The 66,602-nt window shown below is 36.2% G+C and overlaps 3 protein-coding genes and 1 pseudogene across 3 annotated transcripts; 2 read left to right on the top strand and 2 right to left on the bottom strand.

The window, feature by feature from the left end:
• The first annotated feature begins 28,541 nt into the window (after positions 1 to 28,541).
• Positions 28,542 to 33,054, top strand: LOC143599485 (B3 domain-containing protein Os11g0197600-like). The gene is made up of 6 exons (XM_077077429.1): positions 28,542 to 28,610; positions 28,888 to 29,419; positions 30,326 to 30,462; positions 31,042 to 31,516; positions 31,984 to 32,147; positions 32,650 to 33,054. The coding sequence occupies exons 1-6, from the start codon at positions 28,542 to 28,544 to the stop codon at positions 32,953 to 32,955; spliced, it is 1,683 nt and encodes a 560-aa protein (XP_076933544.1). The 3' UTR covers positions 32,956 to 33,054.
• Positions 33,055 to 34,285: 1,231 nt separating this feature from the next.
• LOC143599483 (uncharacterized) lies at positions 34,286 to 40,865 on the bottom strand. Its single transcript, XM_077077428.1, has 7 exons — positions 40,788 to 40,865; positions 39,758 to 39,827; positions 39,561 to 39,620; positions 37,967 to 38,081; positions 37,763 to 37,878; positions 34,499 to 34,623; positions 34,286 to 34,431 (listed from the first exon to the last, which is right to left on the bottom strand). The coding sequence occupies exons 1-7, from the start codon at positions 40,862 to 40,864 to the stop codon at positions 34,287 to 34,289; spliced, it is 708 nt and encodes a 235-aa protein (XP_076933543.1). The 5' UTR covers position 40,865; the 3' UTR covers position 34,286.
• Positions 40,866 to 53,709: 12,844 nt separating this feature from the next.
• On the top strand, positions 53,710 to 56,062 carry LOC143599482 (xanthotoxin 5-hydroxylase CYP82C4-like; annotated as a pseudogene).
• Positions 56,063 to 63,102: 7,040 nt separating this feature from the next.
• LOC143599486 (uncharacterized) lies at positions 63,103 to 66,225 on the bottom strand (the record flags this gene model as incomplete). The annotated part of the gene is made up of 5 exons (XM_077077430.1): positions 63,103 to 63,228; positions 64,151 to 64,266; positions 64,354 to 64,468; positions 65,948 to 66,007; positions 66,145 to 66,225. Coding segments are annotated over 5 exons (498 nt in total), but the record flags the coding sequence as incomplete, so codon positions are not given.
• Between the last annotated feature and the right edge of the window lie 377 nt (positions 66,226 to 66,602).

The following is a 66,602-nucleotide window of genomic DNA, read 5'->3' as shown; positions in this document are numbered from 1 at the left end:
GACTTGGATCAAAACACACACAACTCTCACACTAGACTTAGTAGCATTCTGTAACACGATCCAAGGAGAAAAGCTCCAACACTTGTAACCACTTTTTCTTATTAATAAACTAGTGGTGATAGTTTTCACCGCCTGGGGTTTTCTTGTTATCCTTAGGATAACGGGTTTTTTTCTCGTAACAAATCGCTATGTTCCATCATTTTTACGTTCATTTCGAGAAAGAACCAAGTCCCATTTACTAATTTGGTTACGAAATCACCTTTGTTAATTTTTGACCAAAACAATTTGGCTCCAACCTTGGGGCTATCGGTGCTTCAATTCTTTAAAGCCATTTACTTTGTTCTCAATCACTTTTCATCCCTTCATCATGGCCTCACAACCAAAAACCAGCTCCTTTTTTGCTCCGGTGGTCACCACTGCTTCAAGTGTTAACCCTGGTCCTCCACTAGTCCCGAAGAAGAACACTCAACCCAGAGGAGAACTTCCATCGTACCCGGGAACCTCTACACGGGTATATCCGCTTATCTCTAACAGTGATATGCTTTGATGAAACAGGTCAAAACTCACATGGAGCAGCAAGAGAAGACCAACTCAAGGCTATTTAAGGAGATTGAAGGGATCAAGAAAAAACTAGGGCAGGAGGCTACTCCAATCATGCCCAGGGCTCTTGATTTTGGTTCTCCAGGATCATCTATCCTTCAGAATCCCAGATCCTTGGGGACACAATCAACAAGGACTCCATCACAGCGGCAGTCAGGATACTGGGAAACTTATCCTCCGATATCCTCGGAGTTACCTAGACCAACGAGGCTAGAATCCATCAACATGTAGCCTCGTTCAACCACGCCAGCCGGCATATTCTCGTCAGGATCTCCCATGATGTCCTCTGAAGTGCACATTGGAGATGACATCCCTATACAGACGTCACCTTATCATGAGGATACCCTCAATGGAGGAACTAGCCGTCAAGGCTCAGGATACCAGAGACCTAACCACGATCTCGGTAACAGTTTACTTAATGTTAATTTATACACTAACCATGGATATGTGAAGGATAAGGGAATATCCCCCGAGATAGCCAGGGAATTACAGAAAATGAAGGATATGATTTCCAATATCCCCTGGATAATCCGTCCCATAGCTGAAGTTCCTGGTAGTCAGTCACAGATTATCCAGGTTCACTTGGCCTATATGCGACGTGGAGATCCCCAATAAATTCCAGACGCGCAGCATGAAGCTGTACGATGGCACTACGGATCCTAAGGAACACGTAGCTCAGTACAGAGATAGGATGGAGATCAACCCCATCCCTATTAACATCAAAGAAGCTTGTCTATGCAAGGGGTTCCGTTCAACACTAACGGGGTCGGCCCTCAAATGGTTATTAAGTATTCCTTCCAATACTATTACTTCTTTTTCTCATTTGATTAACTTATTCAATAATCAATTTTCTTGTAGTAGGTCTTTCGAGAAAATGACAGGTTTTTTATATAGAATTGTACAGCCTAATAATGAATCCCTAAGGGATTACATAACTAGATTTAGCAGGGAAGCTTTAGATATCCCCAACCTTGACATGGCGGCTGCTGTTGAAGCTCTCAAGATGGGTTAAAGAAGGATTCACCCTTCTAGACGATCTTGTCATGGCTCCATGCAGGAATCTTGATGAAATTAGAAACAGGGCGTTAAGATACATCCGGCTAGAGGATGATAAGAAGGCTCATGGAAGTTCGGTTATCCCGAAGTATGAGTCTACCAACAGGAAGTTAGACTCTCCACAGAAGTTCTCTAGGCCCAAGCCTTATTCCAAACAAGATACCTCCCAGATAAACACCGTGGAAGAAGGCGAAGATGATGAGGAGTATCCTAAAATCTCCGAATATTGTTTTATTATTGATATTGGTGGTGTAATATGTGCCATGCAGGATTTAGGTGACAAGGCTAGATGGCCCAAGAAGAATGAAAAGCCCGGATCCAGCAAAGACATGTCCAAATGGTGTGCATTCCATGAAGACTTTGACCATCGCACTGATGATTGCATAGCACTTCGGAAGGAAATAGGATACCATCTCAGCAAAGGATACCTGAAGGAACTGTTTGTAAGAAACAAGAATAAGAGTTAGGATCCTGTCAAGATACCTAAAAGGGAACCTCCATCACCAGGAGCAAAGGTTGTATCCTTTATCTCGGGAGAATCTGTCATCTGCGGAACCTCGTACTCAGCCGCTAAGAAGCGTTTCAAAGAAACAAAGATGGACAACAGAGAAAGACCTCTCCGTACTTCCACATTAACAACTCAAAGAATCATATCCTTCGATGAGGAGGATAGATGTGACCTTGTGGATCCCAACTATGATGGTTTGGTAATTACTTTATGTATAGCTAACTGTTTGTGCGCAGGATACTCGTTGATGGAGGAAGCTCTGTGAACATTATCCAGATGGATGCCTTGAAGAAAATGGGTATCCCGGAAACGGAAATTATCCCAAAATCCTCAGTCCTTGTAGGGTTCAGTGGCAAGACCAAGGATACGTTGGGAGAAATCAAACTTCCAATATATATTGAGGGAACTAACTCCCTACAAAAGTTTTGTGTTATTGACTCATTATCTTGTTGTAATGTGATATTAGGTAGGCCCTGGATCCACAGCATCAAGGCAGTACCAGAGGCTTTTTGGACTAAAGAATGCAGGTGCAACATACCAAAGGCTGATCAACATGATGTTCCAAGACCAACTGGGGGACACGATGGAGGTCTACATATACGATATGGTGGTAAAGTCAAGGAGGGCTGAGGATCATCTCAAAGACTTGGCAACAGCATTTGACATCTTGGATGAGTACAACATGAAGTTGAATCCTGCCAAGTGTCATTTTGGAGTCAAAGCAGGAAAGTTCGTTGGGTACATGGTCACCAAAAGAGGAATAGAAGGAAGACCTAAGTAGATCAAGGCTATCCTGGATATCAAATCGCCAAGAAATGTCAAAGATGTCCAATGATTGACCGGAAGGATTGCAGCTGTAACATCACAAAAATTTTGGACAATTTTTTTGACAAATAATAAAGTTAAGGGACTAAAAATATTCATGGTAAAAGTAAAGAGAAAAATAAGACAAAGAAGGGAAGTAGTTTATATTAAGGGAATGAAGTAAGGATACTCCATCCCATATCAGAAGAAGAAAGAAATATTAAGCACTTTATAAGGAGAGAAAATTTCATGGAAATGTTCTTATGTGGCTAACCACTCTCCCTAGTCTTAGCAGAGGATGCGAAGCACCTGACGCGCACGGGCTCGGGCACGGGCTCGGGTTCGGGTGAAGGGTGATGGGCGCAATGTGGCGCTTTGATGGCGCACTTTGCACTTCGCACCCTCGCATCACCGGGAGCCGGTTAGGAGCCGCGTTTGTATTTTTTGATGATGAGATGAAATCAAAGATATGGCAAGTTACAGAAAGATCAGGGACCAAAAATGAACAGATTCAAAGTTTTGCTTCTTCGCGATACGCGAAGAATCCAGGTTGCATCTTCACGATACGTGAAGTTGCAAGACACGTCACGGGACACGTGTGGTGACACGTGGCAGGCCTAGGTGACACGTGGCGACACGTAGCAAGCCTACGCGGCGACTCAGCGAGGCTAGTGCATCTTCGCGATACGCGAAGTAGCTTCGCGATACGCGAAGATGCAGGAAAATTTCTATAAATAGGCCGGCCATGGGGGTGGTCCTCATTCATCCAACTCAAATTACCTCGATAAGCGTGCCACAACCCTGATATGGCGATATCTCGACAAGTCTTACCTCGAAATGTGTGCCATAACCCTACCTAAATACTCTCTCAACCTTCTTCCAAAGTGCGGTCCAAGTAGAAGTACGGTCCAAATAGAAGTGCGGTTCAAATAGAGTATAAGCATTTCGAGTAATAAGTCATTCAAGGTAGGGGTTATGCCCGATTATTATATTATAAATGGCTTAGACCCTAGTCAGGGATATAGCATGTACCTTGATTTTATAAAGTGGAAATAAGATTCCATAAAGTCGAGATTATAGATAAAATAATACTTCTTTATTATATATAAAGATTTTATTAAGTATTTCTTATAATAAAAGAAAGTTGAAATATATGTTTCTTCACGAAGAAGAAACAAAGGTTTATAATTGATTAACAAGAAAGGACTAGAGGTCCTTATATTTATAAAGAGATAAAATGTCAAGGTAAAGGTTATGCAATCGGACTAAAGGTCTGAAGCTAGATCGTTGATCTAGTACTTATAAAATGTTATTCTCGTACTATAGGTCCGAGGTAACGAGACAAATTGGTGAGAAACACCAACCAAGAAGAAAGGTGAATACATCCAACTTTTTATAAAACAAAGTCTGTGAATGTTTGCATGGGATTATATCCCTAAAACTTTATAAACAAAAGTAATGCTGGCCCTCAGGCTATTGTATACGTTTGTCTGGATCCTTACATATGTGGGTAGACGGTGGCACACCGCACCACACTTGCTAATGCCTCCGCCACGTTGGGCCGGACCTAAGTAATGTCCGAGAGGGGATTATCTCGTGTATATTGATAGTTGCTAAGACCTCGATTTTGCAGTATCGCTGAGAGGTTTCAAGTATAACGGGAGGTTTATAATAGTATATTTAACTTGGTTGTTTCCTAAGCCATGATGGGCCGGGTCATAAGATACCTGAGGGGATAACCAAGTAACTTAAAATGTTTTGTTTCAACGTATTCACCACCATGTGTTGCTGACGTATTTTTATAACTGTTTTACAGGTAATGGAGAATAGGTGTTTGGAGAAGAAGGGTAGCCGTTAGACGATCTGATGGCTCAATGGATGTTTTATAAATAAAATAATGTGAAACATGGTTTTGTAATCCAAACACTAATGTACAAATTAACGGGTGTTTTAAAATCCCGTCTTTTAAATATAATAATATTTTATTAAAGTCTTCCGCTTTACAACCTTAAACTCTGATATATTTACAAAACATGTACCAACGTTGGGTCACACGCCCAGACCCTGAGCCGGGGTGTGACAGCAGCTCTCAACAGGTTCATCTCAAGATCTTCAGAGAAGTGCAAAGACTTCTATGACATCGTGAGGAAGAACCAAAAATTTGAATGGGAGAAACGCAAGAAAGGGCTTTGATATCCTTGAAGGAATACTTATCCTCAGCACCTCTCTTGATGAAGCCAGTTGATGGTGAACCACTATCTTTGTACTTAGCCGTTTCGGGAAGTGCAATAAGTGTCGTCTTAGTCAAAGATCATGAAGGTTAACAACATCCGATATATTATGTAAGTAAAAGCCTACTAGATGCTGAATCCAGGTATTCTTATCTTGAAAAATTAATTTTAGCACTTATAATGACTTCTACTAAATTAAGACACTACTTTGAAACTCATGCTATTCATGTAAAAACTAACTATCCTATTAAAGCTGTTTTGAGAAAACCAGAAATGTCAGGTAGGATGGCAAAGTGGGTTGTAAAACTCAGTGTATATGATATTGTGTATGAACTAAGGACAGCCATCAAATCTCAGGCGCTTGCCGACTTTGTGGCTGATTTTAGCCATGATGTACTTGTAGAAATAGAAAAAGAAGTTCAACAATTGGAGGTCAAAGAAAATTAGAACTTGCATACAGATGGTGCCTCCAACATAAGAGAAACAGGTCTAGGTATCCTGCTAAAATCGCCACAGGGGGACATTATACCTCTATCTATATCTTGTGAATTTCAGGCTACTAATAATGAGGCTGAATATGAAGCCTTAACAGCTGGTTTACAATTAGCTAAGGACATGAAGGTCAGGTATCTTCAAGTTTATGTTGATTCATTATTATTAGCTAATCATTTTAATGGCTCTTATGCAGTAAATGCAGAAAACTTAGCGAAACATTTAGAAATAGTTAAGCAATTAGCTATGTGTTTCGAAACATTTGATATAGTACAGGTACCAAGAGAAGAGAACACTGAAGAAGATGCCTTAGCAAATGTAGCATCAGATCTCAAGATACCAGATGACATCAAAATACCCATCGTGCATATCTTGACTCCAGCAACAAAGTAGAATTGCGAAATTATGAAGACTTCAAAACCTGAAGACGATCCAGTATCCTGGACCCGTCCAATAATACGATATCTTCAGGATAATGAGATCCCAGAAGGAGAAAACCCTAGAGCCTTTCGAATGAAGATAACCTAGTATATTATCCTAAATAATGTTTTGTATAGAAAGTCACTTGCAGGTCCATACTTGAGGTGCTTGGAACACCATGAAGCACAAGAAGTCCTCAAGGACATATATGAAGGTGATTGTGGAAACCACACTGGGGGCAGAGCCTTAGTATCCAAGATAATGAGGACAGGTTACTTCTGGCCGACAATGAAGAAGGATGCAATAAACTTCTCCAGGAAATGTGATGCTTGTCAAAGACACAGCAACATATTGCATCAACCAGCTGAACCACTGCATCCTATCATATCCCCGTGGCCATTTGTGAAATGGGGAATGGATATTGTGGGAAATTTACCCAAGGCTCCTGGTGGAAAAGTCTTTATGCTGGCCATGACAGATTACTTCTCCAAGTGGATCGAAGCCGAGGCGTTTGTCCAAGTTAAAGAGAAGGATGTGATCTCGTTTACCAAGCGCAATATCCTTACAAGATTCAGTATCCCTGCAGAGATCGTTTGTGATAACGGTTCACATTTCATTGGTAGCAAAACAACCAACTTCTGTGAAAGTTGGGGAATCATGATGGTAACTTCAACACCAGTACATCATTGTTAGCAGTTACCGTATGGGAGACAGTAGTGCATTTCGATCTGGAGAAAATGGCGGTCTCCTTCTTCTGAGCAACAATTATGGGCTTTTGTGGCTTTATAGAGGTAGGTAGTGGTGGCAAAGTCGTTTGAGCCGAAACATTTGAAGCAGCGGTTGTAGAAATAGCTTTTCCTTGAGAGGCCATTAGGTGATAACTTTAAGTATAGGTATTGAATAAAGGAAATTTTGGGATTAAAGCACCAACTGCCCCACTGTGGGTGCCAAATTGTTTTGGTCAAAAATCGGTCTAAGGATCAAATAACCAAAGTAGTAAATGAGGATTGGTGCTAGTATGAACAAAATAATCAAAGTAACAATAATAGAGGTTGAACAATAGGATTTGAAAAGCCCTTGGTAACTAGTATCCCGCCGGTATAAAAACCTCGGGTAGTGAAAACTATCACTACCAATTATATTAAGCTCAAAAGAATTACAAGTGATGGAACTACGGCTAATCATGAATACAAAGTGTTTGCAAAGAGTTCTAAGTATGCTATGTGATGTGTCGTGTGTTTTGATCAGCTGTAATTCTATATATATATATATATACATATATATATATATATGTATGTATGTATATATACATACATACAAGGAAATACAACGGCTAATAACTACTTAAGTTATAATCTCGGCCACGTTCCATTTACTCTTTCAACTTGACCGTTTAGGAGCGTGGATGAGAAGGGAAGACCAGGTAAAATATCTCCTTCGTAATAATAGGAATTCCAGTAAGCACGTGTTATACCTGCAAAAATAGATTAGAATATAATCGAAGTCGACTGTTGAGGATCCTTTCAATCATTCAGGATCCTTAGTCCCGAAAACAGCTGCCAAGAATAACTGATCTACGAGGATCAAAGATCCCGGTCCCAATAATCATACGATGCATTTATAAGTATTTAAGTTTCTTATGTTCATTTCATACCCTTTTGTTAGGGCTCGGATTTTCGGTATCCTTAGCAAGCAATATGTTCAGGATAATTCCAGGATATGGTATCCTCCATGGTAACGGGTATCCTAGATATATTGTATAATTAACGGATTGTTCGCTGTTCTTCCATGTTTACCAGGTCATAAAACGCGCAAATGATTCCCTAAAGACTCGGACTTGCAACTAGACTACCTTAAATAAAACGTGTTCAGAAAGGAAACATGGAAATCAAACGGATACCTTAAATAGAATGTGTTCAAAAGGGAAACATGGGAATTATAGGGACGGCTAATTGGAAGGAGTCAATTATCTCTGGAATTTTAGAAAGATTAGTTAGCTTCATTTGTGTATAAATAGAGCTGTAACTTGGATCAAAACACACACAACTCTCACACTAGACTTAGTAGCATTCTGTAACACGATCCAAGGAGAAAAGCTCCAACACTTGTAACCACTTTTTCTTATTAATAAACTGGTGTGATAGTTTTCACCGCCCGGAGTTTTTTTCTTGTTATCCTCAGGATAACGGGTTTGTTCCTCGCAACAAATCGCTGTGTTCCATCATTTTTACGTTAATTTCAAGCAAGCACCAAGTCCCATTTACTAATTTGGTTATGAAATCACCTTTGTTAATTTTTGACCAAAACACCTTTATGTTTCATAAGATGTTCATTTCTTATTTTATGCATAAAAGGTTCATTATTCATCCAATTAACAAACTACAAGGACCAAAATCGTCAAAATTGAACTGTCTACCCCCTGGTGGCCGGAGCGCTGCACGACGGCGGACCTCCTTGTGGCCATGCGGCGTGAGGAGAGATCTGCATAGAATCCATTGCTTTATTTTCATTCCAAACTCATTTTTAGCTTGTAAATCGATTATTTTAGGCATAAGTTGAGTAAATTAAGTTCCAACAAAAGGATTATAACCAAATTTCAAGTCCATATTCATTACTTACTGATCAAGCATGAATCTTTTGGTTTATTTCATTGACTTAGTCATTAAATTCATATTCGGTTGCTTAAACGAGCATAATAACCATAATTGGTTCATTTTTGTAATCCTTATAAAAACATATCATATTTACATGCCACAAACTTTACTCTAACCCTAAGAGAGACCCTCCAACCGTCACTTTTCTCTGATCATCATAGAACTTCTTGGTTTTTGCAATATTGTTGAAGATACACACATAAACGGTTGACTTTGCTTACTTGTGGACCTTTGACCCTTCATTTCTATTGGTGCTTTCACTTTCCGAGTAAGTTGTAAACTGAGTATTTGCTCATACACATTCCCTAGTCAATAACCTTCAATCAATTTCTGAGATTGAAGGGTGTTGACTGGTCAATTTCATTAAAACCCGTTAAATGGCAAAACAGTCAACAATTTTGACTTTACGTGTTCTCATACTTCTGGTTGGATTCAACGTTCGGTCCAGAAGACTTTTTTCTCGTAACGAAATTTTAAGGCTTCTGACCAAAACCCGACTTCTGATTCGCTGTTCGTATTCTGGTTAGTACCGACTCATTTAAATATTAAATTTAACATAACTTGAATTCTACTCATCCGTTTGGATTAATTCCAGCGGCAACGAGTGTATTTTTATTTTTAGTTTCTTATCTCAAAGTTTCAGGTTCTGTTGGTTTACATCGTTTGTCACATTAATGGACGAAGTGCTTATTTTATACTTATTTTACTCACTTGCTTATTGTTTAAGGTGAGTTATCTGCCATTCCCCTATTTTACTTGTTTTCAAACGTTTTGGGAACATACGCGTACTATATAGTATTTTTATTATACATATCTTAAACTAGAAAATGTGATATTTTGTGTGATTAATCGAACATAGTTGTTACATGATTTCTTGTTTACTTTACGCATTCGGAGATGTCCAACATATTCTTATTATAGTATGATCATACGACCGTCATGTTAACCGATGCCGATTCGCTTGGCAATGGTCTCTTGACACTTTACTTGCTCATGGTTAGGTTATATTTACTGAAATTATTTACGTTTTGCTTATCTTTCATATTATTATTATATATCATTGCAAAACTGGTGACATTCTCACTCAACATATTGTTGACAACTCTATTTTATTTTATACGCATATGCAGGTTATCTCTAGAATTTGAGACTGAATGTTAAGACCCCGAATCTCGGGAATCCTACAGTTGGTATTCATACAAAACACTTGTAAAAATACTTAAACTTGAAAACAGTTCGTTTCATTAAAATAAGCATCTCAGAGTATAATTCAGCGGAAAACATAAATAATAAAATAAGTTCCCAAAACCCGGGAGTTATGCCCAAAACCAATTTAAATGTATTTAACTAAATGTTAAAAAGAAAACGTTTATTATTATTGAAACATCCGACTAAGCATGCCCTCCACCGTCCAAGTAGCTTCGTGCACGTCCAAGCGGCAATGCATCCACCTCCTAACCTGAAACTCACACTAACATGCACACAAAGTCAGTTTAAGCTGAGTGAGTTCAAGTTTTAATAAATAACATCAATATTAATAATCATAATAGTCATTCCCAAAGGTTTTAAACTATAAAAGAGATACATCAGTTAGGCCATCATCTTCGATAAATAATAATCCTTATGTATACACATATACAAACCTACATATAAACATCTTTATAAGTGCATCCCTATATATATAAATATATACATATAACATCCAAGTAATAACATCAGGGTCGAGCAAACGTACAACCAAACACGTAACATCAGGGTCGAGCATACGTACAACCCAAACACGTAACATCAGGGTCGAGCAAACGTACAACCCAAACATGTAACATCTCATCAACGTATGCAAACACAAAGTAGGCATACGTAACATCCGTAGTCGATAACGACTACTAACATCGCCAAATATTGGCCATACAATAATATATACATACATACTATAACATCCCAATGCCTACCATATACGAGCAAGCCTATATAAAATAGTTTTAATGTTTCATCAAGAAAAATCGTTTAGGTGTGCATGCTAGCCCAAAACTTAAAAGGAGTTAAAAGGGGCATCATAAACTCACCTGACACGAGACACGGATTCACCACGAGCTAGAGAATCCCTAAGTAATCCCAAGACTCAAACACCTGCCGGTTTACATTCAATCAATACTAATGACATCAAGATGACTCGTTTATCCTATGAGACGTTCTAACGAGGTTCGGGTCACCTAAAGCCTCGACCTCATCAAACTAAATCACAACAGCCCCCGAGGCCTCACATTCACCAATACGACCCTTAGATACTCCCGGGAATAAAGAATTCCCAAATTACCCCCGGAAGCACTAGGTGATACCAATACGCGCGTTTCAGAGTCGTTTAGGCCGTTAACATCCAACTCAACCCCGTGTGGACCCAATATGATAAAATCACAGCAAACAAGTCCAAACGACACTACACGATTCAAATGGGTCGGTAACTCGCAAGTACAACGCACCAACTACTCAATAAACGCAATTGCTCGTTGTACCGACCCGTTGGAGTAACCGACAACCAATTCAGCCCAATAACTTATAAAAATGATTTTTCAACAGTCCGTACATCAAACCAAGTTCCCCTGAGCTGAATTGGTCATTAATCACTTCCACACTCGCGTTAAATGCAACAAACTACAATTCTAGTCAACCGAACACTAACAATCAAGCTACAACTAGTTGACCAATCTAACGAACACCAATGAACATGATTTTTAGGTATGATATACGGAACGTACCTAGGAAGATTTTGGTGCAAAAACTCACTTTAAACAGCCCCGACAAGGACACAATTGAACATCCACCAGTTAAGCCTAAAACGAACAGATCAATCAATAACAAGCAAAACGTGCAGATTTTAGCATGCGAAGATGTATTTAATTACATAGGATAACCTTTGAAATAAATTATTAAATTTTTACCAGAATTTAATAAATGTCTTAGGTTTATAAAAATATTTTTATTATATTTTTCTAGTGGACACAAAAATTATAAAAATTCCTCCAACACAGCAAGATACTTGCAGCTATTTCAATGCGCAACAAAATGGTTTTATTTTCATAAAATTCATTACCAAACCAAATTAAACGATTCCAATTGGTTTTGATTCTTAACTCAAAATAGTAAGTTCCATAAGTGGAACCAACTAATTTGGAATTGTTGAAAAAGAGTTATGATGTCGGGAAGACAGACCAGAGTTCGTCATCCCGCATCAGCTTTGACACTCGATTTTATAAATTCATAAAAACCATTCAAATATCGTCCAAAAATTACATATTATACCTTTCTGGAAACTAGACTCAAAGTAGAACATCATGGAATCAAGAATCGATCAAAATCAATGGATTATCATCACGTTACAGACCCTACAATAAACGTATACGAATATGTCAGCAAACTGTTATCATCAAAACTCAACCCTAACGTGTTCAATAACGGGTTAAATGGTGAAAAAGACTTGCATGGACGTTAGCCTAACCTTTAATTGATGTTTTACGCTCACGAATTTTCCGGAAAAAGGAAAATCGCAGGGGGGAGGGGCTGGAGCTGCCGATCGGACTATGAAAGGGGTTAGGGTTAGGTTTGTTTATGTTATAAACATTTTTCACATCTAGTCCCTCCAATTATAAAGAATTAACATTTTGGTTGAAAAGTTAAATGTTATAACGTACCGGGATGGCGAGAGGGCTTCTGAGAAAGGTCGATTAAACCCCGAGAATTATACATACTTTACAGGCTTTAATTCTTTTAAACCAGAAATTAACGGGTGTTACACTGAAGCTGTGGACACTTAGTCGAGACCCTAGGCTATATCAAAAGACAATTTAATTTTAGTTTTTATTTGGATTATTATTGGTTGTTTTGGATTATTTATTATTTTTGAATGATGTGTGTTTGTATGAAATAAATTAATTAAATAGTTACTGACACATTTATTGTATGATAGTTAACTTGAGCTATGAACAATCATGCTCACGCCCCGGCATTTCCGCCTTTGGTTGGGGTGTGACAGATTGGTATCAGAGCCGAAGGTTTTAAGATAAGTGGTTAGAAATTGTCCTAGTCATATGCTTAGAACCCTATACTGCTTATCTGAATTGCCTTGTGCGCTAATTAATTGTTTATAGTTTATTTAAGGTAATTATTTATTTGTATATTTTATTTTAGTTAATTATTGCACACACATAAATTCCAAGGCTATGCCTCACATTCAAAAATCTCTTCAAAATCTTTTAAAATTTAATTGGGAAATTCCTTAAGAATTCCCAAGATTTATTTTTACTCCCTCTCCTTAAGGGCATGAGAGTATGGCATGTTTGGTTAGTAGCCGTAGGGGGCTAGAGCACTGTGAGTTGGGCCTTGTCAAAACAGTTACGAGAACCAAAGGTAAGACGCTATTCCTTACCTGGAGGATAACAGCCACAGTACTCGAGCCCCTAGGTCAAAGCAGGACAAGATGTCAAACAAACGGACCCCTAAGCGGTCAAACATAACTGATAGTGGTTGCATTCCTTTTATAAAAACCGAATTCATGGTGATTCATGACTAAATTCGGAAAATTTCTAAATTTGTGTTTTAATTTTTTTAAATGTTTAGTTGGATGGAAAATCCATGACAACCCATGGGCACTTCAACTATTCATTTCACAACCTATTTTGATTCAATATTTGGTTGGAAGTATCACCGTGGTGGTTCACGAGATACTCCAACTACTCATTTTTTATTCGTTTATTCGATATTTAGCGTGGTCAGCTAAAATGCCATGTAACGCTCATGGGCTGACCCACTACATTGATCGGATAATTTGTTAATTAGTTGAGTCAGTTAAAATGCCATGTAACGCTCATGGGCCGACCAACTAAATTGCTTGTTACTCGTTATTTAATTGGGCCATTAAAATGCCATGGAACGCTCATGAGAGGCCCAATTCACAAAAGTTTATATTGCATTATTTAATTGGGTCATTAAACTGCCATGGATCGCTCATGGGAGGCCCAATTTACCAAGTTTACATTATGCTATTTAGTTGGGCCATTCAAATTGCCATAGAAAGCTCATGGGAGGCTAACTCACTTGATTTGATTCGTTATTTATTTTGGGTTCTTGAGCTACCATGGGAAGCCCATGGAAAGCCTAACCTAATAACATTTTACATTTGAATTTGAAATAGATATTTTTATTTACGTAATTATCCCAAAAGTATTCACATTATTTTAAGTCGCGACTTGCCCTCAAGTCATGACAAGTCACTAGCATAACTTTATCACATTTTTCATTGTTCCCCATCGACTCGTTTACACAACTTATCCGATCCTCATAAAATTTCATTTTTGATCCCAGCCGAATGTCTTCCCTTCTTCATCATCGTAACAAACGTCGTCCATCGGCTGCTCATGATCGCCGTTTAGATGCTCGAATCACGAGGGAATTTACTGTTACGCTGCCCGAGGTTGTGTCTCAACTACAAAGTATTAACTCCAATGGATCCGCTACCTCAGCTACACCAAATAACTACCACTACAAGAACTTCACGAGTGCAAAACCACCTCCTTTTCTTGTTGAGGAGAATGCTACTAAGCTCCTCCGCTGGTTTGAGAGGACGGAAAATATCTTCATCCATTGTGAGTATCCGAACGACAAACGGACTAGCTTCTCCTCGAGCGTTTTCGAGGATCGAGCTCTTACATGGTGGAACTCTTTTAAGGCCCTTCAAGGTGTTTCGGAAGTTCTGGATATGCCTTGGGAGGAACTCAAGGACGCAATGAAGAGAGAGTTTTGTCCCGAGAATGAACTGCAAAGGCTCGAGACAGAGTTTTGGGAGCTCAAACAAATCGCAGCGATAACTCAACCTACTCGAACCGTTTTAAGGAACTGAACCTGTTGGTACCTCACCTTGTGACCCTTTTGTCCCGCGGTATCCGCAAGTATATCCGGGGACTACCCACTATCTTTCATGATACGGTAATCAGTCGAGATCCCCTCACGATTGAGGAAGCCATAGCCCTTGCTACTTCGTTGACTGATGACCATGTTCGCGATGGTACCTTATCCCATAAGGATTCTAAACCTACTACCAAGAAAACCAAAGCCGAATCCTCTACTGATGCCAAAGCCGATCCTAAACCTACCTAAAACAACAACTCCAACCATTACCACAAGAACAACAACAATAACCAAAAACGCAAGACCCATCACCAAAACTTTGCCGTGAACCAAGCCAATAACCAAACCCAAAACCAAAATGTTCCTAACAAGAAACCGTATAGCGGACCACACCCATTGTGCTCCATATGCAACCGCCATCATCCTGCTTCAACCACTTGCCGTCTTGGCACTTTATGTAACTGCTATGGGCACCTTGCCAAAACTTTTCGTGTACCACCTAATGCACGAGCTGCTCCAGAACAACCTACACCGCCTACTCCAAGGCCAACTGGTTAATACCCCTAATGCTCAAAATGGTGTCCTAACACCCGTGCTTGTTACAATTGTGGAGATCCTAGTTATCTCCGCAATATGTGCCCTTTGCTAGCCCATGCCCATCAAGCCCATGTTATGCCTCCACCATACTATGCTAATCAAGCCCAAGTTGTGCCTGCACCGTACTACACTAGCCAAGCATACCAAGTTCAAACTTACCAAACCCCTATCCCACAAAGTTTTGCACCTCACACTTACGCTCCTCAAGTTCCTCAACTCATGGCTCCTCCACATGTAATTGCTCAAGTCCCTGCTATCCAAGCCCCTCCAACTAACCAAGATGCTCCAACCCATCAAGGTTCTAATGGTCGTGCCTTCATGATGAATGTGAATCAAACCCAAAGTTCAAGCGATGTGATGAATGGTACGTTATCTATTAATAACCATTCTGCTTCGGTGTTGTTTGATACTGGTGTCGATAAGAGTTTTATCTCTTTAGACTTTGCGTATATTATTGATAAGCCTTGGGATAGGTTTTCTAAGCCTTTTACCGTAGAAGTAGCGAATGGGAACTCGATTACTATTGATTCGGTTGTTCGGGATTGTGTCATAGTTCTTAATAAGGTCAAGTTCTGTATCGACCTCATTCCGATGCAAATGGGTAGTTCTGATGTCATAATTGGGATGGATTGGTTAACTCTTAATCATGTTGAGGTCGTTTGTTTTGAGAAATTCCTTCGTATACCTCTCAAAGATGGTCGCATTCTTAAGGTGTTAGGTAGTACGCCTGCTTCTAAACTTAATCTTAGGTCGTGTTTTCAAGCCCAACGTTAGTTATGGAAGAAGTATATTGCCTTTTTGGTGCTTGTAGTGGAAAAGGATAATAATAATAATAATAATAATAATAATAATAATAATAATAAGAAGAAGATTCAAGATATTCCGATTGTACGTGATTTTCTCGACGTCTTTCCTGAGGACGTTGTTGGACTTCTTCCTATTCGTCAAGTCAAGTTTCGTATTGACCTCATAACTGGAGCGAATCCCATTGTCAAAGCACCCTATTGTCTTGCACCATCTGAAATGCAAGAGCTTTCGAATTAATTGCAAGAACTCTCGGATAAGGGTTTCATTTGTCCGACTTCTTTTGCTTGGGGCTCACCTGTTTTGTTTGTGAAAAAGAAGGATGGTTCGTTTCGCAGGTGTATCGATTATAGCGAACTCAACAAATTCACTGTTAAGAATCGTTACCCGCTCTCTCGTATCGATGATCTTTTCAATCAACTTCAAGCAGCCGCTTGCTTCTCGAAGATCGATCTCCGTTCGGGTTATCATCAACTTCACGTTAATGAAGATGACATTCCCAAGACCATATTCCGTACTCGATATGGGCATTACGAGTTTTGTGTTATGCCTTTTGGGCTAACTAACGCACCTGCGGTTTCCATGGATCTTATGAACCGTGTGTGTAAACCCTACTTGGACAAATTCGTAATTGTTTTCATCGATGACATTTTGATCTACTCCAAATCCGAAAATGATCACAAAGAGCATCTACATGTTATCCTTGACCTCCTACGAAAGGAACTATTGTATGCCAAGTTTTCGAAGTGTGAGTTTTGGCTTAAAAAGGTTCAATTTTTGGGCCATATCGTTAATGACAAAGGTATCCATGTCGATCCAGCGAATATTGAAGCTGTCAAGAATTGGAAGACACCGACTTCTCCCACCGAAGTTCGTTCTTTCCTTGGTTTGGCGGGATATTACCGTCGTTTCATTTGTAACTTCTCGAAGATTGCGTTGCCCCTCACCGCTCTTACACATAAGGGTATACCTTACGAGTAGGGGTCAAAGCAAGAAGAAGCATTCCAAACCCTTAAGGGCATGCTTTGCAATGCTCCTATTCTTGCTCTTCCCGAAGGTAGTGAAGATTTTGTCGTTTTATGTGATGCTTCTAACCAAGGTCTCGGTTGTGTCCTCATGCAACGAGGCAAGGTTATCGCGTATGCTTCGAGACAACTCAAGGTTCACGAACAGAATTATACGACACATGATCTCGAGCATGGTGCTGTCGTATTCGCCTTGAAGATTTGGAGACAATATCTCTATGGTACCAAATGCGTAGTGTTTACCAACCATAAGAGTCTCCAACACATTTTTTTATCAAAAGGATATCAATATGAGACAACGTCGTTGGGCCGAGTTGCTTAGCGACTATGATTGCGAAATTCGCTACCATCCCGGTAAAGCGAATGTCGTGGCCGGCGCTCTCAGCCGTAAGAAACAAGTTAAATCCGTGTTGCTTACTTGTATTCTTGTTCAAAATGATCTTGAAGAGTGTATTCTTATCACGCAACACGAATCCGTCACCGAAGGCAATATGTATGATGAGATGTCGTGTGGTGCGGAATCTTAATTGTAAACTAAGCCCAATGGTTTGCTTTATTTTCTTAATCGCTTATGGATTCCCGATCGTGATGACCTTCGCCCAATTATTATGGACGAAGCTCATACATCACGATATTATATTCATCCCGGTGCGGATAAAATGTACGCTGATCTTCGTTCCATATTTTGGTGGCCCAGAATGAAGAAAGACATTGATCTTTATGTTGTGAAATGTCTCACGTGTTCTAAAGTCAAAGCCAAGCATCATCGACCTTATGGTTTGCTCGAGCAACCTCCCGTTCCCATATGGAAGTGGGAAGATATTACTATGGACTTTATTACTAAGCTTCCTTCTACCCGAAAGCAACATGATAGTATTTGGTTAATCATTGATCATTTGATGAAATCCGCTCATTTCGTTCCCATCAAGGAAACTTATTCTATAGATCGTTTGGCATGCATTTATGTTGAGAAGATCGTTTGCCATCATGGAACTCCGTTTACCATTATCTTCGATAGAGATGGCCGTTTTACTTCTCGTTTTTAGAAGTCACTTCAATCAGCTTTGGGAACTCGTTTGGATCTCAGCACTGCCTATCATCTGCAATCTCTATCTCTGTCATAAACTTTACCTAGTTTTTGCAATTCCTATATAAACAAGCCTCATATTCTCTGTCATAAACTTTACCCTAACCCTAAGGAAGCCTCCTCAGCAGTCACTTGCTTCTGTTCATCACCAAACTCTTCGGTTTTTGCTTATTTGTTGAAGATGCAAGCTTGTATGTTTGACTTTGCTTACGTGTGGACCTTTAAATCATCCTTACTATTGATTCTTTCACTTTCCGAGTAAGTTGTAAACTAAGAAATCGTTCATACATATTCCTTAGTCAATAACCTTCAAACAATTTTGGTGGCTGAAGGGTGTTGAATGGTAAATTCGTTTAAAACTCGTTAAAGGGTAAAACAGTAAACAAGTTTGACTTTACGTTTTCTCATACTTCTGGTCAGATTCAACGTTTGGTCCAGAGGACTTTTATGCTTGTAACAAAATTTTAAGGCTACTGACCAAAACCCGGCTTCCGAATCGCTGTTCGGATTCTGGTCAGTACGACTCGCTTAAACGTTTAATTCAACATAACTAGAGTTCTAAACATCCGTTTAGGTTGATGCCAGAGGCAACAAGTTCTTTTTTACTTATATTATCATATCTTAAAGTTTTAGGTTCTTATCATTTATTTCGTTTGACGCGTATTGGACAACTCGCTTATTCGTTAACTCGTTTATTCTTAATTATATTTCTTTGCCTTTAATCTAAGGTGAGTTTTATCATTCCCCTATTTTACTAAGTTTTCTAAACATTTTGGGGACATATGCGTACTATCCATATTTCATGTTATATACATATATATATATATATATATATATATATATATCTCAAACAATAGCAAACGTGAACTTGTGTGTGACTTAATCAAATATACGTGTTACATGCTTACTTGTGTTAATATTCATTCATTCGTATACTTCGGAGGGGTCCAACGTATTCTCATGTGTTGGGTGATCATGCTATTGAACAACGCCCGATTCGTTTAGCAACGGTCTACTTACTTGCTTATGGTTTGATTCATTTACCGCATTTACTACGTTATGCTAATTTATATCATTACAAAACTGGTAGTAAATCGGACTCAACTTTATGTTGACAAGCTCTTTCATTTTCTACGCATATGCAGGTTATCAGGTGAATTCAAGTATGAAGTTTGGAAATTTAGTCAATAACATAGGATTTAATGAAAAAAATATAATTTAAATTTATTTATTTGATTCGTTTGGTTATATTTTGATATTGTGTGTACATTTGGAATAAAATAATTAAATATGTATTGTCATTTATATTCATGATAGTATCTTCAAGCTGTGAGCAATCGGATCACGCCCCAACATTTCCGCCTTAGGTTGGGGTGTGATAGATTGGTATCAAAGCCGAAGGTTTTAAGATAGGTCGTTAGAAATTTTCCTAGTCATATGCTTAGGACCCTATACGTGCTTATCTAAACTGCCTTATGTTCTACTTAATTGCTTACAGCTTATTTAGGTTAATTGTTTTATTCTATTTCATCTTATATATTTATTGCACACACACACAAATTCCGAGGCTATGCCTCACATTCAAAATATTTTTCTAAATCTTTTATTTTTGGTAGATTGTCTTTTATTTTGGGAAATTCCTTAAGAATTCCCGTAATTTGTTTTTACTCCCTTTCCTTAGGGAATTGGAGTATGACATGTTCAGTAAGTAACTGTAGGGGGTGCGAGAAACTGTGAGTTGGGCCTTGGCAAAACGGTTCCAAGAACCAAAGGTAAGACGCTATTCCTTACCTGGAGGATAACCTGACCACAGTACTCGATCCTCTAGGCCAAAGCAGAACAAGATGTCATACGACCGGACCCCTAAGTGGTTAAACGTAACCAGCTAAACGGTTGCACTCCTTTTATAAAAACGGAATTCACTTTGGTTCGTGGCTAAATTCGAGAAAACTTCCTAAATTGTATTTTTAATTATTTTGAATGCTTAGTTGGGGAAAAATCCATGTAAATCCATGGGGACTCCAACTATCCATTTCTCAACCCGTTTTCAATTTAATTTTTGGTTGGAACGTATCGTCTGGGGTGGTTCCCAAGATACACCAACTATTCATATTTGATTTGTTGATTCGATATTTAGTTGGGCCGGTTAAATGCCATGTAACACTCATGGTTCGACCAACTCCATTGATTCGATAAGTCGTTAATTAGTTGGGTCAGTTAAACGCCATGTAACGCTCATGGACTGACCAACTCAATTGTTTGTTATTCGTTATTTTAATTGGGCCAAAAATTGCTACGGAACGCTCATGGAAGGCCTAATTCACAAACTTTATGTTGCTTTATTTAGTTGGGCCATTCAAATTGCCATGGAAAGCTCATGGGAGGTCAACTCGTTTGATATGTTTCGTTATTTTAATTGGGATCTCAAGCTACCATGGGAAGCCCATGGAAAGCCCAACCCAATAATATTTTATTTTTGGAAAATTTTATAAACATTGTTTATTTACTTAAATGTCTCAAACTTATACACATTATTTTAAATCTCGACTCATCCTCGAGTCATCATTAGAACAATTTATTTAAATACACATCTCTATTTTCTCACATCAACTCATTCTCACAACTTACCCATCATCTTATAAAATTCGTCTTTGGTCCTCGAAGAATGTCTTCTCAACTTCATTGTCGCAATCAATGTCGTCCATCGGCTGCTCATGATCGCCGTCTGGCTGCTAGAATCACTAAGGAGTCTACTGCTGCATTACCCGAGGTTGTGTCCCAACTACAAAACATCAATCGATCTACTTCTTCGACTACACCGAACAACTTCCACTACAAGAACTTTACTAGTGCTAAACCACCTCCCTATCTTGGTGAAGAGAATGCTACTAAGCTCCTCCGTTGGTTTGAAAGAATGGAGAACATCTACATCCATTGTGAATGTCCGGATGACAAACGGACTCGGTTTGCCTCGAGCATTTTCGAGGATCGAGCTCTCACTTGGTGTAACTCTTATAAGGCCCTACACGATGTTGAAGAAGTTTTGTCTATGCCTTGGGAGGAACTCAAGGATGCAATGAAGAGAGATTTTTGTCCCGAGCATGAAATGCAAAGGCTCGAGACGGAGTTTTGGGAGCTTAAACAAATCGGTGGTGACAATTCAACCTACTCGGAATGTTTTAAGGAACTGAGCCTAATTGTACCTGATGTTCGGGTATTTTGTACATATATTAGTGTGTTAATTATATAGTTTTGTTTAGTATATTATTAGAACTCTGGTACTTCATATGTGCTTTTGTGTTTCAGGTCATTGATCGTTAAAGATACTAAATTGGAGACTTGTACGAGCATGGAATGATATGCCAGGAAGAACGGAGCATAAATTGAAGTCTTAGGAAGTGTTAGAAGGATTCGGGATGAGTTTGGATGAGAAACCTAAAGTCGATGCTAAAACTGAAAAAGATGGGTTCACAAAAAGTGACCTGGAAGTAAAACGAGCAAATCATGGGCTAGAAAATGAGTTACGGGACCCAAATATATGAATTTTGGGTTTCTCAACGAGAGGAATCCAAATATGAAGTTGTCTTGGCCCATCGGTGGGAACTAGAACAACTAATTGTAGTTATTGTGATGTTAATCTATGAGTATTGATGTTTAGTATGTCCGTGCATTTAGTCAGTTTAGGTTTTTTTTTATCAGAACGATTAGTTTGTCGGTAGCTATAATAATTGCTCGTAGGATTATTTTGACCAGTTAATTGCGAGAAAGTATACATTTTCCCTTAATTGAGTCACACTGGTAGGGACTGTTTGATAACCAGTGTCATGTGTTAGTGATCGTGGATGCCTAATGTTTAACCGGTTAGTCAGTCTGTAGTTGACACAAGATAGTTGATCTATTAAGTTGCATGAGATTGCTGTTAGTTTGCTTACTTGAATCCTTGGGTGTGATTTGCTTGTTTGATTGATTGAATCTTTGATTACTTGCTTGTTTATTATAAAACCCAAATCATTTGCTAGTTTGATCAGCACTGTTAATTAGATTACTTCATAATGTTAGAAATCAGTTTCACTTCACACTGACCACATACTCCTCGTGGTTCGACACCCTACTTAACCTAGCTTGCTTAGATGATTAGGCTACTGATTTAATAGTTTTTGACTAGATAGCGACAGTCTAGCATCAGTACCCTACTTGGTGGCCCCCTATGTTCCGTGGTATTCAAAAGTATATTCGTGGATTGTCGATGATTTTCCACGATGTCGTGGTTAGTCGAGGCCCTCTCTCAATCGAAGAAGCTATTGCTTTTGCTGCTTCACTTTCTGATGACCATGTTAGAGATGGAACCCTACCTCGGAAAGATGCTAAACCTACTCTTGAAAAATCCAAAACCGATGCTAAGGCCGAACCCAAACCCACTTCGCACAATAGTAATCCTTCTCACCACAAACGTAAATCCAACCATCAAAACTATGCTGTTAACCAAGCCAACCCTCAACCCTCTAACCAAAATGCTCCTAACAAGAAAACCTAAACCGGACCATTCCCGTTATGCTCCGTTTGTAACTACCATCACTTGCCTCAATCTCCATGTCGTGTGTGCACCAACTGCAACCGTTATGGTCACCTTGCTAACACTTGTCGTGCACCACCCGGTACTCGAACTACCCCACATGCTTAACCAGGTGTTCCTAACACCCGTGCTTGGTACAATTGTGGAGATCCTAGTCATATTCGCAATGCGTGCCCTCTACTTATCCATGCACATCAACCCGTTGTTCCTAACACCCGTGCTTGCTACAGTTGGATAAGGTTTGGTTGGAAAAGGGAGTGGGTGGTGGGGCCCTTGGACCCCTATATATACCCCAACCTCTTCTCCATTCCATTTCTTTCCACCATCACACACACTCAAGAACACAGACACACTTTCTCTCTATCACACGAATCCAATCCCGAGCCAAAAGAAGGAAGAACCTCGTGTGTAAACGTCATCAAACACCAAGAAACACATCCAGATCTTCGGGTTTGTCCCGATCTGAACCGAACCCGGAGCAAAAGGTAAGCTTCGGCCAAAGGGGTAAGTTTTGTGGTTGAGTTTGACATGCAAACTGAAAAAAAACAATAGATCGGGTTGTAAGATGTAAAAAAAACTTAAACTTGGTGAGTTATAACCTCAAGGGTGTGTTATAGAACAAAAAGGTGTTATCCAGACCTTGAAAACACGGGTAAACAAAGTTGGTACAACCCGAAACCCATAAAAAGAGTAGAATCGGGTCCTGAGGAAGAATCTCGGAGGAAAATGGCCTTAAAATGGTAAAAACAAAGTAAAAAGGGGGTTTTCGCATGAAAAAGGGCTTCACATCGCATGCCATACGAAATTCAAGAATTTCGCATCGCACGCCATGCGAAGCGAAATAAGCAAGCGAAGCGAAACCTCCCCATGCGAAGCGAAGCTTCCCATGCGAAGCGAAACTCCCCATGCGAAGTGAAACTTCCCATGCGAAGCGAAATTCCATGCGAAATTCCAAGGGAAATTCCATGCGAAATGGCCATGCAAAATTTCATGAAATTCATTTTCTGATGCATTTAAGTTAACAGCTCAACCCCAGCCAGGGGCTCTGCCCCTTGGACCATGCTAGGGGCTGCCGCCCCTAGACCCCGCTACCAGGGGCGCTGCCTCCGGATCCCCGTTAGTTGAGGGTTTCATTAATGTGGATGTATGAAGTAGTAGTAATAGATAATTGACACTCATGATGTGTTACACAGTTAGCCGCGCACAGCTAAGGAAGGGCATTACCATTAACGGTGAGAGAAACCGGCTTTAGGTGAGTTCTAGCCCCATTTCTCTTTGAAATGTTTTTGGGGCTGTGTGCATACTTGTAAGACTAGTAATATATATACGTGTATGTTTAATATGAATGATTGTTGCTAGAATGAAAGAAAGTGGTAAGAACTTGTATGTGCCTAGCTGTTAACCTAACGTGATTGAAAGAGTCAAGTAAGAATGTGATGTAAGAGTCGGGGTGACAGGCCCTTATAATACCTGGGCAAGAATAGTAAGAGTCTAATGTAAGAGTCGGGGTGACAGACCCCTATAATACCTGGGAAAGAATAGCGAGGCCGACTCTATGATATCGGTGCAAGAGGTCGGGTGGCAGACCCTTATAATATCTGTGCAAGAATGTAAGAATAACTGTATGTTTGTATGAAAGTATAAAAATAATGTAAGAATAATGCAAGAAATGTTTGGTTGTAAATAAAAGAATGTGTAAGAATAATTATTTGTAAATTAAAGAATAACGTAATGTGAATGTAAGACGAACGGAAACAGGAACAGGACAATGGTAAGAACGGTACCTACGGGTACAAACGTGTAAGAATAATCCTGTAACTTGTTAAACTAGAACTCACTCAGCGTAGCTGAATTTTAGTATGCACGAAGGTGAGTAGGATGAGGCAGGTTGCTTGAGGTGGGACACGTGGCAAATGGATGAAGACTGGCATCAAAGACGGAAGATTCACGTGTCGTTTATGTTATTGTTTAAGACTTGATGTATTTTGTTAAGACAAGTACTTATGTTATGTAAGAATGTTTAATATTAAGTATTCCGTGAAAAGTTTTTAATTAACTCTGATATTTAGAACTGTGTTTATGAGTAAATCCAACACCAAAGTAGCGCTTCCGGGAACAGGACCTTACATCCACCCCGATTGCTCAAGTTCTTCTGGATCCAAGTACCTCAAGTGCTCCAAGTCAAGTAATCAAGCCAACCGTAATTGAAGATCCTTGAAGACTCTGAACATTTTTGTCGCTTTCTTTATTTTGCATTTTAAGTTATCTTATATTTTCTGTTTATGCATCGTATCGACTCTTTGGTTATGTGAGACATTGGATGATTTTAAGTTGAACTATCTTGCACGTTTCATCTTATGAATGAAGTTTCCTTTCATTAAGAATAATTTGTTAGGATATTGTACTATTATCTTATTATCTTATTCGTATTCATCACAATTCATTATAGCATCTGTTTCGAGAAATCCATTTTCTTTCAATCTTCCAAATTCTACTTTTATAATCAAAAGATAAAATAGGAAGTATACACGGTTTTATTAATCCAACTCAAACATTCATTAAGTATCTCTTGAATTTATATCTAAAGTTATCAAAACGTTTGTTTTTTTTAAAATGATGGTTTTAAATGTTTTATAAACCACATGATGAAATGACTTATGCGGACCATCCGACGATATGAGTAATTATGGTCCGGAACATAATTATCCAAGTCCTCGCATGAAAATCATAACACGTAAAATTGTGTGTCATGATTTAGAACCTAAGGTAGCTTGGGTAACGGTACGAATGATGAGATGATAAAGACATGGTAGATACGCCGCTGGTACATCCTATATATAAGTGCCCTTATCGGATTTTCCTTTGGAGCGTTGCTTCGGTTATTAAAAGTTCTATGTTTGATATTTTTTCTTTAAAAGTTTAATAATTTACAAAACCATGATGTTTTGGTTTTCCTTAATTTCGAGACGAAATTCCCTAAAGTAGGGGAGACCGTAACATTTCGGGTTTTACCGTATTCGTTTAGTTTTTGTTTTATCGTTGTACGAACCTTATTCGGATCTTAATCCATAATAATACTTTGCATTTATGAGTAATTAAGTTTTCCAATATTTACTTATACCCGTCATACTTTATATTATGGTTATTTCTTATTTATTTCATAAAAAGGTCTTTAATTGGCCAAATATCAAACCACAAGGACCAAAGTTGAAAAGTGCACCTATTGGCATCCAGGGCACCGTGCGACGGGGCTGCCAAGGTTGGTCGCGTGGCGTGTTGGGAGGTCTGCACAGATCTTTAGTTCGATTTCCTTTGCTAGCTTGTTTTTGACATATAAATCGCTTATTTTAGGCATAAATCAAGTAAATTAAGGTCCAAGAAAAGGATTTTAACCAAATAACATGTCCACCTTCATAACTTACTGATCAAGCACGAATTTTCATTGATATTATATCGATTTTGTCATTAATTCCTTATTTAGTTGCTTAAACGAGCAAACTAACCAAATATGGTTCGTTTTTGCAATTCCTATATAAACAAGCCTCATATTCTCTGTCATAAACTTTACCCTAACCCTAAGGAAGCCTCCTCAGCCATCACATGCTTCTGTTCATCACCAAACTCTTTTGTTTTTGCTTATTTGTTGAAGACACAAGCTTGTTTGTTTGACTTTGCTTACGTGTGGACCTTTAACTCATCCTTACTGTTGATTCTTTCACTTTCTGGGTAAGTTGTAAACTAAGAAATCGTTCATACATATTCCCTAGTCAATAACCTTCAATTAATTTCGGTGGTTGAAGGGTGTTGACTGGTCAATTCGTTTAAAACTCGTTAAAGGAATTTTATGCTTGTAACGAAATTTTAAGGCTACTGACCAAAACCCGGCTTCCGACTCGCTGTTCGGATTCTGGTCGGTACGACTCGCTTAAACGTTTAATTCAACATAACTAGAGTTCTAAACATCCGTTTAGGTTGATGCCAGAGGCAACGAGTTCTTTTTTACTTATATTATCATATCTCAAAGTTTCAGGTTCTGATCGTTTATCTCGTTTGACGCGTATTGGACAACTCGCTTATTCGTTAACTCGTTTATTCTTAATTATATTCCCATGCCTTTAATCTAAGGTGAGTTTTATCATTCCCCTATTTTACTAAGTTTTCTAAATGTTTTGGGGACATATGCGTACTATCCGTATTTCATATTTTATATATATATATATATATATATATCAAACAATAGCAAACGTGTAATTGTGTGTGACTTAATCAAATATACGTGTTACATGCTTACTTGTGTTAATATTCATTCATTCGTAAACTTCGGAGGGATCCAACGTATTCCCATATATTAGGTGCTCATTCTATTGAACAACACCCAATTCGTTTGGCAACGGTCTACTTACTTGCTTATGGTTTGATTCATTTACCGAATTTACTACGTTATACTTATTTATATCATTATAAAACTGGTGGTAAATCTCACTCAACTTTATGTTTACAAACTCTTTCATTTTATACGCATATGCAGGATATCAGGTGAATTTAAGTATGAAGTTTGGATATTTAGTCAAAACCATAGGATTTAATGAAGACAAATATAATTTAAATATATTTATTTGATTCGTTTGGTTATTTGGATATTGAGTGTATATTTGGAATAAAATAATTAAATAGGTATTGTCATTTATATTTATGATAGTATCTTCAAGCTGTGAGCAATCGGATCATGCCCCAGCATTTCCGCCTTAGGTTGGGGTGTGACAAGTATAGACATCAATGAGCTTATGCTCTTCCACATCTGTAGCTAACCTCAAAACATCTTGGTCGCTACACAGGTCTTCAGGACCATTATCTAAGTCCTTTTGAGGATGTAAAAACTGGTAATAGATCACATCAGTACTAGAATAGCCTAACTCACCCATCATTTCACTAACTTTGTGAATTGAGCACCTGTCTATATCAATCATGTCCACGAAATTAAACCGACCTCCTACATATATACGATTTGGAGGACTAGTAAACCTACCACCGTGATGAATCTTGAAGCTGAAAATATTCGGATAACCCTCTGCAAAATAACATAATTTTGTAAGTTAAACTCCCCAAAATACAAACCTAAATAACTAAAAAAAATCGAAAATGTGCCTGTCATTACCGTATAATAGAGCGACATCCTCATCATCGAGGCTTTCTCGTATGAACCAGTTCATTGTTATCGACGATTGTGGAAGAAGAGTGGGGGAGAAGATGATCGGAATTGAAAAAGGAGGTGCTCTGACAAATGAAACGACAAGGGTGGGGGGTGGGGGGGGGAATGAGTTGGGTTGGGAAATTACTCATTTACCGTGATCTGAGTTAACAAGATAAATTAACAGGGTTAGTGCCAAAAGACGTAACGTGATATATATTTGAAACATAGAATGTCCTTTCTGCCATTAAGTTTTCCAAAGAACAACCACTAAAAAAAACGTCCAATCATAAAGAAGTAGTTTTGCTATTTTGTCTAAACAAAATATATGGTGTCTTACAATATGTGTACAAAGCCGTCGGCTCGCGTACCTAATCATCATAGTAATTATCTTCATCGTATGAGCTTCCCCAGCAACATTGTGTTTATTTCCCCCATAAGTCATAATACGGTGGCACTGTATAAAGAGGCGTGTGAGGTGTCTTCGAACCCAAAATTTAACACGGGGTCTTACTTTTGATAGGCCAAGCCTTTTTCTTTCGTACATCGTAGTGACCGAAGAAGAGAATACAGATTCAATTCAACATCTGAATCAATCGATATGAGTGCACGAAGACCTCATTTTATTATTAACCCTAACATTAACATTATTACCTTCTTACATAAACTGGTAATTCATTCTCTGCATTTGTCTTCTGTTATTTTAGGGCTCACTTATGAGTGTATGCTAGCAGTGGTTTACTTTTGTATGGTTGTTTGATCTGATTTCTTAGCCACATTTTATGTTATCTGGATAACTATACTGTACATGCAAAAACCCAAAATATAATAAAAGATTTTTCTATGTACCCATCTGAAATTTCGAAACTTTTGTGTGAATTTGACAAGGAATAAAAGATGTATGAAACCATCAAAATTAACTGATTATAATCTTTAATTGCATACAGCAAATACCTTCAAAATTTGTGAAACATTTGGAAGGGAAAACAACTGGAACTGTTTACCTGGTGGGACCCAGCGGAAACACCTGGCACGCTGACCTCGTGCAGGAAACCGATGGGGGTTTGTTCATATTAGATGGATGGGCAGCTTTCGTGAGAGATCATTTTTTAGAAAATGGGGATTCTTTGGTTTTCAAATATGATGGTGATTTGCATTTTACCGTACAAGTATTTGATGAGAGTAGTTGTGAGAAAGAAACAGCATTTTCTGCTGAATGCCATCAAGATTTGAGCATTTTCAATCAACATTTTGGTAAAAAGAGGGACCGCGAGTATGCATCTTTGTTGACCAACACGATTGACTTTGTGCCGAAGAAACCGAGATCGCAACCCCATGAAGTTAATAGCATAGGTGAAATGCAATCAGGATTACCTGGATCCGTTAACGGGCAATGTGAAGTTCCAGATTTTTTGAATAATGTAGATTTTAGTAGCAGTGGCTTAAACACTCCCATCACTAACGCTATGCCTATATCGGGTAAAAATTATTATTATTATTATTATTATTATTATTATTATTATTATTATTATTATTATTATTATTATTATTATGTGTTATTATTATTATTTTCTATTGTTATTCGCTTTTTAGTTAAGGGTGTGAATTTCTGGCATCTCAAGAACCTAACACGAAATTCGTGGGTTTGGGTCAGTTACAGGCTGTGTTCGTGTCAACACGGCGAGTTTGCGGGTTGACCTGTTTATTTATTTTATATATATTTTCTTCAAATGTGTTTATGTAATGACTTAATCTATTTGGGTATTTTTACACTGTGTTCCTGAGTCTCATTGACGAGAGAAAGGAAAGGAAATGAAGAGTTTTCCTTTCCTTTCTTTTCTCTTTCTTTTCCCTCCTATTTCCTTTCTTCCCACACTTTCTTTCCTTTCAATTCTTTCAAAATTGGAAAGAATCTAATCACCTTCATTTTACACTATATTTCTCTTCTTTTTCTCTTCCTTTCCTTTCTTTTCTTTCCTTTAATGAAACTTGGGAACACGTATATTCTTCAATCGTTTCCTTTCTCTCCTTAAATGAAACTTGGGAACACAACCATCTCAATCTTTCCATATGTTTCCTTTCCTTTCCTCCCTAACTAAAACTTGGGAACACAAATGCGAAATTTAAAAGTTTACAAACAAGTAACAAGTTGGCATATTTAAACATAATTGTTTTAAGAAAATAAAAATAATTGTAAACTCAGAATTTTAAATGGGTCGTGCTCGTGTCAACCTGCGACTACACGTGTCGTGCTCGGGTTTCTTTGTATGACCTGATTTTCGGGTTCGACCCGCAAACACGGCCCGCTTGGCATCCCTATTATTAGTGAATATTTTGGACTTTTGGTTTTGTATAATACACATTTGTTATGATTGTTAATTGCAGAAGTGAGCCCTAGTTATGAGGAGTTAGGCCGGTTATCAGCTTCTGAAGCAGATAAGCTAGCTCGATCGTTTACTTCAAGTTTTCCTCACTTTACTCAAGTTATGAAACGATTCAACATAAGTGGTTCATATACATTGGTGGGCATTTCTTATATCCCAAAATTTTTAAATTTTTTTCAATTTGTTCTTTCTAATTTTTTACACTCAATTTTGGAGGGCTAATTGTGTGGAAAAGGTAGCGAAATTTGATGTGATTTATATTTTGAGTAGCACCCTTTATTTTGGCTCGCATAAAGGCTCAAACTTTCAAAATGTCTTTTTTGGGGTTTGATTTAACTAATTTTTAGTCATCATATTAGAAAAGCCAGCATGGTCAAAGCTACCAGGCACTTCAGTTGTCACAGCAAAATTAGATCAAATTTTATTACTTTTCTTGTGCAATTTGCCAGAAAAAAGCAAACATGGTTGAAGTTTCTGACATGTCTTTGTTTGACCGATCAACTGGGTCAGACTATCTGAAATCAAAATCTTTGGAAGTTTGAGGTTTTTTTATTTTATTTTATTTTTTATGAATTGGTTACCCTTTTATGGGTGAAAACAAAAATGGGTACCGAGAAAAAAAGAAAAAGAAAAAGAAACTAGACCAGAGTTTGTTACTTTTTAATCTTTATGCAATTTTCCCCAACTTTAGATAACAAATTGTTATATATTATGCAGAATGTTCCGTATCAGTTTGCAATGGCATACCTTCCAAACTATAAAGTGAAAATTGTGTTGCACAATTTAAAAGGAGAATCTTGGACCATTAATTCAATTCCAACCACACGAGTGCAAACTTCACATACTTTTTGTGGCGGATGGTTGGCTTTTGTTCGTGGTAATAATATTAACGTGAGTGATATATGTATATTTGAACTTGTGGGAAACTGTGAAATGCGTGTGAATATTATTAGAGTTAGACAAGAACCTGAAGAATCTGAACACGGTGGTGATCTTAACGGGCCCACAAATGGCGCTTCTACAAGAGTTTCGGGAAGGTTGAATAAAAAGGTCAAAAGAAAACCGCTTAAAACCCAGATTTCAGCTTTGATTGAAGGTCAAAAGGTTGCTTTCTCCACTGAAAAAGTCAAACTTGGTATTGCAGCCAAAGGGTCAGTTGACTCCCATTTGAGAACTAGTAATCGGGTGTCAGGTATAAATGCAATTCTACTCGTTATCTTGTTTCATATATTCGTTCATTTTTACATTGGCTGACCTATTGACTGATTTTGATGACATTTTGTTGTTAATCTGCTTTGACCATTTTCTTATGAGAAATTGATTTAATTAAATATAGTGATAATTTCATATACCTCCCTTAAAACTTGGTATAATATCATGACGTCACCCGGTTTTAAATTTACGACATTTATACTCTTATCTTGAAAAATTGCATTAGGATACGAGAGTTAGAAGAATAAAGAAAAGGGCATGTGGTCATATTAGAAGTTACAATGTTACATTAATGAAATGGCAAATAAGAAATTTATTATTTTTATTAATTTGAAATTGGGTAAATAGGATATTATGCAAATTATATATGAAGTTCACCCGTTGTGGTATTATGGCAATTTAAAATGTTTTTTATTCCTTTCAATTTTTAACCTGATATACCAATAGGAAAATCAAGACTCTTGCAAGAAAAAAGAGGCTCTTCGATGACAGGGTGCACGTCAATGAAATCGGGACCCGAGGAAAAAATTGCTGCTGAATCTTTTATTTCTAGCTTTCCTTATTTTGTTACAGTCATGAAAAATTTCAACATAAGTGGATCCTACACTCTGGTGAGTTTAATCTTTAAAACATATAGAAATATTATACAATAAGAACTTATTACACAGTGTCCCTGTGGTTTACATGAATTACGGATTTGATACATTATTTTCAAAAGCTACACCTTTAGTCCAGTGATTTTAAAAGAATGTAACACATTTAGGTCTGAAATGACTAAAATAACCTTTACTTTTAAAAAAGGAAATAATAAGATATGTATTATCATTATATATTTGTATTAAATAAAAAGTCGTTGGGACCCAAAAGATTTATTATTTTTGTTATTATACATATTTCTGAATGTTAAGGGTTTTTTAGTCATTTTACGTTTCAGAAATAAATAATCCCATCCATGGCAAGGAACCATTGGCTTTACTTTTCTGACACCACTGAATTAAACCCGTAACTTTTAGAAACAAAGTATTGGAGCGTAATTCATGTAAACCACAAGGACCAGTCGTGTAAACGAATAACATTCTATAACACCCTTTTATTAACATTTGAAATAAACAGAAAGTCCCCATTCAATTCTCTATGGAACACCTTCCTAACTGTCGAATCGCAATAACCCTTCGCAATTTACAAGGAGAGTGTTGGACGGTTAATTCGGTCCCGACTGTTAAAGTGCAAACATTGCATACGTTTTGTGGTGGTTGGATGGCGTTTGTTCGGGATAACGGGATACAAATAGGAGATATTTGTATTTTTGAACTTGTCGGGAGATGTGAAATGCGTATGCACATAACAAGTGTTAGGAAACCAAGTATAGGCTCAAATGGAAATGGAGGTTCTGGTGAATTAGCAGCCACTGTGTCATGATGAATCATATTGTAGTGCGTGTTATTTCTTTTATGTTCCTTCTATTAATAAGTTCATATGTTTTTAGAGTCATTTACATAAATAGGCTATCTGCAAAAATTTGCATGTTTTAAGATCTTTAAGAATTCGCGTATTTCGAGATCTGTGGTTATCATTTTGTTGCATCTTTGGGTTTAACACTAACTTTTGTCAAACGTTATGATAAAGTTTTCAAACGACATTTTACGCTTTTGACAAACTGTACGGGCTATTTATCTAAATTACTTATCACGACGTGGGATGACTCTTTCTAAGAGTTAATTATACAAATTGTGATATGGTTTTGTCGGAAGGATAAATAGTCGTTTTACGCAAATTTAACAAATTGTTAGTGGAAGTTTGTGTTAGAATTCAAACGTGTTACAAAACTGAAAACCACCAAGCAATTAATTTTGCTGAACCACATGGACTATATGTCTAATTAACTCTATTTTTATAAAGTTTTTGTTGGTTATGTTTTAATTATTTATATATGTTGCAGGTTAGGTTTCTGTTTAAGGCAGGCTGCTTTTTATGTAGAATAAGGGGTAAAATCTAGAGAGACGGAATATTGGTCTTTTGCTGGATGTTATTACTCATAAGATTGCTTCTTGATTTATGTAACAAGTGACAACCTCCTAATTTTGTACATAAATTGTAACATGTTCTGTTTAATCGTTTACTCTTCTACCGCTAAAAAGTTCGAGAATAGCTGTTTTTATTGCAGTGTGCTTATACAAGTTTTGCGCCTACATCTATAAATTACATCAAATTTCAATGCCTTTCGTTAAAAAAAAGGCGATAAAAGAAAAAAATTAGACACTAGAGAGAGAGGACTTGTTAACAAGGTGAAAAAGCCAATAGCTTACCTTGCATTGTTCTATAACAAGGTGAAAAATGGTTATGCTAACGCGTAACAGATAATGATCATTCAAAAACCATCCAAACCATGGTCTTGAAATATGCTGTGATGGTTCAGTTTTACTAGTTTTAAGTTTTAACAGCCTGACCAACAGCCTTGGAATACATTGTGAGTTATACCTTTTCATTGTTGCATTGTTTAATACTACCGTCTATCATTTTTAATGTTTTGATACAAATAATTTTGAAAAGAAAAATTGATGGAAATCTTAGTGCGCAAAAACTAACCAGTCCGAAAACCATGGTTAGCGGCTCAGGCCATAATTATTATAAGAGAAGTTCAAAAACAAAAACTAGTAATTTTAGTTTCTCCATAATCTGTAAAATAATTGTCAGTTTCTACAAAAATAGTCCTTAAACAAAGCGTGGATGTCAAGTAAGTTCCACCCCTCTTAAGCTTTATTCTGAATGACGTAAGCAGATGGTTTCTGACAAGCAGAAAAGAGTTGCCAGCTGACTAATGCCATAATCAAGGAGGTGAACAGTTGAAACCCTACAACTTCTGGTAGATGCCATCCTAATCCCCACCTCAGATAACTTCAATAATAAACAAACATTATTTTAACAAAATAATTTAATAAATAAATTAAAGAGCATATATTACCTTGTGATAGAAGGCATTGTTGCCACAAAACCAGCACATGCATAGATGATTGGAATCAATGTTTTGGGCTTGTTTTTCCTTAGCCACATCAACGATCCCAATGCGGCAAGTGATAGACTCAACATCTGGATTCACCAAAACCACAAAGTCTGTGAACTCATATACATAATATATCTAACCGTGAGAATCGCATGATGCAATATTACTATATTTTAAGGACAGAACCAACAAAGCCACACAATGAACTCGTTGTAGTGCTTAAAAGATATAATTGAGTTAGAAAAGGATTTGGTTAAGTGGTTACATCGCTGTTTTATGTATCGTAGTTAAAGAAAAAGATACAACTTTTAATGCAGTTCTCGCAAGCATAACCTTTTTCTTAATTAGAGTTTTTTCCTAAACTAGTGTAGGTGATTTACCATTTTAGTGTTCTTCAAAACTATTTACCAAACTAGTGTTGGTAGAAAAAACTATTTACCATTTTGGTGTTTTCTATTTATTTTGTATTCACCTTTTACTTTTAAATCTAGTTTTTCTATTAGTTAGTATATTATTTATTTTTGTTACATATTTCTTATACATGTTTTAGCAATAAATTCAAGAACTTTTTTTTATATTTTTTTTATCAATCAACTTTTTTTTCAGTAACTCTTTCTAAATACTTTTCTTTCTTATTTGTTTTCAAATAAATTTTTTTTTGTCCTTTTGTTTAAATATATTCATATTACGATTTTTGGATTTGATTTGGTACCGTAACGAACCTAATTGACCCAAACTCGTTCTAAATACTTTTCTTTCTTATTTGTTTTCAAATAAATTTTTTTTTGTCCTTTTGTTTAAATATATTCATATTACGATTTTTGGATTTGATTTGGTACCGTAACGAACCTAATTGACCCAATCACGTTAGCGTTGAATAGCCGCCGCAACATCTGCGTTTTATCAACGCTTGGGCTCTATTGATTTCAATTGAAATTTTTTTGTTTTAAATATGTTCATTTTACGATTTTATAATTTTGGTTTAGATCCGGTACCGTAACAAACCTAATCCATACTTGTAAAATTTGCGTTGTGTAGTTGCCGTGACTCATTTGTTTTACCAACGCCCGAGCTTTAGCAATTTTTGTTTTTTTATATTAAATATGATCATTTTACGAATATATTTTTTAAGTTTGGTCCTGGTATCGTAATGAACCTAGCCAATACTGACCGAATTCGCGTTAATAGTCGCGCAACGCCTGTGTTTTACCTACGTCTTGGTTTTATCGATTTTTGTTCTGTTTTTTTTTTAAACATGGTCATTTAAGCGTGTCAGATTTAGTTAAATATTTTTTTTAATTACAGAAAAGATATTATCACTCAACCTTTATATATTTTAGTTAAACATTTTTTTTAATTACAGAAAAGATTTAGGACGAGTTAGCAAAAATATATAAAGGTTGAGTGATAAAAAAATAAAAAGAACATTTTGGATTGATTGGATATAAAAATATATAAGAAATATGATTTAGAACGAGTCACTTAAAAAAATAAAAAAAATGTTGATTGATATAAAAAATATAAAAAGAAGTCATTAGATTTATCAAATAAAAATTGTATTAAGAAATGTAAAAAATAAATAATAAATTAACTACTAGAAAAAATAAACTTAAAAGTAAAAAAATGAATACAGAATAAATGAAAACACCAAAATGGTAATACTTTTTTCCATCAACACTAGTTTGGTAAATAGTTTTTAAGGAACACCGTAATGTGAAATACTTTTTTCCTCCAATACTAGTTTGGGAAAAAACTTACTAATTATGTATTGAAAAACCCTCTTATCTATAAATACACACACATAATGAGGGATGATTTTTGGTAAAAAGTGTCAAAAGTACATTATTCACACTTTTTGATATGCTGTAGAAATGGTACTATAACATTATACACACACCCACACACACAAGTATATTATGCGTGTGTACCCGAGTTTTAAATAGTCCACTTAGGGAAAGAAATTGTTCTAAAATGAAAAGTGTAGAAACTTAACATTACGTTTGAGAGTTTTATTTTATTTAAAATCCAATTTAAACATCTTCAAATCCAAATTTTAACTTCCATTTCATAAGAACATATTCCTGCATAAACTAACATCTGCCCAGCATGCAATAACAGTGTGAAATGAATTTAGTAGATCTTAGAAAAAAACCAACAAATTTCACTCATTTCTAAATTCTAAGGGGAGCTTGAATGCATCTTTACTGCATTTGCTATTTGAAGTTGAAAACTAATACAATTTAATGAGAATCTAACAGATGCAATACAACTGTAGAATCCCAGATATATTATTTTGGGAATATTCTATTTCACATTATGACATATAACAATTATACATGTTATAATGTGTTGGCAAAGGTTTCTTAACTATAGGCAAAACTGAACCATAACTCCTAAATTAAGGCGAAAGTGTATATATGTAACATCTGTAATCGATTTCATTACCCTCTTCCTTTCCAATTCAGAAGATTAGTAGGTTTGTAAATTCCATGTATAAATTCTTGAACTAATGATGCTTATATGGCTTAGACACATAACATTCAATTATTAGAACTTGTTGAGTTGTTGGATAGTTTTGATTTGGAAAACAGGCAAGCTTTCCAAATCAAATAGAAGCTACAAAGCGTGATCGATTGTGTTCCCTTTCTTACATAACTGTGTCCTGCATATATGTTTTGACCTCAATCTGTATGGAAGACGATCAAAAGGTGATTAAAGCCATTTAATTCATCAAGAGGCTGATTTTGGGACTAAGAAAACTTAACACCAAAGATAGACATCTAAACCCATGACGAGTGCGCAAACATTTGGGACTAAACACGTAATTTCTCAAAAGTGGGACCAAAAGTCAAATTTTAGCTTAACAAGGCAGTGTAATATAATCTTCAGTATATAGATATGGTATTATATGATGTAACTAACTTTTTGTGAGATTTGTTAATGTTTGGAAGTGGTTTAGTAAAATGTGTGTATACTATAATTGAACCAAGTTTTGGCCAACACTTGTACCCTCGGTATATACTATATGATGTAACTAACTTTTTTGTGAGATTTGTTAATGTTTGGAAGTGGTTTAGTACAATGTGTGTATACTATAATTGAACCAAGTTTTGGCCAACACTTGTACCGTTGCCATGTTTGAACTTTAAAACTTATTTATCCCAACATCAATTACGGATTATAATTTATAAACTAGCTTAAATTCAGAAAAAAAACTCAACATACCAGATTTGCATTTGCTTCAAGGCCTTGTAGAACGTAATCCCAAGTAAATTCAAGTCCTCTAGCACCCACCCAAAGGGGTGCTAACCTATGCAAAACAGAATCAGCAAACGCCCACCCTGCAAGTATGTGCTAATTAATAGTTATAAAAATTAAAATCCATTTTCACAAAAAATGATAAGAGCTTATAAGTTATTAGTCACTCACCAAGCCCAACTGCCTGGAATTTATGATTTTGAGAGATGTTTCTGTGAGTTAATTGAGTTAGGGCAAAGTAAAGCCCCGCAACATCTATGAAACCAATCAAAGCTTTCAGCAGTTCCTAATCATTAAAAAAGAAAAAAAATATATAAGATAAGCAGCGTGTTTAAACTAATTACATTGCATTAATAACCAAAATACGACGAAACTTTTGTGACTTGTATTTGTCATAAAAATTAGGAAAATTGGACATCAATAATCCAAACTTTTAACTATTGGCCAATATTAATCCCAACTAACAATATAACCAGTGACAATCCCAACTTTCAAGTTTGTTACCAACAACAAACCCAGACTAACAAATTGTTTACTCCGTTAAACTATGATGACGTGGCATATGATGTGGCAATTACATGACAATAACTTGGATTTAAAATAAATATATAATAATACTAAAATAGAGCGGGGCCCACCACCCACCACTTCATCTTCCTTCTTTTTCTATTACATTGGAACACCACCTTCTACCACCACAAAACAACCGCCTGCCACCACAGAACCACCGCCAGCACCAACGTTGCCTACCACAGAACCACTTCTAAATTCATCCGGGTTTCAAAATTAAAACATATTTTTTCAAAAATAGCAAACTTGACGGAGTTGGGTTGGTCGAGATCTCAAGCAAGTCGAAAAAACAGAGTTGCTTGGTGGTTTCAGATTTGCATTCGACAATTCCGGCCATCGGAGAAACGATTCAGACCTGTGGCTTTTAGATCTTCAATTCTTTCAGATGTGGGATGTTTTAGATCTATGTTATGGAGACAAGCGTGTGAGAGACGGTGAGTTTCAAGCGACGGTGACGGAAGGTTTCTAAAGTCTGTTACAGTGGAGATGAAGTTGGGTGTGGTAGTGCGGCTGGAGACAGCCGGATTTCCGGAGGTGGAGACGTGCCGGATTTGTAGATGCGGCTGGAGGATGAACAAGACGGGGGACAGGCCGGCGGGGGTTCAATGGTACCCGACGTTGGTGGTTGGAGGTGGTTCTATGATGGCCGACGGTGATGGTTCTAAGGCGGCAGAAAGTGGTACAGGGATGAAGCTATTTTTGGAGAAGATGAAGTGGTGGGTCCCACTCTATTTTAGTATTATTATATATTTACTTTAAATCCGTCATTGTCTTGTAATTGCCACATCATATGCCACGTCATCAGAATTTAACGGAGTTAACAATTTGTTAGTATGGGTTTGTTGTTGGTAAAAAACTTGAAAGTTGGGATTGTCACTGGTTACATTATTAGTTGGGATTAATATTGGCCAATAGTTAATAATTTGGATTATTGATATCCAATTTTCCTAAAAATTATAACAAAGATTAAACAAAATACGTGTCATAAAACGACAAAAACGTCCTTGACATAGTTTTCTTTGTTTGTTCAATCAAATTACTTGATAAATGTTGGAAGATTAATGAACACTAGCTGATAGCCTGATAATAAGTGAAAAAACTGTTTTGTACCTGCTGAATTTAACTAACATAGTGACAGATTTAACACCATTACTAAATAATTAAAATAACACAAAAGGTAAATAAATGTTTTTACCTGAGATGGATCGAATATATCAGATTCAGACACCTTTAGAAATGTAGCTAAGCAAACCAGCTGTCCAAATAATCAAATATTCAACACAGATTACATTAATCAGTGTACAGAGAAATAAAGCAGATACTTAATATAAGTTGTGACGATAAATTCAGAGTAATTAACAATCTAATGAAATCAAACACAGGATATCATACCTTCACCAATGCTGTCACAAGATAAACAACAGCAGTTTTGACAGAAGTGCCAAGTGTATCATACTCAGATCTGCAGTTATATCATAAACAACATTTAAAAACACAAACTTAAAATGAATCAATCTCATCTATATCTATCAGCAAATGTTACAGCTACAACTAGCACAAATTTGATGTTCATCGCAATAAAATTAGTTTAATTAATTAACAAAATCTCCTAACAAGTAACAAGGATCGAAAACTCCTAAATTTTATATGCTGATCGAAGCAAACACAGTCATGGTTGTAAAAATCCCGACTAGGTGCCGATTAATCACTAGGCAGTACCCACCGACTAGTCGCCGATTAATCGCTATTTGGTCAAAATTGGTCAAAAGTGAAAATTTTATAAGTAAAATGAATTTGGTGTATATATGCATATATGTATATTTGAAAAATTATATATAAATTCCAATCCGATTAATCGCTAGTCCCTACCCCACCACCTGACTAGCGCCTAGCAATTTCTACAACGCTGAGCACCGTTGTTTAACTGATCTAAAGAGGCTCATATGAGCATGAACTTAAAATGAATAAATCACATCTATATATATCAGCAGATGTTACAGCTACAGCATTCAGCACAAACTTGATGTTCACCGTGATAAAAATTAGCTCCACTATTCACAAACACGGTTTTCCTACCTAACAACCATCAAATTTCTGATTATCAGTTCAATTAATTAACAAAATCTCCTAACAGCACGTATCCGAAAGTCGCAAAATTAATATACTGATAGAAGCAATCACAATTGTTTAACTAATCTATAAAATCTCCTACGACACAAACTTATTATGAGCAAATCTCATCCAAATCTATCAGAAAATGTTTCAGCTGCAACATTTAGCCCAAATTCAATGTTCATCGTGATAAAATTAGGTCAATTATTCAACTGATAGAGCTACAACACTTAGCACAAATTCGATCAGCTGATTATTATTAACAATATATACTGTAGAAAATTAGGTGAAAGAAGAAACGGAGACTAACAGAGGAGTAGCGGAATAGTAAACGGCGTGAGGACCGAAAGTTAAGATTGCACAGTTGAAGAAGTGAAACATCGTCATCTTCTCCTTCTCCAAGATGTAGATCCAGGTTTTTTGGGTGAGGTTGATCACACACTATTGGAACTGGAAGCACTTTAATTGGGCTGTCCCAAACAAGCTAGCCCATACTTGTAATTAAGTGCCAGAGGTTAGAGTTGCACAAAAAACCCCAACCTATACCCAAAATTACCTGAAAAATATCCGGAAATAACCCTAAAAATTATAACCCCTTAAAAAATCCAATCTATACCCGAAAAAAGCCCCAAAAACCCAAAAATAGGATTTTTTTTCAATACCCGAAAATAGGGAATTCAAATACCCGGTTTTAGAATACTTGGTTCGATATCCGACCCGAACTCGACGCATAGGGTATGGTTTTTAAAGAGAATACCCGGCCCCGAACCCGACCCGGGTATTGCCAATACCGGATTTTCCAATACCCGGTCACACCCGAACCCGGGTATTTGAAAAAACCCGATTTGTGCACCTCTACCGGAGGTCAAATCAGTTAAGTTAGCTATTTAGTAAGTTAAAACGTCGCCTTAAGGAAAGGAAAGTCAAAATCGGATTTGCCGAACTGTTTCTGATAGAGGCCAAGTTTGAGATTGGCTAATCTCCTAAAATAAAATAACACTAAATGTAAAAAGACTCGTAAACACTGCATGAAATATGGAAGATAGGTTTAGATGTATAACAACTCACTAATACTTCTAGGAATTGAAATAACTAAAATAAAGGAAATAACCAACTAATGCAAATAAACATGAGACTGACTAGAGAACATGGAGCTAATAGTTATGCATCATGTGCGAATCCGCATCAATACCCGCCTCATTAAAACAGGTCGTGTCCTCACGACCCACAACTGGTGCAGCCAAGGCAGCCCATCGCGGTTCGGGTGCCAGTTCAAACAATAAGAACTCGGGTTTTGCAATGGTGGCCGAGGTTAAACTTTTCGTCACAATGGAAACAAATGTCGGCGGCTTTCTTGGCTTGCATTTTGACTTGAGTTAGGCGCTTTAGGGACGGGGAAGCGGTTTGCGCAGGAGTTTGAGTGGAACTTGGTACCATGTTTGGAGCAATGCCGGCATTAAGTTTGTTGTCGATCAAAGAAGCAAGCCCATACGATTGTGGAAGGGTAATAGACTTAAGGATAGCCATCTCAGTTTGAATGTCATGTGTAAGACCAGAAACAAAGCAATTTTTAAGGCCTCTTGAGATAACCTGCTAACACGATTGCTAATCCTCTCAAACTCGGTTTTGTATGCCTTCACAGTGGACGTTTGAACGAGCTTAAAAAGAGTGGCATGGTTCTCGTAAGTTGAAGGTCCGAAACAGAGTTCCAATGCACAGGAAAATTCCGTCCACGTTCCCAAAAGTCGTTGGCCGCCAAGTGCTTGTGCCAACTTAAGTGCTTCTCCAGTGAAGTAGAAAACAGCAATGGAGAGACGTTGGTTCATCGAAATGTTGTAGTAGGTGAAGTAGTTGTCGGCTTGAAAGAGCCAATCTAACGGGTTAGACCCAATAAAGGTAGGAAGCGGAACTTTAGGAGGGCGGGGCTGGTTGTTACCGGGTGCTGGTGGTGGTGGCGCACGGTAACGGGGTGGCGGTGGTGGAGGTGGTGGTGGGTTGTAGGACGAAGAATCGAATCTGGAAGAAGATGATGCGTCCTTGTCCTTAACAAAGGCAGTTAGGAGCTTATTAGAGATTTCCAATTGCTGGTTCATGGCAGCCTGCAGGGCTTCTAACTGAGCTTTGGCTTGAGCAAAAGATTGGGTTGTGATTTGGGCATTAGTTGAAAGGAACTGGTCAAACCTTTCGAGAAGAGCCTACAGAGGATCGTCGGTGGATGTGGTATCTTTGCGGGGAGGCATGATTCGAGGAATGAAAGCACCAAATGATAGAGGCCAAGTTCGAGATTGGCTAATCTCCTTCTAAAATAAAATAACACTAAATGTAAAGAGACTTGTTTTAATCAAATTTTTCATGTTCTCCATTAAAAACCAAACATGCCTTTTATAGGCTTACAATACGTAAATAATGCATGAAATAAGGAAGATAGGTTTAGTGGTATAACTACCCACTAATACTTCTAGGAATTGAAATACCTAAAATAAAGGAAATAACCAACTAATGCAAATAATCATGGGATTGACTAGAGAACGTGGAGCTAATAGTTGTGCATCATGGGGAATCCGTATCAGTGTTAGACTGGAAACCGGGTTTTAAAGAAAATAATAATTTGGTTCGGTTTGAAACATTGGCGTATAGGTGTGTTCTTCGGGTTTGTTTTTCGAGTTTCGGGATTTTCGGGTCGGGTTCTTCGGGTTTCAACAGTTTAAATCTTGATCCTAAACCCAACCTAAATCTCTCACGGGTTTTTTGGGTATGGGTAATTCGGGTTAGGTTTTTTTGGGTTGGGTTAATCGGGTTTCGAGTATCCGAGAAAAGAAAAGAAAACAAAACCAAAAACATAAAAATAATAAAAAACTGCAATGCTAAAATTAAAAGGAAAATTGGAAATAAATAATCACACCTTTTGTATATTGGTCGATAATAATCCCACCTTTAAAATTCACTAGCAATGGTCTCACCTTTTAACTATTTTTGTCTTACCGGTCCTCCGTTAAAAAATACTTAACGTCGTTATGTTTTTTCCCTAATTTCAAACCTATGTTTTAGGGCTTTTGATCGGAAGAACGATACGAGTCGACCGATGTAAAACTTATCTCGAAAGGGTGATCCAAACGACGAAACAATGTTTCAATTCGGGTGCTTGAATTTCCAATTAACAAAAATCAGGCCATTTGAATCACCGTTTCGAAATAAGTTTTACATCAGTCGACTCATATCGTTCTTCCGATCAAAAGCCCTAAAACATCGGTTTGAGAACTAGGGGAAAAACATAACGACGTTAAGTATTTTTTAACGGATGACCGGTAAGACAAAAATAGTTAAAAGGTGGGACCATTGCTAGTGATTTTTAAAGGTGGGATTATTATTGGCCAATACATAAAAGGTGGGATTATTTACTTCCAATTTTCCAAATTAAAACAACGTATTCTTCTTTGCCCGTAACGCAAATAATCAAATAATAAACCAACATAAATTGATAAAACAATTCAAAAGAAGAGTAAAACCAACTCGAACCATAATCGTCTTCAGTCGGGCGTGGATTTGGTTGTTCGATTATGGTTGCTATTAGTAATAAATGAAAAATATAAATTAACAATAACAATCGACCCATAATAGTTGGAATGACAACAGTCGATTAGGTTGGATTCTGATAACTTTAGTGGCTAAGACTTAGCCTATTTTACCTAAAAATATATTTAATTTCAAAACTAAATGCTTATTCAAGTTTTTCGGGTTAACCCGAAACCTATAAATCATACCCAAGAACTCGAATTACTTCGGTACGGGTTCGGGTTAGTCTTTTCTCGGGTTCGGGTTTTTTGGGTCAAGTTAGTTCGGGTTCAGGTACGGGTTTTCTCGGGTTGGGTTTCGGGTTACGGGTAAAAGTGACAGGCCTACTGGCGTAAGGTGTAGGTGTCGGCTGAAGCGTGTGAAATTTTTTTTCTAAATATATATATATATATATATATATATATATATGGGAGATTTCTTTTGAGAACCACTTTGAGTTTTAAGAACTCGAAAGAACTTAACGTAACAATTTCTTTTTTGATTATTTTTACATATACGTAATATATGTAGGTTACATGTACGTAAAAAAATTACAGAATTTTTTACGCACCGAGTCGACTTATTACATAAGTGTAACGGACGTTTAAATTAGTGTAATCACTGTACATCTTTATTCTCTCCTATTTTAATTTTTTAATCACATTTAATCTTAACCACATAATCTAATCTATTTAATTAAATGTGTGGTCAAGAATGGAGTTCTTAAATCCTTAAAACTCAATAAGGTTCTCAAATTACCCTCCCCTACATATACATACATACATACATACATACATATGGGAGATTTCTTTTGAGAACCACTCTGAGTTTTAAGAACTCGAAAGAACTCAACGTAACAATTTTTTGTTTGAATTTTTTTGCACATACGTAATATTGCATATACGTAAAAAAATTACACAATTTTTTACGCACCAAGTCGACTTATTACATAGGTGTACGGACGTTTAAATTAGTGTAATCACCGTACATCTTTATTCTCTCTCTTACTTTAATTTTTTAATCACATTTAATCTCAACCACATAATCTAATCTATTTAATTAAATGTGTGGTCAAGAATGAAGTTCTTAAGCTTTTAAAACTCAACAAGGTTCTCAAAATATCTCTCCCCTATATACATACATATGTATATATATAGAAAATAGTTCAAATAAAAATAAAGAGGTTCTTAGGAATGGTAAGAATCAATAGATTTTTGACATATGGCGTTACAACCTATTGTGAAAGAACAATTCTAGGAAACTATGTTAGTTATAATGGTGAAAGAGTAATTCTAGGAAATTATGTCGGGTTGGTAATTTTAAATTTCAACCATTGATTAACATGATCCAATAGCTATGATTTTTCCTACTTGTTTCTAGGATAACCCTCTCCCATATATATATACAGGGGAGATTTCAAATGAGAACCACTTAGAATTTTAAGAACTCGAAAGAATTCAGTGTAACAATTTTTTTTTTTAGAATTTTTTTTACACATGCGTAATATATGTAGGTTACATACACTTAAAAAAATTACAGAATTTTTTACGCACCGAGTCGACTTTTTACATTTTTATAACAGACGTAAAAATTAGTGTAACCACTTATATCTTTATTCTCTCTCATACTTTGACTTTTTTTGCCAGATTTAATCTCAACCAGATATTCCAATCCATTTAATTAAATGTGTGACCTAAAATGGAGTTCTTAAGTTCTTAACCATTCCCATTCACAAACCACCTCAACCGAAACTTTCTTATAAAATTAATTTCTCTATCTTCCACATACCCAACCCAACCAAACCCAAACTTTTCACACTCATTAACACCCAACTTCAATATTTTTTTATTAAATAAATATAATTTATAATTGTTATTTTATTAATAATTGTTGTTTTTTTATTAAAAGTGTTCATAAATATAAAAATAATTTTTTATTTAAAAATAACCAATATATATTTAATTTAAAAATATTTAATCAGATAATGTTAGATTGTTTAGATAATAAGTTTTATCCGAAAAATCTTATGAACCAATACGGAGTTGACAAGTGTCGGATAATGTATATCAGTAATGGTTAATATTTAACTTATTATAGAAATATATTTTTTGTGCAATCTTATGTTTTTTAATAAAATTTACACCTGTGTGTTCACAAAAAAAAACTAAACAATACTGTGTTTTTAGATTTTTTTTAAAACTTATTTAAAAGTTATTAAGGAAAAATAATTTTTGTTAAAATTAATTAGTATGAAAAGAAAAGGAAAAATAAATTAAAATGTGAACCAATACATGAATGACATGTGACCATCATGGAAGTTGGCAAACTAGGTTGTGAGAGCAAACCGGTTTAGCCATATTTGATGAATTTTATAATTTGTTTATTTTTCAAATAGTGTTTCAACCCAAATCATTTCACCAATGGGGGTGGTCTTTGTAACACCCCGACCAAAGGCGGATTATACATCGGGGCGCCACATATTGTTTCATTACTCGTGACACTATTGGGTGTCAATATTTAATAAATATATTCATTCGCGCACGCGCAACGTAAACACAAGATAACAAATCAACATAAATCAATATATTATAAGGCAAAATATTCGAACAACAATAACTTGTCTTGATACATTTTAATCTAGGTCCAAAAGTGAAAACGTCCTACGTGTCCACAAGCTCCAAATGTAGCTACAGCAAACCTGAACATGTGTTAAAGTAAAACGTTAAACACTTGCTTGTTGGTGATAAATCAAGTTTAATAGATAATAGATAACAATAATTACTGCGCGCAACACGTGTATGTCTGGTGTTTAACAAGGGTGAAATCAGATTGTGATCAAGCCTAAATAGATCATAGTTCATAGTTCAATCCGTGCTCCCAAATGAGCACAAAAACAATAAAACATCTGTGCAAGTGTAAACAAAGAAAACCGTAAACGATAGGTCTCCCGTGTTCATCTAATGGATCCATGAAAACTTCGGAATAGGCCGAACAAAGCGGTTAATGATACACACATACAAATAAACAGCCAAGTAAACGTCCTCAACACATGGGATACTGCGCGACTAAAGTTCATAAACAAGTTTAAGACTCTAAGTTTGTATGAACACATGAACATCCCAAAACATTAAAAATAAAAAGGGATTAGGTACGAGATTACTCACTTGATAAACGGTGCGGTGTAAGATAAAGCAAGAATCAACTTTAATCAAGCACAAGTTAACCTATAAATAAGATTATTGTTTTAATGATTTGTTTTAAGTCTTGATTATAAGTTAGCATAATTAATAAGTAAATTATTATATATAATATATATTACCGGAAAAGCAGGGCAGAACAGGGAGGAAGACAGAGGCAGAGAGGGAGGCGGCTGAGGAAGAACAACGGCAAGGAGCAAGAGAGAACAGGAGAGTTTAAGTGCTTTGTGTGTGTAGTGTTAGGAAATTAACATTATTATTTATAGGGAAACCCTAGGGAACACAATCCCTAGAAAAGGGGAAAAGATCTTCAACATGATCAAGCAAAAGATAACAAAAGCAAAAAGGGTATCAAAAGATATGGCAGCTGCAGGGGACAAAGAAAAAGCTGACAGGTAACAGTAAACAGGCATGGGAGGGTCAGATAAAGGTACTGGTCAAGCATGGGAAAAGCAGATCTCAAAAGATAATGTCAGTCACTTTTCCTACCAACCAATGGGGTTGGTGCGCATGCTGCGCCAAAAGTGGCTTTTCAGACATAAGACAGGTTAGGTCAACAGCACAAAAGATAAGATATCAAAAGCAAACAAGCAAGTTAAAACAGAAGAAAGGACACAAGACAGCGCGAGAAAGCTGCGCGCGCGAGAGGCTGCGCACACGAGAAGATTGAGCGCGCGAGGGCGAAGGCAGACAGAACAAACCTTAGCGCGCGCCGCGGGAAGAACTACAGTCCCTAGCGCGTAACGCAGGAACAGTCAATCTTCACGCAGGCTTCCTTGTAAGGAGTCTAGCGCGTGGAGCTGCGCAGACAACCTTAGGCGGGAAGAAACAAAGGACAACAAAGAGAAGGGGGGGGGTTCAAGGCTTAAGGGCGGAACGACGACAAGAGAGAGAAAGAGGCGGGACGGCAACAAGAGGGAAAAGAAGGCGGGACGGCGGAAAGGAAGAGAGAGGGAGAGGCGGGAAGGAAAATATTATTAGTAATATATATATTTTAAATGTCAAGTTTTAAAAGAAAATAATTAAATTTTAAATCATAAAAAGAATCGGATCAGAAAACGGGTACCTGGGTCGGGTCGGATCGGGCAGATGTCACAGTCTTAAAACTAAACATGGTTCTCAAAAGATCCATTCTCTCTCTCTCTCTCTCTCTATATATATATATATATATATAGGGAGAGGATCAAGAGAAAACTTATCTTTAGAGAGAAAACTAAAAAACTCCTAAAAACTTCCAAAGAATTATTTTTAATTAAAAATAAAAAAATATTTTCAAAATTCTGTTTTAGCTATTATTCTTATATTTCACTCGAAAAATATAAAAAAATAAAAATAAATAAAATAAAAAAAAACCCATGTAATGCACATACGTATTACTGTGTGATACCGTTGTATGACACATGTGTATTACTGTGTATTTTTGAGTTTAATAGTGTTTTATTGCATATATTCAATATTTGTGTATTGTATATGTGTAGTAGTGTTGTATTATATGGAAAAAAATAATAATAAAATAAAAGTCGATGTGGTGCACATGTGCGTTAATGTTGTATTGCACATACGTACTAATGTGTATTCGATGTGTGTATTAGTCATATATTGCATATATACAATAGTGTGTATCAAATATATGTAATAGTGTTGTATTCTATGCAATACAAACACTTTTGCATATATGCAATGCACACTATTACACATGCGCACTATACCAACGAGGTTACTGACAAGTTTTTTTTTTAACCAATAACAACATATAAGAATAATGGAAAAAAATTGCACCAAAAACACAAGCATATTTTCTTCTTTAATTTGAGTATGATATTGTTATATTTTTTTTTTCAGTTAAAAAAATAGCATTTTATTTAAGGGCGTTTGCGGTCTAGTTTTGATGGTTTTTAAACTAAACCGTGGGTCAAACCGTTAGTAACGGGTTATCGTCGTCGAAAATTGAAACCTAAACTTTGAAGATTGAAAATGACCGGCCAAAAGTTAATGAAAAAATTCAACCGTGAAACAAAACCAATGGTCGATTTGAACAGTTTTACGGTTTCAAACCAGACAATGAACACCCATAAACTTGTTACGTGATTACCAAGTCTATGTTTCCCGCTGCATCGCGCGGACATCCTTCTAGTGTATATATATATATATATGTGTGTGTGTGCGCGCGCGCTAAAATCATGATCGACCTCTTTGAAATTTTGACACCGACCATCTTCCAACCCTGTGAAATTTTTATCCTGGGATTGATATTTTGATATGAGTTCGGCTTAACATGTTTCAATAGAATATATTCTCAATCCAATTTCAAATTGGCGAATGGGATCAAAACGATTTCACCAAAATATGTTTTTGAATCACCAAGATATACTTTGACTTTACACCTCTATTTATTTGGATTTCGGGATGAAAAAGTAATCTGAACATAATTTTTTATTTGTAATTCAAATCATTATAAAAAGACCCAACATTTTATAATCTTTAGACTTGTAAATTATTTAAAATTGAGCTGTTTTGCATGTAAAACTTACACCCTATAAAGAAAACTTGATTATTCCGAGTTACTACGCATAAATAGGTCCAAAACGCGGAGATCAAATTTGACTTCTAAGTATATTTTCAAGCTCCATCTCGTTTGTTAACTAATTTGAGGCTCAAGTTCGAGTTTGAATCACTATTATCAACATTTTAGTTATTATAAATCAAAATTCCTTTTTATTTTTGTCTTTTAGACATAGCCAATTTATGAATCGGGGCCTTTAAATAGTTCAATTTCACTCTATCTTTTAAATGACAGAGTGTCTCCCCTTTTGTCCTTTATATTAACGGATGTTAAGATTTTCAGTTAAGTCGTCATATGTGCACTGCACATGAGATCATTTTAGTCTTTTTTATCTCTTAAAGGGCTATTTGTGTAATATAGGTAAAGATTGTGTACTCCAAAAATTACAAGGGCTATTTATGCCAAAAATAAGAAATCCTACTTCTCCAAAACTAAAACCCTAATTTTTAGCCACCATCCAACCTCACTTGCAACCCATCGTTTCCACCACCACTGTCTACCACCATCTACCATCACTACCGTCTACCACCACAACCGCTTACCACCATCTACCACTATAACATCTATGAAATTTCTTGCATAAATCATTTGCCTTTTGCACTCATATTTAATGAAGTTCTCGTATTTATTTCATCGTCTGCATTTATTAGTGTTGAATTACATGTTATTTATTGAATAACATGATCTTTATATGCGTAATTATACGATCCTATGTTCATTTCATCATAAGCATGCTTAATCGTTAATGTTGAACCGAAATGCATAGATTAATATTTTATAATATGTAATAATATATTTTGTTATTATTAATTTTATCCTAAGTATTTAAATTAGTCATATGATTAAAAAAAAAGGGGCAACTTCATATAATAATAGTAACCAACTTTCAAAATTGTTCCAATTAAATCACTCAACTTAAAAAAGTGTTCCAATTAAGTCACTCAACTTTCATATTTTGTTAAATTAAAGGTTTTAGCATGTTTTTTAGCCATTGTCTTTTTTGTTTCACATAGGAAATCTTTTTATCTTTTCTTTTAAGTTGACGCTGAGTGGCGACGTGAATTTTATTTTTTATTTTTAAATTTTAAGATAATTAACATTTTTTTAAAATTTTTAACTATATATATTGAAAATTCTGGCCACACATCTTATCCTCTACTTCTTTCTTGATGCATAAAAAAATCAGTGAGACTTAATTTGAAGATTTAGTGACCCGATTTGGGGAAAATATGCATCAGTGACATAAATGGAATACTTTTGAAAGTTAGTATTCTATGAGATATTCCTTTAAAACACTAGAACATTCTAGAACTTTCTACTTGACCTTGTTTCTCAAGTAAGTTTATCTAGTTCATTTAATTTGAAAAAAAGGTGTTCTGAATCTCCATATGTTGAATTGTTTTTATTTTTGATATTATAATTATTATTATCATTAAGGTTATCTCCTAATCTTTAAACAAGTTTTATCTCTATCTAAATCGCATTCAAACCAACTTTTGGCCTATATATAGAGTCTCACATTCTCATTATTTTTCATACCAAATCTCATTTTCTCTGGCATAATCAAGTAAGTTTACATGTTTTTTTTTGTTTTTCATATTTCTTTGATTTTGATTTTGTTCTTATGAGTTTCTCTTAGTTTGTTCTTATGTTCTTGAGTTTTCTTTTTAATCTTCATAATTGTTTATATATCCTCATCATGATTATTATAAATTGTTAATAAAAACCTTACTTTTTGCTTCAAAAGATTATGATGATCATGTTAATTCAAGAAACCACAATTATTTTTCAAGATCTTGGATCAAAAGTATAATTTTCCATGAATAATTATGAATATTCTTATGATCTTCAAAAACTCATAATGTTATCATAACTAAAAACTATAATATTTGCATAATTGGTCCTTAAAATTTAATAAATATCAATAAATATCCTAAACTTAAATATTTCCACTTAAACCTTATACTTTCACAAATGTTAATAAGCATTCCAAACTATAATATTTACACTTTAAACCATATAGTTTCATAAATGTCAAATCACACCCAAAACTATATAATATTTCAAGTTAAACCTCGTTTTTTTATATATTTTTAAGATGTGGTCTTTTCGATTGTTTTTTATTTTTTATTTTTCATCTCACCAAAGTTTAAGTTCAATGTGGCGGACATGTAGTAACTGGAAGGGGGACATCGCCGCGATTCAAACCCTTGACAAAAGGATTATTTAATCTAAGGAAAATAATGCGAATATATCCAATCAGACACTGGACCTGGTTACTTTCCTGGAGGGGGCGATAAGAGTGTTGGAACCTATTAGGCTAAAGCATGTCACATGTCACAAGAACTAACATAACTTTGATCGAATTTCTTTCTTTGTTATTTTACAAATCTAGTCCACGCCACTCGGTTTCTAAAAATAAATCTCAAACATAATCTAGGGCATCCCGAGACCGGTTCAACAACTTCTTGTTCGTGTTCATCTAACAAGCAAGGTGAGTTCATAGCCCCTTTTACATGCCTTTAAACGTTTTAAACTTTGGGTTGGAAAACATGCATAATCAATTTGTTTTATATGCTATTTTATTTAAGCTTTATTTCATGATATTCAGTGTGTGTGATCATTACAAGTGTATACTTAATCGCATGTACAACCATTAACTTGTTAAGCCCGTGGTAGTATGATGATAGATCTATTAGCCCGACCCTCCCACTTAGGCCTTGGGTAGAGGCCTGTGTGTTCAGAATCCGAAGCTCGTTAAAACATTAAAATAATAGTCTAATCGTGGTTTTGATGGCTCACTAAATGTGTCAGAGGTTTGGTTATAATCACAAAAGTATACAAAATAACTTAACACATATGGAATGTTGTCAACATAAAACTTATTTTTCTATTTTAAGTTTAAAACCTATGTTCTCACCAACTATTTTTAGTTGACACTCTCGCATATTTTTAAGGTGATGGAAATTAAGTTATGAAGATTCTTAAAGTTTCACTTTGGGGATGAGTCAGACCTAGAAGTTTAATAAATAAAGTGTCATGTCTTGTTTATTATTTGGATTATGTTTGGTTTGAACAATGCGTTGGTTTATTTTAATAAGAGTTTTTACATTTAATAGCATGTGCATGATTTCAATCTACGCACGCCCTGATGTTTCCTCATTTGGCCGGGGGGATGTGACAACCATCACCACCACCACCATCTTCAACTATTGTTGATCGGCGCCTACCACCAACTATCACCACCACTATCCACCACCACCATTGTCCGCCACCATCGTCCACTGGTGTCTACCACCACCATCCACCATCACCACCACCACAACCACTATCACTGTCCAACGTCACTGTCCACCATCACCCACTACCACAGTTTGCACACCACCACCAATTTATTTTAGTAGTTTGCAGACGTTAAAAAACAAACAATCTTTTCCTTGTAGACGACAGAGGTTTGGTTCACCTTTTTTCTACAGATGTTTGTAAATGTGATCCATAAACTGTAGATATTTTACATCTGAAAAACCAAACAACAGCTAAGTCACTCATTTACACCTTAGATAGTAAATACTATATATAACTAAAATCATTTTTGCTAATTATAACAATATGATGTAATCATATTACTATTGTTTATCTAATAAGGAATCCCACTTAATGCCTCCCTCACATGAAACCCAAAAATTATACCGAACAAATCCTTAAGAAAAATGTGACTAGTGTAAGGCATGCTTCATTCCTTCAGGCTTAAATTGCCATTAAATTAGCCCACTATGCTTTTAAGTTATTGAATTTCTTTAACTACTTCTACTTGATTGGTTTATTAAATGAATATATTATTATTAATCATCCTCACCAAATGTTAAAAAAGGAGAATAATAAATATTATTTATCACTGAATCCAAATGCTCCTGTATATATAATGCCATACGTTACACTTTGCCACCCACAACACAAATCACACCACACAATGAATTACTCACTTGAAATCATTGTGTTGTTCATTTCTCTAATATCATTAATTGTCTTCTATGTCATTACCACCAGCCGACCAAAATCCAAATCTCCAGCCGGAGAAGCACCGGAACTCGGCGGTGCATGGCCGATAATCGGCCACCTCCACCTCCTCGGGGGCGGCGATCAGCTTCTCCACCGCACGCTAGGCGCCATGGCCGACAAATACGGCCCCGCCTTTAACATCCGTCTAGGCACCCGTCGCGCATTCGTCGTCAGCAGTTGGGAAGTAGCCAAAGACTGCTTCACCATCAACGACAAAGCCCTCGCGTCCCGCCCGAAAACCGCAGCCGTAAAACACATGGGCTACAACTATGCGGTTTTCGGGTTCGCCCCATACACCCCATTTTGGCGTGAAATGAGGAAGATCGCCACCCTTGAATTACTCTCCACCCGCCGGCTCGAGATGTTTAAAGATGTCCGGCGTTCGGAGATTAATTCGGGGATAAACGAGTTGTACGGGCGGTGGATGGAGAACTCGGGCCGGCCAGTGCTTGTTGAGATGAATAAGTGGCTGGAGCACATGATGTTGAACATAGTTGTGATGATGGTGGCTGGAAAGCGGTATTTTGGGGCGGGAGGTGGCGGTGATGAGGCGGAGCAGTGCCAGAAGGCGATTAGCGAATTCTTTCGGTTGATTGGTATATTTGTTGTGTCGGATGCGATACCGTGTCTTTGGTGGTTGGATTTGCATGGGTACGAGAAGGAGATGAAGAAGACAGCTAAAGATTTGGATTTGGTGCTTGGTGGGTGGCTTGAGGAGCATAGGCAAAAGAGGAAGTTGGATTTAAAACATGATAAAGACAATGTTAAGGATTTTATAGATGTGATGTTGTCGCTTGAAGAGGAAGGGCAACTCTCGAATATGGAGCATGATTCGGATACTAGCATCAAGTCTACATGTTTGGTAAGTTATATATCTGTGTCGATAATAGTATTATTCGACTCCATGACTAGTTTGTAGATTTAAGAAATAGGATTAGTGGGTTTGTGAATTTCCGTTATGAATTAAAGATATGTTTGTGATCTTGAGGCTCGCTCGAAAATAGATTGTAGAAAGCTCGCTCGAATTGGCTCATTCGACGACAGGGGTTCTAAACAAGCTGAGCTAGGGCCAAGATAAGCTCGCTCATTGGCTCGTTAGATTAAAACTCAGATTTTAATATATAAATTATAACCTAAATTTTTATATAAATAACTTATAATTTCTTTTTTTGGTATTTTAAATTTTTTTTTTTATATATGACAGCTAAATATTAGTCGGTGAGGCTTATCTACGTTTTGTGACTGTTTGGTTTTGTATCTCTCTTTTTAAAGGACCAAAAGCCAATATATTTAATTAAAGAAAAAAGATTAAGAATCTATTCACGTGATTTTCCGTTAATAAATTATGTTATGTTTAAAGTATTTTTTGTATTTTTGTTTTGTTTTTATTAAGTATATCCAGATGAGTAAAAATAAGAAAAAATAAAATCAAAATATAAATGATATAGCTTCAGGTTAACATTTCAGCTCGCTAAGATAAATAAGCCGAACCCGTGTCCACCCTAATTCGGCTCGTTTGCATATCTAGTTGATAAAGATAACTGTTGATATATAGTTGTCGTTTCATCTAAATGTTGTCTATAGGCATTGATTCTAGGAGGCAGTGACACAACATCAGGAACACTAACATGGGCGATTTCACTACTCTTAAATCATCCCGAGGCTCTAAAGAAACTACAAAATGAACTAGACACCATCGTAGGCAAAGATAGACAAGTTGACGAATCCGACATCACAAACCTAGTATTTCTCCAAGCTGTTATTAAAGAAACCTTGCGCCTATATCCAGCGGGCCCACTTCTAGGGCCAAGGGAGGCGGCGGAAGACTGCACTGTCGCGGGGTATAACGTTAAAGCCGGCACTCAGTTGATTGTCAACATTTGGAAGCTTCAAAGGGATTAGACGGTTTGGAGTGACCCATCTGCATTTCAGCCCGGGAGGTTTATGGCCGGCTCAGACCATGAGCAGGTGGACCTTAGAGGACAACAGTTTGTGCTCATGCCTTTTGGGACAGGTCGCCGTTCATGCCCTGGGTTCAACTTTGGGCTCCAAGTGCTTCACTTGACATTGGCTCGTTTGGTTCATTCTTTTGATATTAGTTCACCGGGAGGTCTTCAGGTGGACATGACCGAAAGCCCTGGAATGACTATTCCTAAAAAGAAGCCGTTGGAGGTGATCTTGACCCCGCGGTTACCATCCAAGCTCTATGGTTGATTAGTCGAAGTTACTATAATGTAATGGTTGATGTTTTGGTTTTGCTTCTTTTTTTTTTTCTTCTTTTTTTTCTTCTTTTTTGTGTTTCGTGTTTGAGAATAAGTTGGATACCGTAAAAAATATAAGGGATTCTTGTAAGTTGCAACGTGACAAGATCTTGAACTTCTTCAAACCTTATTTGCATATGTTGGTTCTTTGATCCATCTTATAATCTCTTACAATGTACAAAATGATTTCAAATCATCTTTAATCCATGTCATTGGTCATCATTCATCAATCAATAATATATGGTTTAACAAGCAGAATCTAGCAGATAGTGTTTGAGGCCAGGGAAAACTAGTAGGTATGAGGGGGTTGGGCTTTCACCGTTGATCTTATCTGAATCTAGCAATGTGGTTGTGGTGGTACATCGAAATTTTAAATGTTACACTTAGAAAGAAGAACCAACAACAAAAAAGAATAGTTGTATGGTTGAAAAGTATATTGTAAGCATTAAACTACTTTAGTGGCCAACCTTTGTGGACACTAGAAACACAATTTAAAACCGTGGGAATTAAGTGAATAGTGGTATCGCTGAAAAGATAACTCAAAACAAATGTGTATATTGTGTGTTCTCGAGAAGAAAATAGGTTCATGGATGAACTGAGAGTTATAATTTAAGTTCCAACTCAATTTCATCCTAATGTAAAAATAAATTTATTTTTATGTAGTTATTAATATGATCCATTATTATCCTTTACATAATAATAAATAATTAAATTATAGTTTATTATATATTAATTTAGCAATTGTTGATAGACTATATTACCCTTACTAGTTAATAAAGGGTTTCCCGTTAGGTGTATATAAGGAAGATAATAGCCTAACATCATAACCTAAGGATACACACACACAATGTTCGTGTGCCATCTCTCTACCGAAATTGGTTCCTCCCTAGAACCCTAATCCCCATTCTTAATTATACGTTGTAAAAGGGAACTCGACCAATCTGACAATCAGACCGTCTACGTTCTTCTTTGCTTCGGTTACTAATCACCATATTATAACAAGTACACACTTTATCTTTGGTTTATCATATTATACATGCTTTTTCCATCATCACATGAAGAACTGATCAATATGTGGTATAAGAGCGATGCTGATTAATCAATTCTTTGTGTTTTCCCTAAATCCTGGAACTTAATTCAGAAAACATGGGCTAAAACTTGATAAACCATATATTAGTTTTCGGTATTTATCATCAAACTTGATTTCATCATGAAAACCGTTTATGCAACTATTTATAATCCCTAAAATTCATAATTAATAAATCGTAATATTTTCAAAATATGTTAAACTATGCTTAAAGATTTCAATTCCAGAAATTTAAAACTTAATAGTTATTTTTTCGATGATATTCTTGGTGTTCATCATAATTTAAAAAATATATATATATACATATTTTTGGTTTAGAATCTAGATCGTAATGTGTTTTCCTTAATTAATGGTTAAAACTTTATCTCCAAGATTGTTTGAAATCTTAAAATTAATATATGATATATTTCAAATAAATAAAAAATCTCGGATATAATCAAATCTTCAAAACCCAAAACAAATAAATTTCAATCCCTTAACTTTTGAACCAAACCTTATCGCTTAACAAATTTACAGGTCATAACTTTTCACAGATTATGGGTGTTAAAATAGGGTTTACATATTATAACTTTGTTTCCGGGAATTAAAAACCACTTATATATAGTTTCCGGAAACTACTTTTCCTGAAAACTTATTAAAAGCCGAGAACCCACTAAAATTCCAGAAACACTTAAAAGCCGGAAACTAATAAATCCCGAAACACATGGTTTCCGGAAACACTAAGTTCCCGAAAATCCAATATTCCCGAGAACTTCAAACTTCTTGGGAACTAAGGTGAGATTCTCAAAAACTAACTACTCTTGAGAACTCATAATTCCCAAGAACTTATAATTTCCCGAGAAATCTTAATTCCCGATAACTAAGGTGAAATTCCTGTAAACTAACTTTTCCCGGACTAATTCAATGTTTTCTAAGCACTTTAAGCCTCATAAATTTTACAAAACATAAAATGTTTAACTTGAATGAATTTTCGATGTATTACTTTTTCCTAAAGGTGATGTGCTACATCTACCCTATCATTCAAATCTAACTGCAAGCTTTGTTAGTTTTTGTCTAATATGATCTAAATGTCTCACTTCTGCCAAAAAATGAGGTGCTACATTTATATCCAGCAAAGCTAACCTGTGCATAACTAAAATAATTTTATCACTTCTGCCTAAAAGTAATGTGTTACAGTTGTTTTGTACACATAGTTAAATTAAATTTTACTTCTGCTCAAAGGTGATGTCTTTTTTGTTTAAGTAGAATTTTTATATAGTCTATTAGTTTGATATTAATAATATATGTATCTCATCTTCAATAAAATATAATGATTCACACATTAATGATCCTTCATTAATCTAATAATCATAATTATCGCCTGGCTTACTTTAGTACCCTATAATATTACTCATTATAATTTTCTTCTATAAATTGATATCTCATCAAATCATCCACTCTAATCTCAAAAACCAAAATAAGTTTTGCTATATAAAGAGTTTCAATAGCTTTTAGCTCTTCTCGTTTTTGATTATCCCTCAAGACATGATATGACAAACCTACTGCTCTTTTGATAACAATCATTTTATCAAAAATTTGGTCATGACAAATGGGATTAGTTAAACATAATGTCTCTTATCATAATCAATAACTCATTTAAATAAATGTTATCACTAGAGTTATTATAGATTCAGTTTTTTCTAAAACTAATCTACTTTATTTGAAACAATCAAAATAACTTTTAAGAAGCATGCATTCCTTTTAAATTCTATTTATAAGGTTAAGTGATATCCTTGAATACATCATAAATATAGAATATCATGACCCATAAAATTAAGGGCTTACACATGAAAATAAATACACTTTTCCGGTACATACTTAAGTTTTCCACTAGTACAATTTGTTGCCTAAAGAATCAACTATAACACTTAGAAGTATCAAAGAAAAATGAGTGTGTTGATTAACAACCTTGGATTAAAAAAGCGTGAGGCGAACAAAAGCGAAGAGGTACTCAGCCGAGGGGAAAAGCACAAAAGCGAACGCTTTTTGAACGTAAGGCGACCTTATTTTAAAAAAATATTTAATTATGTATAAGCCACATATTATATACAAACCACATTATAATATATATTAAACGTCTAAAATATCAACATATATATATCCCAAAATTCTAAGTATGGAACATTTTTTCGAGTATCATATTACTCGCTCAAAATATTAAAGTAGCATAAAAACAAGTTATCGAGTACCAAATTACTTGAAAGTGTTTCCAAAATAACATTATTCAAACTTGTTTCAACTTTCAAAAGTTTATTACCAAATGTGAAAAGTCCAGAAATGGCTAATTATATAGATTAAGTTGAAAATGGGTTAACTGGTCTCTTTTTGTACATAATGCCTTCGCCTCCTCGCTTTTTGAACAGACTTCGCCTTGGGTAGGCAAAATCGTTGAGGTGCTCGCCTTGGGTCGCTTCTCGCCTCACCTCGCCTTAAGCGCGCTTTTTTAAACCAAGTCAGCAACATACATACAAGAATAGAAATGCCTGTAAATACCTCCTCGAAAACAGTAAAAATAAGATTAGAGTAGAAGTTAATTTACTTTTGAGAGTTTCAAAGTCAAATGGAGAACTGTTACTCCACGCAAATTGCTTAAGTTTGGTGAGTCTGTTAAAGGGGTAATGATGGTACCGAAATTCTTCACAAACCTTCTATAGAAAGAAGCCAAACCAATGAAACTACGTACCTGTTGGATTTAAGTAGGAAAGGGCTAGTCTTGAATTGCTTGGATCATTTTTTGATCAACTTAAATACTATGGGAGCCGATAACATAGCCAAGAATGTGACATGCTCTGTAAAGACTGCACATTTGTCTGAATTACCATAAATTTTAGCCCGAGATAGTACCTCGAATACTTGCTGTAAATGATGGGCGTGTTCCTGTTTAGGTTTACTAAAAATCAGTATGTCATCAAAGTACACCATCACAAAACGATCAAGGAACGAATTCAAAACTTGATTCATAAGGCGCATGAAAGTGCTCGGAGCATTGGAAAGACCAAGTGGCATTACGAGCAACTCATATAACCCCTCTTTGGTTTGCCTTCACATATTTGAATTTGGTGGTACCCACTTTGGAGATCAACTTTAGAAATACTACAGCTCCTACAACTAATCTAAGAGATCACTCAAACGTAGTATTGGGAATCGGTATTTAATAGTAATCTTGTTGATCGACTGGCTATCCATACGCATACGCCATTTCCCATTTTTCTTTGGTACCAACAAGGTGGGAACCGCACATGGAGTAAGTGATTCTCGAATCATGCCCTTAGATAATAAATCATCCACTTGTCTTCAAATTTCCAAACTTTCTTGTGGATTGGATCGATAAGAAGGTTTATATTGGAGGAAGGAACTGGGAATGAGGTATATTTTATGTTGTTGTCTCGTAATGGGAGTAGGGCGGAGGGTATTTCTAGTGGGAAACATGGCTATAGGCTTCAGGTAAGAGTTTAAGAAGTGGGTGGGGTTCGGTTTAGTGAAGGGTTTTGGTTCATTTAAACCAAGCAAAATGTGGTCCCTAAAAGAGGCATATTCATGTAGGTTAGACTTCAGGAGGATACCCTAAGGTAAAGGTTGTGAGGTTGCAGTAGGTTTAGGTGAGATAGGAGTGAGGGTAATTTTCTTGTTATTCTGTTGTAAAGAGTATGTGTTTTTATGACCATCGTGCACAACCCGCTTGCCAAACAACCATGGTCTTCTTAATAAGATATGACATACATATATTAGGATGACATCACACCAAAGTCGGTCCTTGTGCCACTGACTGATGCTAAAAGACACTAAAACCCGATGCAACACTTAGATTCTCTTGCCTTGATTGAACCATTGTATCCCATATGGAATGGGGGTGGGGTTTTATGGATAATTGTAATTTCGAAAAGGGTTTAAGTGGCAACATTAGCACAACTGCACCCATCAGTAATTAAATTACGTACCTTGTTTGATACAGTACAACGGGTGTGAAAGATTGTTTCATGTTGTAAGTCCGCTTAAGGTGTGGCGTCATTAATTAGGGATCGGCAGATAACAAGACATTTACCCTCATCAGTTCCAATCACTTCCTCTTCGTTTTCAGTAACCAAGGCCCACCCTTCTTTTTGATCTTTGTTGTCATCTTAATCAACATGTTCGAGGTCTGCCAAAGTAACTATTCATTTGTTAGGGCATTCAAATGAAGCATGACCAATTCATTGACATCTGAAGCATCAACGGGGTGCTTTGGCAGAAGGGTTTATCAGTACTGAGGTGTTGGTCGGCCTCGAGGTCGTATTCGTGGTAGCTTTAGAATTGGCTGGAGCTTTACTAAATGAATTGGGCCTTTAACTTGATCTTTGGGCCTTTCGTTTTCCTTTGCTTCTTTATTCTACGTCCACTTTGTGGGATAAAATCATTAGTTCCTCCAAAGTAGAATAAGATCGCAGTTCAATAACATGGGCAATCTGTGTTTCCAGCCCACCCAAATATCTAATTAGGGTTTGAGGATCATCAGGCGGTACATCACACTTCACGATAAGATGCTCAAAATCTTGAGAATACGCTTAAGCCGTATTGGAGCCCTTTTTTAATGCGTGTAGCTAGGTAAAATTGGTTTGCACATAATATGTTGGCATGAATTTCTTCTTCATTAATCGCTCAATCTTAGACCACGCCTTTATCTTCTCCTTTCCCAATCTTTCATTTTCTAAACAGACAGTGAAAGCATACTTCCTTAACTTCAATGCCACACTTTAAATTTATTCTCTTCAATAGTTTGCTTGTAATCGAACACCCGTTCAACCATATTCATCCATTCGATGAACTCGTCGGGATCCAATCGACCTTCATATTCGGGCATGTCTACTTTGATGTCACTTGCAAACCAATTTCCGGATCCATTCCGGTTTACGTGTTCAGAAGTGCGGGAATGCCATTCGTACTCTTCTCCATCAGTATCATTATCGGTTAACTCCGGGCCTTTATCATGCGGCCCGCACCCCGATATGGTTAATTTGTTGATGTGCTCTTGCATCAATTGCATTTGTTGTACCATATGTTGTTTTTCAGCCTTCAAATTTTCAACCAATTTCTTCAAATCGGTGGTACTTCTTGTCTCCATAATTCACGTATGTGATGTAATTAAAGAGTCGTGAGATCAAAATGGTTAATTAGAGTTCATGTTGTATGAACGAGTGTTAACCCAATTACAACTCCAGGATCTTCGAATAAGGAAACAACGATTCGGATGTGATACAGCCACACCACACATACAAATTGTAGGGCAATTCCAATAATAAATTAACTACTAGAAAAAATAAACTTAAAAGTAAAAAAATGAATACAGAATAAATGAAAACACCAAAATGGTATACTTTTTTCCATCAACACTAGTTTGGTAAATAGTTTTTAAGGAACACCGTAATGTGAAATACTTTTTTCCTCCAATACTAGTTTGGGAAAAAACTTACTAATTATGTATTGAAAAACCCTCTTATCTATAAATACACACACATAATGAGGGATGATTTTTGGTAAAAAGTGTCAAAAGTACATTATTCACACTTTTTGATATGCTGTAGAAATGGTACTATAACATTATACACACACCCACACACACAAGTATATTATGCGTGTGTACCCGAGTTTTAAATAGTCCACTTAGGGAAAGAAATTGTTCTAAAATGAAAAGTGTAGAAACTTAACATTACGTTTGAGAGTTTTATTTTATTTAAAATCCAATTTAAACATCTTCAAATCCAAATTTTAACTTCCATTTCATAAGAACATATTCCTGCATAAACTAACATCTGCCCAGCATGCAATAACAGTGTGAAATGAATTTAGTAGATCTTAGAAAAAAACCAACAAATTTCACTCATTTCTAAATTCTAAGGGGAGCTTGAATGCATCTTTACTGCATTTGCTATTTGAAGTTGAAAACTAATACAATTTAATGAGAATCTAACAGATGCAATACAACTGTAGAATCCCAGATATATTATTTTGGGAATATTCTATTTCACATTATGACATATAACAATTATACATGTTATAATGTGTTGGCAAAGGTTTCTTAACTATAAGCAAAACTGAACCATAACTCCTAAATTAAGGCGAAAGTGTATATATGTAACATCTGTAATCGATTTCATTACCCTCTTCCTTTCCAATTCAGAAGATTAGTAGGTTTGTAAATTCCATGTATAAATTCTTGAACTAATGATGCTTATATGGCTTAGACACATAACATTCAATTATTAGAACTTGTTGAGTTGTTGGATAGTTTTGATTTGGAAAACAGGCAAGCTTTCCAAATCAAATAGAAGCTACAAAGCGTGATCGATTGTGTTCCCTTTCTTACATAACTGTGTCCTGCATATATGTTTTGACCTCAATCTGTATGGAAGACGATCAAAAGGTGATTAAAGCCATTTAATTCATCAAGAGGCTGATTTTGGGACTAAGAAAACTTAACACCAAAGATAGACATCTAAACCCATGACGAGTGCGCAAACATTTGGGACTAAACACGTAATTTCTCAAAAGTGGGACCAAAAGTCAAATTTTAGCTTAACAAGGCAGTGTAATATAATCTTCAGTATATAGATATGGTATTATATGATGTAACTAACTTTTTGTGAGATTTGTTAATGTTTGGAAGTGGTTTAGCAAAATGTGTGTATACTATAATTGAACCAAGTTTTGGCCAACACTTGTACCCTCGGTATATACTATATGATGTAACTAACTTTTTTGTGAGATTTGTTAATGTTTGGAAGTGGTTTAGTACAATGTGTGTATACTATAATTGAACCAAGTTTTGGCCAACACTTGTACCGTTGCCATGTTTGAACTTTAAAACTTATTTATCCCAACATCAATTACGGATTATAAATTTATAAACTAGCTTAAATTCAGAAAAAAAACTCAACATACCAGATTTGTATTCGCTTCAAGGCCTTGTAGAACGTAATCCCAAGTAAATTCAAGTCCTCTAGCACCCACCCAAAGGGGTGCTAACCTATGCAAAACAGAATCAGCAAACGCCCACCCTGCAAGTATGTGCTAATTAATAGTTATAAAAATTAAAATCCATTTTCACAAAAATGATAAGAGCTTATAAGTTATTAGTCACTCACCAAGCCCAACTGCCTGGAATTTATGATTTTGAGAGATGTTTCTGTGAGTTAATTGAGTTAGGGCAAAGTAAAGCCCCGCAACATCTATAAAACCAATCAAAGCTTTCAGCAGTTCCTAATCATTAAAAAAGAAAAAAAATATATAAGATAAGCAGCGTGTTTAAACTAATTATATTGCATTAATAACCAAAATACGACGAAACTTTTGTGACTTGTATTTGTCATAAAAATTAGGAAAATTGGACATCAATAATCCAAACTATTAACTATTGGCCAATATTAATCCCAACTAACAATATAACCAGTGACAATCCCAACTTTCAAGTTTGTTACCAACAACAAACCCAGACTAACAAATTGTTTACTCCGTTAAACTATGATGACGTGGCATATGATGTGGCAATTACATGACAATAACTTGGATTTAAAATAAATATATAATAATACTAAAATAGAGCGGGGCCCACCACCCACCACTTCATCTTCCTTCTTTTTCTATTACATTGGAACACCACCTTCTACCACCACAAAACAACCGCCTGCCACCACAGAACCACCGCCAGCACCAACGTTGCCTACCACAGAACCACTTCTAAATTCATTCGGGTTTCAAAATTAAAACATATTTTTTCAAAAATAGCAAACTTGACGGAGTTGGGTTGGTCGAGATCTCAAGCAAGTCGAAAAAACAGAGTTGCTTGGTGGTTTCAGATTTGCATTCGACAATTCCGGCCATCGGAGAAACGATTCAGACCTGTGGCTTTTAGATCTTCAATTCTTTCAGATGTGGGATGTTTTAGATCTATGTTATGGAGACAAGCGTGTGAGAGACGGTGAGTTTCAAGCGACGGTGACGGAAGGTTTCTAAAGTCTGTTACAGTGGAGATGAAGTTGGGTGTGGTAGTGCGGCTGGAGACAGCCGGATTTCCGGAGGTGGAGACGTGCCGGATTTGTAGATGCGGCTGTAGGATGAACAAGACGGGGGACAGGCCGGCGGGGGTTCAATGGAACCCGACGTTGGTGGTTGGCGGTGGTTCTATGATGGCCAACGGTGATGGTTCTAAGGTGGCAGAAAGTGGTACAGGGATGAAGCTATTTTTGGAGAAGATGAAGTGGTGGGTCCCACTCTATTTTAGTATTATTATATATTTACTTTAAATCCGTCATTGTCTTGTAATTGCCACATCATATGCCACGTCATCAGAATTTAACGGAGTTAACAATTTGTTAGTATGGGTTTGTTGTTGGTAAAAAATTTGAAAGTTGGGATTGTCACTGGTTACATTATTAGTTGGGATTAATATTGGCCAATAGTTAATAATTTGGATTATTGATATCCAATTTTCCTAAAAATTATAACAAAGATTAAACAAAATACGTGTCATAAAAAGACAAAAACGTCCTTGACATAGTTTTCTTTGTTTGTTCAATCAAATTACTTGATAAATGTTGGAAGATTAATGAACACTAGCTGATAGCCTGATAATAAGTGAAAAAACTGTTTTGTACCTGCTGAATTTAACTAACATAGTGACAGATTTAACACCATTACTAAATAATTAAAATAACACAAAAGGTAAATAAATGTTTTTACCTGAGATGGATCGAATATATCAGATTCAGACACCTTTAGAAATGTAGCTAAGCAAACCAGCTGTCCAAATAATCAAATATTCAACACAGATTACATTAATCAGTGTACAGAGAAATAAAGCAGATACTTAATATAAGTTGTGACGATAAATTCAGAGTAATTAACAATCTAATGAAATCAAACACAGGATATCATACCTTCACCAATGCTGTCACAAGATAAACAACAGCAGTTTTGACAGAAGTGCCAAGTGTATCATACTCAGATCTGCAGTTATATCATAAACAACATTTAAAAACACAAACTTAAAATGAATCAATCTCATCTATATCTATCAGCAAATCAGTTAAGTTAGCTATTTAGTAAGTTACAACGTCGCCTTAAGGAAAGGAAAGTCAAAATCGGATTTGCCGAACTGTTTCTGATAGAGGCCAAGTTTGAGATTGGCTAATCTCCTAAAATAAAATAACACTAAATGTAAAAAGACTCGTAAACGTTGCATGAAATAAGGAAGATAGGTTTAGATGTATAACAACTCACTAATACTTCTAGGAATTGAAATAACTAAAATAAAGGAAATAACCAACTAATGCAAATAAACATGAGACTGACTAGAGAACATGGAGCTAATAGTTATGCATCATGTGCGAATCCG

The sequence above is a fragment of the Bidens hawaiensis genome, unplaced genomic scaffold (genome assembly GCF_021521415.1).
Source record: "Bidens hawaiensis isolate Kalapana, Puna unplaced genomic scaffold, B.hawaiensis_p1.1 tig00052238_1, whole genome shotgun sequence".
In the NCBI taxonomy this organism is placed as follows: Eukaryota; Viridiplantae; Streptophyta; class Magnoliopsida; order Asterales; family Asteraceae; genus Bidens; species Bidens hawaiensis.
Note: the sequence above shows the minus strand (reverse complement) of the source record. Positions and strands in the feature narration are given on the sequence as shown.

Excerpts from the sequence above, each read along its gene's own strand:
- LOC143599485 (XM_077077429.1), top strand. The coding sequence starts at position 28,542 with ATGAGTGCACGAAGACCTCATTTTATTATTAACCCTAACATTAACATT. Across the intron at positions 28,611-28,887 it reads TTACCTTCTTACATAAACTG|CAAATACCTTCAAAATTTGT; the intron begins GTAATTCATTCT and ends AATTGCATACAG. Across the intron at positions 32,148-32,649 it reads TAAGTGGATCCTACACTCTG|AAAGTCCCCATTCAATTCTC; the intron begins GTGAGTTTAATC and ends TGAAATAAACAG.
- LOC143599483 (XM_077077428.1), bottom strand. The coding sequence starts at position 40,864 with ATGACGATGTTTCACTTCTTCAACTGTGCAATCTTAACTTTCGGTCCT. Across the intron at positions 39,828-40,787 it reads TACTATTCCGCTACTCCTCT|ATCTGAGTATGATACACTTG; the intron begins GTTAGTCTCCGT and ends ATATAACTGCAG. Across the intron at positions 34,624-37,762 it reads TTGAAGCAAATGCAAATCTG|ATGTTGAGTCTATCACTTGC; the intron begins GTATGTTGAGTT and ends TGGTGAATCCAG.